The sequence below is a fragment of the Phyllobates terribilis genome, unplaced genomic scaffold (assembly GCF_046119375.1).
Source record: "Phyllobates terribilis strain yellow unplaced genomic scaffold, ASM4611937v1 Scaffold_7__3_contigs__length_470593459, whole genome shotgun sequence".
Taxonomy (NCBI): domain Eukaryota; kingdom Metazoa; phylum Chordata; class Amphibia; order Anura; family Dendrobatidae; genus Phyllobates; species Phyllobates terribilis.
This window is the reverse complement of record NW_027362767.1, coordinates 379,750,059-379,822,147: the sequence shown is the minus strand read 5'-3', so window position 1 is coordinate 379,822,147 and position 72,089 is coordinate 379,750,059. Positions and strand designations below refer to the sequence as shown.

At 44.4% G+C, this 72,089-nt stretch overlaps 3 protein-coding genes across 3 annotated transcripts; 1 reads left to right on the top strand and 2 right to left on the bottom strand.

The window, feature by feature from the left end:
* Positions 1–23,285: 23,285 nt before the first annotated feature.
* Positions 23,286–33,821, bottom strand: LOC141154892 (THAP domain-containing protein 5-like). The gene is made up of 4 exons (XM_073641425.1): positions 33,694–33,821; positions 28,710–28,902; positions 26,787–27,764; positions 23,286–26,041 (listed from the first exon to the last, which is right to left on the bottom strand). The coding sequence occupies exons 1-4, from the start codon at positions 33,756–33,758 to the stop codon at positions 25,901–25,903; spliced, it is 1,377 nt and encodes a 458-aa protein (XP_073497526.1). The 5' UTR covers positions 33,759–33,821; the 3' UTR covers positions 23,286–25,900.
* A 123-nt stretch (positions 33,822–33,944) lies between these two features.
* FANCF (FA complementation group F) lies at positions 33,945–40,987 on the top strand. Its single transcript, XM_073641427.1, has 2 exons — positions 33,945–34,218; positions 36,991–40,987. The coding sequence occupies exons 1-2, from the start codon at positions 34,149–34,151 to the stop codon at positions 38,043–38,045; spliced, it is 1,125 nt and encodes a 374-aa protein (XP_073497528.1). The 5' UTR covers positions 33,945–34,148; the 3' UTR covers positions 38,046–40,987.
* A 3,518-nt stretch (positions 40,988–44,505) lies between these two features.
* On the bottom strand, positions 44,506–57,612 carry LOC141155524 (vomeronasal type-2 receptor 26-like). The gene is made up of 7 exons (XM_073642393.1): positions 57,545–57,612; positions 52,678–52,743; positions 52,176–52,467; positions 50,370–51,173; positions 48,743–48,964; positions 45,517–45,643; positions 44,506–45,431 (listed from the first exon to the last, which is right to left on the bottom strand). Exons 1-7 carry the CDS (start codon positions 57,610–57,612, stop codon positions 44,506–44,508), a joined length of 2,505 nt encoding a protein of 834 aa, XP_073498494.1.
* Positions 57,613–72,089: the final 14,477 nt, after the last annotated feature.

Sequence of the window (72,089 nt, the reverse complement as noted above, 5' to 3'; positions counted from 1 at the left end):
TGTGAATGCGCTGTGCTAATAACAGCTGGCGGCTGGAGCCAATAGCTGATTGGTTGGGGTACTGGCCCACCGCTGATCAATATATCGATGACCTTTGCTAAGCAGAGGCCATCAATATCAAAAGTAGTTGACAAGTCCTTAAGAAAGCAGGAAGAGAAAAGTCGAAGATATAGCATAAATAGGGAAGAATCTGGAAGCGAAAGGATGGAGAATAAAAGGTGGCCATATGTGATAAGAACGTTTGCAGAATCCAAGAATTTAAGTTGGATTAGGCATATTGAATTTCAACATGCTCAGTCCTTTGTTCTCACAGGAGGCAGCCTGCAAACAGAGTGCCTTTTCCATTGAAAAGATATCATGGATGGTTGATTTGGAAAATTTTCTATTCAACAGGATTACAAAATGGGATGTCACCCAGCTTTTCTAGAAGCAGAAAAAAAACACACACTTATCAAATTTCATATTTTTTAAACATTTCCTATTCTTTGGCAACTTGTCAAATCCCAAAAAAACTACTTTAAGCCCTTCCCGCTCCATGTTGTATTACTATGTCATAAAGCGGGCTCAGCTTACATGAGGCAGATGCCGGCTGTGTTACACAGCCAGCACCTGCCTCTAACAGCATCATGTGTGCACCTATTGTCCCCCGTGATATGATCCTGGGATGCTGATGGGTTGCAAAATGGCAGCCAGGGCCTTGTCGAAGCCTTCTTGGTACTCCTGTGAGGCTCAGAGGAAACTGGTTTTACCTATATACACTGCAATATGGACGCATTGTAATATATACTACAATCAAACAATCACATGTTCACATCCCCTATAGGGACTAAAAAGATGCTGTGAAAAGTTAGAGTTTTTACAAATAAAAAAAAAAACACAAGCCCTCATACGGCTCAAATGGCTCTTGGAAGAAGGGGAGGAAAAAACTAAATTACAAAAGAAGAAAATTGACTGCGTTCTGAAGAGGTTAAAGTATCCGTGTCATAATGCAGTGGCACTATAAATACAAGCATCTATACAATATGTCAGCTGTAGGGGAGGAATATGCTGGTGCCCAAGGCTGAGTTTTCATGAATGGTGCTCCAGGCAGCTGCCTACTCTTTGTCCCTCCAGCCAATATAGCATTTGCTGCACAGCGCCCCCCCACCTAAAAGGTCAGAAGGGGCATTTTACAGGAGGGGGTGCCCTGTTAATGAACAGCTGCGTCCAATCAGCAGTGATATTAGAACCCCAACTAAAGGAGTACCACTGACTGATGGGGCACTGCCCGCATGTCCAGGTGAAAGGGATGGGTGTCCTTACTACACTGTATACTCATCTGCATTCATAGTCTCACTGTCTGCGATTAACATTGCTGCATTATTACATTTTATAAAAACCCTCTGTGTAATTTTGCCAGGTGCACTAGGTTTTGGATTTTTTCAAATAATAGGGGAAATTCCAGGTTAGGAATAGCAAGATAGAAAAAAAAAGTAAAAAATAAAAGCTGTTGAGTAACAGCACAGAGGGAATCCACCGCACAGGCAATGATTTCCATATTTAATGAGAGCACAGGCATTAGTCTAATATTAACCTTGTGCAGCAGAAGACAGAAAAGGGATTGCTGCAAGTTCTACAGGCTTCTTGTGCCATCTAGTGGTCACAGGTGGTATGATGACTGCAGATTCATATTAATTTCTCTTTTTTTCTGTTGTAGATAGTGATTAGCAAGTATGCTCGTCACTAGTGATGAGCGAGCATACTCGCAAGTACTCGCCCGAGCATCTCAGTACTCGAGATACTCGGCGCTCGCCAAGTACTTGCAAGATGCTCGGGCGGATGCTCGGGTCCCCTCCCTGCATGTTTGGGGCTCTTTAGAGCGAAAATCAACATGCAGGGATTGCCTGCCACTATTGTAATGCCGCAGCCATATTGGTTGTTGACATTACAGTGATTGGCTGGCCGCACAGCGTCATCGGGTCTATATCAGACCTGGAGCCGCCATGCTCGTCACAGTCACTCCGGATCAGACAGTGTAGGGAGAGCTGCTGCTGCGTCAGGGACAGATTTGCTTGTGTATTAGGTAGTGTAGGGAGAAAAACCGTACATTACACATATCCATCTTAACAAACAGTCCTTCTGAGGACTAATCCATCTGCAGAGATATCAGGCAGGCAGGGTGTATAGGCAGGCAGGCAGTGTATATAGCAGACTGCAGTGCATATAGCACAAGAGGCCCCATTCCAATTCTGCCTTCTGCTGCTGCTAGATATTTCTGTACAAAGGCCCAGGTCTCAGGGGCCAGGAATACTTTTTTTTGGATCTTAATCCTCATTATTTGCTTAAAAAGCAATCCAGAGAACACCATTTTTCTGAGCAATTTGCTTGTTGGCACTGCAGAATACAGCCAGGTCCTTTCCAGATTACAGCGCTAAAAATACAGCTATTTAAAACTGTGGTTTGTCCGTCACACAGATCACATATAATTGCGCTGAAAATACTGCCATTTTTTGCCTCCATTCAAATTTTTTTTTCCAGTGTGTCAGCAAAGTTTTTGACACTGGTTTGCTGTTCAAAATAGTTACCTACCGGCCAGGTATTTAAAACTGATTTCTCCATCACACGGATTACATATAACTTTGCTCCAAATTCAGCCATTTGTACTGAGCGTGGAAGATATTATCCTCCATTTAAAATGGGCAAGGCGAGTGGCAAGGGACGGGAAACTGGACGTGATGGTGCATGCAGAGGCCGAGGCCGTGGGCAAGCTGAAATTGTGCCACAACAAACACCCACATCTTCTCGCCTGACCTTCCTGTCCCAATTCCTAGGGGACCGCAGCACACCACTATTGAACCCAGAGCAGTGTCAAAAGGTTGTTGACTGGATAGCGAATAATGCTTCCAGTCACTTAGCCACCACCACCACCACCCTGTCTTCCACACGGTCAAGTCTCAGTAGCCGTGAGTCTGGACCGCATATTCCTCACCCTGATCCTCTTTCCTCCCATCATGCCGAGTGCCCGGAGGCAACTGATCCCACACTTGGACACTCTGAAGAGCTGCTCACTTTTCAATTTATAGATTCGGGCCTCTCGCCCGGTCCCGGTTGAAGCGGGGCAAGAGGAGATGGCATGTAGCGACGTCCAAATATTTGAGCAGCCACGGTCACACGAAGGAATGGTGGGAAAGCGTCACAAAAGGTGGACAATGATGAGACACAATTGCCAGAAAGTCAGGAGGAGGACCAGAGTGCGGAAGTGGAAGACGAGGTGGTGGATGATATAGTAACTTACCCAACCTGGCAGGAGGACATGCAGAGCGAGGACAGCAGCACACCGGGGGAGGGAGGCAGAGCTCCACCCAACAGGCAGGAAGAAGCAGTGTGGTGGTCGCAGACAGAAGGCAGGCAACCGTTCCCCGTAACACCATCACAAAGGAAGTTGCCAGTACAATTGTTAGGCCTTCCTGAGTCTGGTTGTTTTTTAAAGACTCTGCCAATAACCCCAAAAATGCCATTTGCACCCCTGCAAGGCCAGCATCAGCAGGGGAGGCAAAACTAGCAGCCTGACCACCACCAGCATGATCAGGCACATGGCAGCAAAGCACCCGACTTTGTGGGCCGAACCCCAGGGTCCAGGAACAGTGTCTGCGGGTGGCACCATTGCTTCTTCCGCTGTTGTGCATGCAACCTAATCCCCTATCCATGGTGCATGCGAAGATGCCTCCTGCCCTGCACCTGTCATTGCACACTCAAGTAGCAGCATCAGGAAGCACATCGACGTCCTTGTCCCAGCGCAGATTTCAGCTGTCCATACCCCAGTCCTTGGAACGCAAGTGCAAATACGCAGCCAATGCCCCACAGGCCACACTACTAAATTCCCACATTTCACAACTGCTTGCGCTCTAAATGTTGCCTTTTAGGCTTGTGGAGACTGAAGCATTCCGCAACCTGATGGTGGCGGCCGTCCCTCGGTACTCTGTCCCCAGCCGCCACTATTTCTCCCGGTGTGCCGTCCCCGCATTACACAAGCACGTGTCCTAAAACATTAACCGTGCCCTCAACAACACAGTTACCGGGAAAGTCAACCTAACCATGGACACGTGGACAAGTGCTTGTGGGCAGGGACGGTACATCTCACTGACGGCACACTGGGTTAACATAGTGGAAGCCGGTACTCAGTCGGACCTTGGGACGGAACACATCCTCCCTACGCCAAGGATTGCAGGCCGTAGGTCAATCAGGGTTGCCCCCAACAGTCTACAGCTCCTGCACCTCATCCTCCTCCTCTTCTTCCCCATGCGTTGGAACTCTACACTGCAGATGTTGGGAAGGATTTGTGAGCAGAAGGGGGCAGTTGAGTACCAGCATCAACAAGACCGTCTGTGTTCAGTTCAGATTACACACATAAGACCTCAGGAGTGGACATGGATGTCAGACATATGTACCATCCTCCAAAACTTTGAGGACTCCACCAAGATGGTGAGCAGCGATGACGCCATAATTAGCGTCAGCATCCCGCTTCTCTGTCTTCTGAAACGCTCTCTGCTCACAATCAAAGAGGATGCATTGCAGGAGGAGCACGATGAGATGGAGCAAGAAACCATAAAGGGTGATTACACACAGCCCAGCCTAATCTCATCCCAACGTGGATTGGGCGACAATGAGGAAGAGGAGGAGGAGGAAGGACAGGAGCTAGTTTCATGCACTATAGACGGTACTACCTGCACAACTGTCATACCGTTTGTTCAGCGTGGATGGCCAGAGGACAGAGTGGAGGAGGAGAGCATGGTCAGTCATTCTCTTGGTGAGGACATGGAAGTCTTGCCTGTTAGTAGTCTGGAACGCAAGGCTGAGTTTATGTTACGCTGCCTTTCCCATGACCCTTGTGTTCTCAAAATTTTGGGTGACAGTCATTACTGGTTGGTGACACTTCTAGACCCACACTACAAGGAGAACTTTATATCTCTTATTCCTGAGGTGGACAGGTCTATAAAAATGGGGCTGTACCAGAAGGCCTTTGCTGCGGAACTATTAAAAACATTCCCATCTGAAAACGCTGGTGGCAGAGGTCACAGTTCGTTGGACAACCAAGGAGTACATGCGAGAGAGACACAACTTCAATCCAGCAGAGGCAGGGGAACACTGTCAAAGTTCTGGGAGAATTTTCTCAGCCCCTCCCATCGCACAGGCCCTGAGGCACGGGGTACTCTCACAAGGAGTGCAAAGTTTGGGAAGATGTTGAGGGAGTACCTTGCCGACCATACCAATGTCCTCCGTGATTCCTCTGTGCCTTATAATTATTGGGTATCCAAGCTGGACACGTGGAATGAACTGACTCTCTATGCCTTGGAGGTCCTGGCCTGCCCTGCTGCCAGCGTTTTATCAGAGTGGGTTTTTAGTGCCGCTGGTGGAATTATAACTGATAAGTGCATCCGTCTGTCAACTGAAAATGCTGACAGGCTGACTCTTATAAAAATGAACAAGGGCTGGTTTGGGCCAGACTTCTCAACACCACCGAATGATAGCAGAGTAACAAACTCCAATCCAGTGTCTTTTTTTTGGGAGGTGTATTCCCATGTACCTTTTCACACCCACACATGGGTATACGCTTCCTGATTTCGGCCATTTACTTTTGTCCTCCTCATCCTCCACCACCATATCACCAGGGTGACCGTGGTCCGTGATGCAACACCCACAATTTTTTTTAGAGGGTGTTTATGATGCCCGTAAAAAAAAAAAAAAATTATACAGTATGTTCATGTATACCCCCCAGGGGTTAATGTTTGTCAGCCCATACTGCTGGCCCTTTAAGAATAGTAAGGGCCGCCTGATGACCCTATAAAAATAGGCTTTGTGACTTTCAGAGTCCCTCCTTCATAAATGAAACCTGATGTGTCTGATGATATCTCACACACCACATGGCCAGATAAGGTTGTAAAATGTTAAAATAACATTTCCCAGTGAATGCATTTGTCACAGTTGAAAGCAACACAAAAGTGCAAAAACGCATAAAAAATGCTACTTGTGAACATAGCCCAAGGTGTGGAGGAGTATTTTTGTTTTGATTATTTACAAAGTCATTACCCTGGAAAGGATGTTCCTTAACATATTTCCCAGGAAAATCCATTTTGGTTTCGTTTTGAATGTTTTATTGCGAGTCCGTAAAAGTGGCGTAATACTCTGACCATGTTGCTGACAGCAGTGACCTGGGAGTCAGAGATGCTTCCAGGGGTCTTCCCCATGCTGTCCCCATGTCATTTGAGCACTGTTCGCATCGATTTGGGCAATTTTTAGGCCCTCTGCAGACCGCCGGGGGGAGCCGCCTGAAAAATGCTCGAGTTTCCCATAGACTTACACTGGGCTCGTTGCTCTGGTCGAGCCCCCGAGTATTCCAATGTGCTCGACCCGAGCATCGACACTACTCGTTACTCACCCGAGCATCACTGTGCTCGGGATGCTCGTCACTTGGCGAGTATTATTTGAATGTTCGGGCGGGAGCTCGAGTCCCCGCCCCACATGTTAGGCGCTTTTTAGGCAGCCAATAAACACGCAGGGATTGCCGGTGTAAGGCAGCGCTAGTCATCATACTGGGGGATACTCGCTGCACCGGGTAAATTAAGCACACGTGCAATGTCCTTCCGGTATTTCACAATGCAGCCGTTTATTATTAGCATAAACCGCTGTTCACACACAATGTCCACGAGCCCCAAGTAGCAGACAGGCACACTTGGCTCCAGGTACAGCCTTCAGCAAGGTAATAAATTAGCAATGTCCATATTAAGCAGTGTTTTTACCTTTGCTGGTTTGGGCTGCTTCAGTCCGTTTGGATTGCCACCACTGTGGCTTTGCGGCTTCCCAGATGGGGGTCTCTAGCCGTCATCCCGTCCAAGGCTACTGGTATGTTTTCTCACCTACAACATCCAGCCTTTCGCCTTCCGGGACTCTTGCCTTCCAAGCCGGCTTTCCCTCCAAGGCCACTGGCATCTACACAAGATCCAGCCTCGACCTTTCAGGCTGCCAGGCTTCACTGTATCACGGTGTCCCACATGGGAACAGGCCTCACGCCTAACACACACTAGGCCTCTCACTAGCTCCCCCTGTTTCAAACTACCAGGGTTTATATATCCGGTAGCACACACACACACACACAGGACCTTAGCTGATGTCACAGTCATGTGTTCAAACCTTCTGTGTGCAAAAGGACCTGTGTGATGTCACAGTCATGTGACCAGTCAGCTGAGGGGGAAGGTACATTGTCAGCCCAAAACACATCCTGGACCATACAGTAATGCCAAGCAAGGCGCTGCATTACACCGGGCAGTCACTGTAATGCCGTAGCCATGTTGGTTGTGGCATTACAGTGATTGGATGGCTGCACAGCGTCATAAGGTCTATATAAGACTGGGCGCCGCCATGCTCGTCATAGTCTACCCTGGAAACAGGCAGAGTAGGGAGAGAATTTTTCCAGCATTTAGGCAGGGATTCCACACCACTTTTGTTTCTTTTATCTGCAACAACAGCCCTTGTAAGGGCTCATTCTAATCAATATTAATCCTGCTGTTATGGAGTTTGTGGTGGAATAGTGTAGGACAGGATAGGGTTCATTGCATGTTCTTTCTGCTGCTGCAACTCATATCTATAGCCCTTCTGAGGGCTACTAATAATCTTTTTGCTCTTGATCCTGCTAATTGTTGTGAAAATAAATATAATACACCATTTATATTGGTCCATTTCTGCGTTAAAAGCATACAGCCAAACCTAGTTGATTTGAATAACATTATATAGTGCAAGCAGTGAAAAATTCCATCTGAGGCGTGCTAAATTTGCTGCAATCCAAATACTGCAAAGTTTTCTCAGCATCAAAATATTCTACGTTATTTAAACTGTGACCGTTGTGCATTGAAAACATACTTCCAAACTTGGCCGGTAACCAAGAGCATCGCTATATTTCTACTGCGGTGTAACAAGTCCATCTGAGGTGGGCTAATTTTACTGCAATAATACTGAAATTTTTTGGAAGCAGCAAAATATTATACGTAATTTAAACTGCGACATTTGTGTGTTTAAAACGTAAATCCAGACTTGTCCGGTAAACAGTAGCATATTGCTATTGCACTGTAACAAGTTGCTGAGGTGGGCAAATTTCGCTGCAATAAACATACTGCAGTTTTCTCAGCAGGGAAATATTATACGTACTTTGAAATGGGCAAGGTGCATGGTAAGGGACGGGGAAGTGGACGTGATGCTGATGGTGAGCGCAGAGACAGAGGCTGTGGGCAAGTTGAAACTGTGCCTGCTGAAGGAGCACAAGAAACACACACATCATGTAAACCTAGCTTCCTGCCCCACTTTTTAGGGGGGCGAGGAACACCACTCTTGAAGCCAGACCAGTGTGAAAAGGTTGTAGCAGATAATGCTTCCAGTCAGTTTGCCACCACCACCCTGTCTTCCACATGCTCCAGTCTCAGTAGCCGTGAGTCTGGACCACATATTCCTCACCCTCATTCTCCTCCCTCCCACCATCCAGAGTGCCCGGAGACAACTGATCCCACACTTGGACACTCCGAAGAGCTGTTCACATTTCCATTTATAGATTCTGGCCTCTCGCACTGCCCGCTTCAAGCGGGGCAAGAGGAGATCGCGTGTAGCTATGCCCAAATATTGGAGCAGCCACGGTCACAAGAAGGCGACGGTGTTGAAGTGCAATTACTGTCGCCAGAGGTGGATGATGATGATGAAACACAATTGCCAGCAAGTCAGGAGGAGGACCAGGGTGCGGAAGTGGAAGATAAGGTGGTGGACGATGAAGTCACTGACCCAACCTGGGAAGGTCACATGCAGGGCGAGGACAGCAGTGCAGAGGGGGAGGTATCCGCAGTACTGCAACAGGCAGGAAGAGGCAGTGGGGTGGCCAGAGACACAAGGTGGGCAACTGTTCCCCAGAACACCAACACGAGAGAAGTTGCCAGTCCAAGGGTTAGGTTTATCCAAGTCTGGCACTTTTTTAAAAAGATTGTCCAGTTAACCCAAAAAAGGCCATTTGCAACATCTGCCATGCCAGCATCAGCAGGAGCAGCGCAACTACCAGCCTGACCACCACAAGCATGCTCAGGCACATGACAGCAAAGCACCTTAACACCAGGGTCCAGAAACAGTGTCTGCGGGTGACGGCACTGCCTCTTCTCCCATGGTACGCGCACACCAATCCACTTGTCCATTACGCTGCCGAAGATGCCTCCCACCCTGCACCAGTCATTGCACACTTGCAACCAATGTCAGCAACCATGTCCAAGTCCCAGCACAGCGTTCAGTTGTTCCAATCCCAGTCCTTGGAACGCAAGCGCAAATACGCAGTCACCAACCTACAGGACACAATACTAAATGGCCACATTTCCAGACTTCTTGCCCTGGAAATGTTGCCTTTTAGGCTTGTGGAGATGGAAGCTTTCCGCAACCTCATGGCAGTCGTCCCTCTGTACTCGGTCCCCAGCCGACACTATTTCTCCCGGTGTGCTGTCCCCGTTTTATACAAGCACGTGTCCCATAACATTACACGTGCCCTCACCAATGCAGTTACTGGGAAGGTCCACTTAACCACCAACAAGTGAACAAGTGCTTGTGGCCAGGGACGCTACATTTCCCTGACGGCGCACTGGGCGAATATTTTGGAAGCCGGGACCCAGTCGGACCCTGGGGCGGCACACGTGCTCCCGAGGCCAAGGATTGCGGACCCTGGTTCAATCAGGGTTGCTCCCACCTTCTACAGCATTTCTGCTGGAAATGAGTGTTCAATCTGGTCACATACATCTCTTCCACATAACTTAATTGATTTGCTCCATACATTCATTGACAGATTCATAATTTTTACGGTGATTTGTACTCAGAAATTTATCAAAGTTGAGAGAAATTCATCAAAGTTAACAAAATGTATTGATTTAATGTATCATTTGCAGTTTCTCTTCAGCATCTGTATGTAAGAGGTAGTGGTGGGAGACTTTATGCTACTAAAGCTGGAATTACCACTTCAGAACTCTCCAGTGCTTTCTTTCCATCTATTTCTGGAAGCTTCTTGAAGTACAGGGTCGGACTGGGGTGCCTAGGGCCCACCAGGGGAACTGACTCTAGGGGCCCACACTACAGCCCACCAGCTGTGAAGCACTGAGCGGCAGGACTTTGTTCGAACAGTCATTCCGTACTGCCAGAGTCCCTTTAATGGTAACTTGTCACCTTGAAAAACGTTATTTATCTGCAGATATAGGGGTAATCTGCAGGTAAATAGGGTTTAAAGCCTGGTTAGACGGCTTAATGGAAAAGCGTAGGCTACACGGAGAAAATTACGTTTTATTCTCCCTGCCGACACTCGCTTCCTGTTATTGGGTCGGTGCAAGGAGGGAGACATTACAGTCACCGCGAACTACAAAGTGAGGGTGCTGCAATAACGTCTGGCACCTGGATTGTGACACTTCCATGGAGCCCAACTTCACGCTGAGCTTCATTGAACGACTAACATGGCAGCAGCACCTGGCAACTAGTGCTGAGCGAGCGTGGTCGGATAAGGTGTGATCCCAGCATGCTCAGGTGTTATCCAGGTATCTTGTAGTGCTCTGCTAATATGCTCGAGTCCCCAGGGTAGCATGTTTTGCGGCGGTAGGCAGACGCAACACATTTAGGAATTGCCTGTTTGTTAGGTAATCACTGCATGTGTTGCTTCTGTCTACCGCCGCAAAACATGTTACCGCAGGGACTTGAGCATATTAGCAGAGCACTACAAGATACCTGGATAACACCCGAGCCTGCTGGGATAACACCTTGTCCGACCACGCTCACTCAGCACTACTGGCAACCCACCAGCAACCTGCAACTGCGTCACAGGGGGCTGAAGGGAGCAGGTGACTGCATGCACCGGCCATTGTGCTAGCTAAATGCTGCTGTCAGTGATTGACAAGGGCACTTAAATACTCAAAACAGCAGCAATCAAGGCGAGCTCTGATCACTGCTGTTACAGGCAGACGCCGGCTATGTAACACAGCCGACATCTGCCCAGTATGGAGCAGGCTTAGCTCCTGAACCCGCTCCATACAAGTACAACCCTATGGTTATGACAAGGTTAGCAAATTTCACTTGTCTGTTCCTAAATGTGGAAAGACAAATGGAATTCCCTAACACATGTGAGCAAGTCCTAATAGATTTAGTAAAGGTGCCTCAAGCATATGAATGTTATTACACACCACAATGGACACTTACATACACGCATCTTACAAAATACATATTATTCCAGATACGTAGACACATACGCAGACACGCACAAACACATCAGTACATGAATACATCATCTGAACCACCATCATTTGTAATGTCAGGTCAGCCCCATATATCTTTGTATCGCATAAACCTACAACTCCCAGTATGTAATTAACAATAGAGATACTGGGAGTTATCAGTCATCATCAGACTGCGGACCATACAGGAACCACAGTACTGATGAGACGCAGGCAGGATCACAAATGAACATTTACATCCAGGTATCTTACCTGAGACGTCTTCTCTGATTATGGTCGTTCTCTCTCTTTTCGTCTCCCTCTTGTCCAGTCTCCATGATGACTTTTCTCATCCACAGATCGGCTCTGCAGACTTCCATCTTCTCCGGTCTTCTGCAGCACATCCCGACACGATGCCCTTAAAAGATAGCAGTGTCATTATAATGCTCCCGAATAAAAATATCTACACTGAGCCCCTGAATAAACCTAACTCTTACAATGCTCCCTGCACAAAACATGACATACACTCTACCCCTCTTATGCTACCTGCTCTCCACACTGTCCTCTCCTTACCATACTGGGCCCCCTCTTCACACTGTCCTCTCCTTACCATACTGGGCCCCCTCTTCACATTGTCCTCTCACACGGTGTCCCCCCTATAGTGCCCAGTCTCTATACTGTGCCCCTTTATCACACTCCCCCTCCTCAGCATACTGTTCCCTCCTTGCTGTGCCCTCACACTGTTCCCCCGATACTGCCTCATCTCTATACCTTCCCCCACACTACCTAGTCTCTGTGCTGTGTCACCTCACACTTTTCTCCCTCCATACTGTCTCCTCACACTATTTCCCCACTCTCCATACTGTTTCCTCATACATCCCCCTTCCCCATTCTGTTTCTGCACTCATTCCTACCCCTCCTCTAGTTCACCATACTGTTTCTTCACACATCTCCCCATTCTGTCTCCTAAAATTTCTCTCCCATCTCTCTCCAAATATAATAAATCTTCGGAAGAGCACACAGACATGCAGAAGCACGCTTACACACACAAAAGCGCACACAGACACATACTAAGGGCTCTTTCACACGTCAGTACATGCAGTGACCGTTTCCACACGTACCAGAGACACTGACACACGTAGACCCATTCACATGAATGCGTATGTGCACATGTCAGTGTGTTTCCACTTTCCACAGATCATGTGGTGTCCGTGGGCAAAACACGCTGACATGTCTGTTTTTTACCTGCTGTCCAGACCGCGAAATGTCCCGCACACTGATGACCGTTAGCACGCGGTGCTTGGGAAGAGCGCTGAGAACTGCCCTCATCATAGATCCCTGAAGGTGCTGCAATCAGCACCAGCAGGGTCAATGATGAGAGTAATAGTCTATACCCGCTGTGTCCAACTGTAAAAAGAATAAAATAAAAAAAACCTTATACTAACCTCTACTAAGTGTCACCCACTGTAATCCGTGCGAGCGCTCACGCCGAGGAGAATGTCTCCTGCAGCGAGTGGGCTCCGGAGCTGCGCTCAACAAGCGGTGCCCTGTCATTCAATAAGCGCAGCTCTGGAGCAAGCTCGCTGCAGGAGTCATTCTTCTCGGCATGAGCGCTCACACGGATTACAGCAGGTGACACTTAGGAGAGGTGAGTATAAGGATTTTTTGATTTTATTCTTATTTTTACAGTTGGACACGGTGGGAGTAGACTACTACTCTCATCATTGACCCCGCTGCTGCTGATCACAGCGCCTGCAGGGATCTATGATGAGGGCAGCGCTCAGCACCCGGCTCTTGGGAACAGCGCTAACTGTATACTGATTCCCAAGCGCCAGTATGAGTCACTTGGATGACACACAGGTGGACACGGATATCTCCAGTCCCGTAAATATCAGGACATGTGAAAGAGCCCTAATATACACACGCAGATACACATACTCACAGAAATGGGGACACGTACACACACAGGCAAGCACACACAGAAATGCACAGACACACTCAGACAATCACACACAAAAATGCAGACACGCAGGGAAGCACACACACACGTATGTGTGAAGACACAAACACACAGGCATATACACACACTGTACACGCACAGGCATATACACACACTGTACACGCACAGGCATATACACACACTGTACACGCACAGGCATATACACACACTGTACACGCACAGGCATATACACACACTGTACACGCACAGGCATATACACACACTGTACACGCACAGGCATATACACACACTGTACACGCACAGGCATATACACACACTGTACACGCACAGGCATATACACACACTGTACACGCACAGGCATATACACACACTGTACACGCACAGGCATATACACACACTGTACACGCACAGGCATATACACACACTGTACACGCACAGGCATATACACACACTGTACACGCACAGGCATATACACACACTGTACACGCACAGGCATATACACACACTGTACACGCACAGGCATATACACACACTGTACACGCACAGGCATATACACACACTGTACACGCACAGGCATATACACACACTGTACACGCACAGGCATATACACACACTGTACACGCACAGGCATATACACACACTGTACACGCACAGGCATATACACACACTGTACACGCACAGGCATATACACACACTGTACACGCACAGGCATATACACACACTGTACACGCACAGGCATATACACACACTGTACACGCACAGGCATATACACACACTGTACACGCACAGGCATATACACACACTGTACACGCACAGGCATATACACACACTGTACACGCACAGGCATATACACACACTGTACACGCACAGGCATATACACACACTGTACACGCACAGGCATATACACACACTGTACACGCACAGGCATATACACACACTGTACACGCACAGGCATATACACACACTGTACACGCACAGGCATATACACACACTGTACACGCACAGGCATATACACACACTGTACACGCACAGGCATATACACACACTGTACACGCACAGGCATATACACACACTGTACACGCACAGGCATATACACACACTGTACACGCACAGGCATATACACACACTGTACACGCACAGGCATATACACACACTGTACACGCACAGGCATATACACACACTGTACACGCACAGGCATATACACACACTGTACACGCACAGGCATATACACACACTGTACACGCACAGGCATATACACACACTGTACACGCACAGGCATATACACACACTGTACACGCACAGGCATATACACACACTGTACACGCACAGGCATATACACACACTGTACACGCACAGGCATATACACACACTGTACACGCACAGGCATATACACACACTGTACACGCACAGGCATATACACACACTGTACACGCACAGGCATATACACACACTGTACACGCACAGGCATATACACACACTGTACACGCACAGGCATATACACACACTGTACACGCACAGGCATATACACACACTGTACACGCACAGGCATATACACACACTGTACACGCACAGGCATATACACACACTGTACACGCACAGGCATATACACACACTGTACACGCACAGGCATATACACACACTGTACACGCACAGGCATATACACACACTGTACACGCACAGGCATATACACACACTGTACACGCACAGGCATATACACACACTGTACACGCACAGGCATATACACACACTGTACACGCACAGGCATATACACACACTGTACACGCACAGGCATATACACACACTGTACACGCACAGGCATATACACACACTGTACACGCACAGGCATATACACACACTGTACACACACAGGCATATACACACACTGTACACACACAGGCATATACACACACTGTACACACACAGGCATATACACACACTGTACACACACAGGCATATACACACACTGTACACACACAGGCATATACACACACTGTACACACACAGGCATATACACACACTGTACACAGGCATATACACACACTGTACACACAGGCATATACACACACTGTACACACAGGCATATACACACACTGTACACACAGGCATATACACACACTGTACACACAGGCATATACACACACTGTACACACAGGCATATACACACACTGTACACACAGGCATATACACACACTGTACACACAGGCATATACACACACTGTACACACAGGCATATACACACACTGTACACACAGGCATATACACACACTGTACACACACAGGCATATACACACACTGTACACACACAGGCATATACACACACTGTACACACACAGGCATATACACACACTGTACACACACAGGCATATACACACACTGTACACACACAGGCATATACACACACTGTACACACACAGGCATATACACACACTGTACACACACAGGCATATACACACACTGTACACACACAGGCATATACACACACTGTACACAGGCATATACACACACTGTACACAGGCATATACACACACTGTACACAGGCATATACACACACTGTACACACAGGCATATACACACACTGTACACACAGGCATATACACACACTGTACACACAGGCATATACACACACTGTACACACAGGCATATACACACACTGTACACACAGGCATATACACACACTGTACACACACACAGGAATATACACACTGTACACACAGGCATATACACACTGTACACACACACACAGGCATATACACACACTGTACACACACAGGCATATACACACACTGTACACACACAGGCATATACACACACTGTACACACACAGGCATATACACACACTGTACACACACAGGCATATACACACACTGTACACACACAGGCATATACACACACTGTACACACACAGGCATATACACACACTGTACACACACAGGCATATACACACACTGTACACACAGGCATACACACACACTGTACACACACACAGGAATATACACACACTGTACACACAGGCATATACACACACTGTACACACAGGCATACACACACAGGCATATACACACACAGGCATATACACACACAGGCATATACACACACTGTACACACAGGCATATACACACACAGGCATATACACACACAGGCATATACACACACAGGCATATACACACACAGGCATATACACACACAGGCATATACACACACTGTACACGCACAGGCATATACACACACTGTACATGCACAGGCATATACACACACTGTACACACAGGCATATACACACACTGTACACACAGGCATATACACACACTGTACACACAGGCATATACACACACTGTACACAGGCATATATACACACTGTACACAGGCATATACACACACTGTACACAGGCATATACACACACTGTACACACACAGGCATATACACACACTGTACACACACACAGGCATATACACACACTGTACACGCACAGGCATATACACACACTGTACACGCACAGGCATATACACACACTGTACACGCACAGGCATATACACACACTGTACACACACAGGCATATACACACACTGTACACACACAGGCATATACACACACTGTACACACACAGGCATATATACACTGTACACACAGGCATATATACACTGTACACAGGCATATACACACACTACACACAGGCATATACACACACTGTACACAGGCATATACACACACTGTACACACACACAGGAATATACATACACTGTACACACACACAGGAATATACATACACTGTACACACAGGCATATACACACTGTACACACACACTGTACACACACAGGCATATACACACAGGCATATACACACTGTACACACAGGCATACACACACTGTACACACAGGCATACACACACACTGTACACACACAGGAATATACACACACTGTACACACAGGCATATACACACACTGTACACAGGCATACACACACAGGCATATACACACACTGTACACACAGGCATATACACACACTGTACACACAGGCATATACACACACTATACACACAGGCATACACACACACTGTACACACAGGCATATACACACACTGTACACACAGGCATATACACACACTGTACACACAGGCATACACACACAGGCATATACACACACTGTACACACAGGCATATACACACACTGTACACACAGGCATACACACAGGCATATACACACACAGGCATATACACACACTGTACACGCACAGGCATATACACACACTGTACATGCACAGGCATATACACACACTGTACATGCACAGGCATATACACAGACAGGCATATACACACACTGTACACGCACAGGCATATACACACACAGGCATATACACACACACAGGCATATACACACACTGTACACACACACACAGGCATATACACACACTGTACACACACACATGCAGGCAGCATATACATAAAAATCCATACAAACACACAAATATTACAGTACCTTGGCTTGTCTCCAGCCCATACAGTGTACAGACACGCTCCTAATGTGGGAGACTGCGGTGCAGGGCGCGCTGTGACGTCACTTTTAGCAGACGTGCTTCCCTGTCTGCTGAGTGTGACGCTGCAGTGCAGCCCCTGCTCTCCTGCTCCCAGGCCCCTCCCGCTACTGTCCTGGGCATCGCGTCGGTGAAAGAGCGTGCGCGAGCCCTTAAAGGGCCCACGACCACTTTTTTTTTTCAATTCTCCTGTTCTCTCTGCAAGGGGCCCGGGGCCCACCGGGAAATTTCCCGGCGCCCCGCCAGGCCAGACCGAGCCTGTTGAAGTATGTTTGGGGTCATTGTCCTGCTGCAAGACCCATGACCTAGGATGCAAAACCAGCTTTCTAACAATGGGCACGACATTGAGACCCAAAATCCTTTGGGAATATTCACATTTCATGATGCCTTGCACACAGTCAAGGCACGCAGTGCCAGAGGCAGTAAAACAATCACAAAATCTTTGAACCTCCACCATATTTGACTGTAAGTACTGTGTTTTTATTTGTAGGCCTCATTCCATTTACAGTAAATAGTTAAATGAGGTGCTTTAACAAAAAGCTATCTTGGTATCATCTGTCCACAAGACACCTGCTGGCCCTCTAAAAATAGTGGAGGCCGCCTGCTGGCCCTCCAAGTTTCAAACTGTAAATAATATATACAAAGAAGAAAATTTGACCACCTCAGATGGATACATTATATTGCAGTAGCAATATAAGGCTATGCAAAGCATAACAAAATTGCGGAATAAAAATGCAATTAAAATATTTAACAAGTTTTCCTGTTTGAAAAAGGGGTATAGTTTCCCTCATACAGAGCATACCTACTTCTACAGACTATACCCATACAATGAAAGTAATGGTAGCCAAAGTTAAAAGATACATTTTCTTACAGTTCCATGTAACACCACAAATAACACACAGTGGTACCTCCTTGTAGTATTGATAATGTAGTTGGTGTGAAATAGGTGCTTCATGAGATTAGAGAAACTACACAGATGACACATCCCACCAAAGTTGGACCCCCATATTTCTGCCCTCCACCAAATACAAAAAGGTTTAATGCTCCTAACAAATACAAATGTAATCCCCCATATAAATAGTTTGGGAGGGGTGAAATCATGCTGACAAATTCCCTTTAAACTAGTCAGACGCCACAATACTTTATGAATGTAGCCACGTAGAAAGTCAATTGACAAATTATGGATTGCTACACAAGTACATCGCCAGAACTGCCATCAGTACACAAGTACATCACCAAGACGACCATCAGTATATTGCCAGAATCACCATCAGTACATCACCAGACCCACCATCAATAAATGAGTACATCGCCAGAACCATTATCAATATATGACTACATCTCCAGAACCACTATCAATACATGAGTTCATCAGAAGAATCACCAACAAATAGTCATACATCACCATGCTTAGTTCGATTAGTTGCAATGTCAAGTCAGCCTCACTTTATACATTTGTATCACATGAATCTACAACTCCCAGTATGTCTTTAACAATGGTAAGGAGATGCTAGGAGTTATTGTTACCAGCTGCCATCAGATTGCGGACCATACAGGAACAACCGTGCTGATTAGATGCAGCAGTTTCACAAGTAAATATTTTCACTGAGGTACCTTATAGGTGACATCTTCTCGGATTATAGTCACGCTCTCATCCTTTTTGCGGTCATCTTGTCCATGGTAAGATTTCACATCCAAAGCTTCAAATCCTGACACAGTGATCTTAAAAATAATAAGGGTCATTATAGTGGCTCTTGAATAACTATCTTCCCTACTCTATGGCCCTGAATAATTAAAAATCCATGTAACAGCAGCTATATAATGCTCTGAGTATTGTACGGACTCAAAGTGCTCATTTCAATTTGAGGATTATACAGCCATTCTGACTTGGGTTTTGTAAGTACACCAGTCTCATCAGGTCTAAAGGTCTATATACCAATGTGTGCAGATCTGCTTTATGGCTAAGGCTACTTAGCAACTTGTAATTTCACGTCGCAGCATCAGTGTCTCACATTGCGGCCCCACATTTGGCAGATATCCCACCTTACAGGATTTCTGAGCGCCCATACATATTCACTATCCTTTACAATCTCCGGGCCCCATTTATTGTTGCATTTGCGTCTAGATTTTCCTACTTTTTTTGTGTTTTGCACCAAATTCTCTCTTTAATCCCTTCCCGACAGGCAATTTTCCTTTTTTTTTGCACTTTGGTTTTGCCCTCCCCTTCTTCCAAGAGCTAGAACTTTTTTATTGTTCGGTCCACACAGCCATATGAGAGCTTGACTTTTGGCAGGACTAATTCCACCATTCATTTTATTATGAGATGTACTGGAAAGCGGTGAAATAACGAAAAAAGAGAAAAAAAAAAGCAAAATTCAGTAATTGTTTTTTGGGTAATTTATTCTCAATGCACTAGCTTTATATATTTAAGTGGTGGAAAAAAATTTCTGAAATTTGTAAAAAAATTTGTCGATGGGGCTGTATAAGGACTTAGTTTTTGCGCCCAAAGCTGACATTTTTACTGATACCATTTTGGGGTACATATATTTTTATCCTCCGCTATTGCATTTTACTGCAGTGTTGTTTCATCCAGAAAAATGCAATTCTGCAGTTTCGATTTTTTTCTCATTTCGCCATTTACAAGTCAGATTAATTTATATTTTAATACATTGGACTGTTACGAATGCAGCATTTTTTTTTATTTGTAATAATTTTAAAAACATTTTCTTTTCACATTCTACTGTACTTGTTAGTCCCCTTAGGGGACTTGAACCTGCAATTGTCTGATCACCTCTAATATACACAGCAATAGCACAATATTGCTATGTAAAGGGGAAAAAAAAAATCAGTCTCCTATGACCGCAAGTTACAGGCTGAATCTCGCTGGAGTACCGTCATGACAAGTATAAAGGGTCTTCAGCAAACCCCCAGTCATCATGGCAACCACCTGATGCCTCGCGATTGGGTCATGGGTGGGTTAATGGGTGCATAGAACGGCGCACGCAGTCAGATTGACAGCGGCATTTAATAGGTTAACACAGGTGGAGCTCCGGCTGTTATACAGGCAGATAATGGCTGAATAATTCAGCTGTCATGTGCCAGGAAAGATGTGGGCTCACAAGCCGAGCCTGCATATGACATACCGGTACGTCATATGTCAGTAAGGTGTTGGGCCGCGCATATTTCATATTTTGAAGTCCATTTTCTACTTGCTTATCTTGTTTTTTCTGTACACGGCATTATGGGCATTGTTTTCATAAGTCCAGAAGTTTGCAACGGAAAAAATTCAAAACTTTTGCGCAAATGCATTTCAATCTTCCCTAGAATTTCGTGCAACATTTTAACAGATCGTGCAACTCTTAAAAGAGGTAAAAAGACAAAAGAGAATTTTTGAATTTTGAAATTCGCAAATTTCAAGAATCAACCGCCCAAAAAAAAATTAAATAAATAAAAAAATCGCCACCTAATGTTGAGATGTCACAAGTCACGGCACAGCAGCCCTAGCCTAGGGTCGGGGCAAACAACACCAGATCGTGGACGCTGAGTGGCCGTGGAGTACGTCCAGTACGGATCTTGTCATGAACCAGTATATTGAGGTCTTGGTGTTCGTGCAGAATAAGATCGGTGTCGGAGAAACCTTGTATTGAATCCTGGCATCGGGCTTTGTCTGTCATATCCCGCGAGAAGCTTCATACGCCGTTTGACACAATAAAAATTAATTGCTACATATTGAAATAAAGCTGCAGCGTTGAGTGCAGGACACGGAGATGATAGGACGCATTCTCCAGATGTCAAGCATAGGTAACCGAGGACGTGAGGCGGTTTAGAAAACCTATTATACGGCAGAAGCCTAGAGAGGAGGATTAGGGGAGCGGAGCGCCCTTTATTCCAATTAGCAATTACGATGGCTTTTAGGAAAATTTTAATTAATAACATAACGGAATAGATTTTATTCTGCTCATTTAAGGAAAATGGAATTCACTTCTGAAAGTTCTAATGACCGTTTCCCATTTTAAATTCTTGAAAAGAAAAAGTGAAATTTTAATTTAAAGGGAATTTTTTATATTGGTCATACAGCAGAATTACAAGAGGTGCCCAGGATGCAGCATCCGAGTGCCGGCCATTTTCTTGGGCCGGCTGCCTTGGAGTACCAAAGAAGACGCCAGACTACGCGACAAAAAGAGACACATAGGTATGCATAGGAGCTGTGTACACAAAACGATAGATTGTTAAAAATCAAGACTACCGGCAATAGTAAACTTGATTTTTTTATTTATTTTTTTAATTTTAGATACAATTAGAATAAAAGGAAGACATGATGCAACTGAATATAATCAAAAGGCTCGATGTCACGGGACAGTACATTCTCTCCCGTAACACTATCCCAGTTCTGCTGCAATCGTGACGTCATGTAATAAAAAGACAAAATATCATCATCATCATCATCATTTAATAAAAGATTCAAGTTTCCAGAATTAAGCTCCAGTAGTATTGCACATAAATCAAATCCAAACCTCTAAAATGAAAAAAATAAAAAAAGGTGCTCAGTTCCTAAATTAGATGGTTTTTTTGTTTGTTTTTTTTAAAGTCAATTGACAACAAATTTAAAGAGACATCCAAAGTTGATTATTTTGTCAAAAATTCTAAAAAATTTCCTGCCCGGACAACGGAGGCACAGAGATTTATATTGAACGTTTCTCTAGAAGATGAAGAATAAAAGGCAAGCGTAATCTAAAAGAAGTTTCAAACTCCCGAATCAGATGTTCTCGCTAATTCAAACCCCCATCCCCCTTCCAAAAACCCAACTATATTCACTTTCTCTGATTTTGGAGAACTACTGGTATCTAATTTTCCTATATTATATGCTTTCTAACCAGAGTTGTAGGGGGACTGCAGACAAATACAAGTATTTGCAATTTCCCTTTTTTTTGTTTTCTGGCCAGCCCGATGGGATGGTGCAGCACATGAGAAAACCTTTGAACAACATCAATAATAAGTATTTCCACATGGTGTTTTGCAGCCTTTCAACTTGATAGTGTCAAGTTCGGAGTGGATTCTGTTAGGAATCCACCTTAAAAAATAAAAAAGTTGAAACTGATGATCGTAACTGACCAAACTAAGCACTGATGAGCCCATCTCAAAAATCTGCACACTTTTGCTGTGGGGGTCCTGCTTACTTTTTCTTAAAGAGGTTCTATAGGATTTTGCCAATTCCAAATCATCTACATCTTATACTTCCCAATATGCGTCTATATTAAAAGTTCTCAAGCCTATTTGCTGCCTTCAGCTGAACTGATATCAGAACATAGTCATTTGGAGTAAAGGTGATGGCAGTGATCTGTCAGCACCTGTGTCCTCCTCTGAGTGTTGTGATTATCAGAACAATCTCCGGCAGCAGCCTATCCCCAGAATTAGTGTTAGAGGACCTGAACTGACCCATCACTGCCATCATCTGTACTCCAAATTAGCACGTCCTTATATCAGTGCAGCTGAAGGCAGCCAAATAGACTAGGAAAAAGCCAGGGTTGGAAGCCACTTACATGCAATTTTTATTTATTTATTTTCAAAGGAATGAAGAGAAATCTCCTAATAAAGTGTAAAGTGATCAGCAAAGTTTCATAACTTTCCACACTGAACAAAATTGTAAAAAAATAATATATTCATTGGTAAAATTTATTGGTGTCAATTGCAAATGTTTTCATTTTAAGGGAAAAAACAAAATAAATATATATATATATATATATATATATATATATATATATATATATATATATATATATATATATATATATATATATATATATATATATATATATATATATATATATATATATACACACACACAAAAATAAAAGAAGCATTTGCGATTTACACATATAAATATACCTTTTTTTGGCGGTAAAAAAAAAGAAAATGTACAATTGGTGGAGAAAGGCTGAACTTTATGAACCTGGATCTTTTTTTCAACCTACTATGCAACTACAGAATCACTAATTGTTCCAATATTTCTGGATAAGCTACCAACATACTTATCCCCAATGCTGCTTCTGTGATGTGAAGTAGATGAGACTTGATAAAGTCTCACCTATGTGCAGCAGAAAAAAAACTGCAACAAAAATGAACTTTCAATCCAGATCTTGTCAATTTATGTTGCAGATTTCATGCTTTCCAATGCAAAGGGTGAAATCTTTTGCAGTTTTGCAACATTAAGGAACAGTTTTGCATATGCGACATTTATGGTCCGAGTTCGGACTGCAATGTCCAGACGGGTAACGGGACTGTTGAGTTCGGGTCGGGCATTGAATCAAAATGTGCAAAACTGTTTCTTCAGCAATGGAACTTAAAAAAAAAATAAATTATGATCTAACAAATTGGTGTAGAAAATCTGCAGCGTATCAGTGTCATGTGGACGTTCCCCTAATCAAAATTTAGAGAATACAATATGCACAAAAACATGATATCCAGAAAAAAGAAAAGTAATCACTTATCCACAGGACAAGTGATAATTTTTGTATCTGTGGGGGGGGGGGGGTCCATCGATCCAGAGAATGTGGTTCTGAAATCCCCTATTGTTTAATACATTCTATGGGACAGCAGAGGACAAGCCGACCGCTGTACTGTGCAATCTCCCGCAGTCCTGTGCGCGGCCACCTCTCCAATCCATCAGGGCATTTTAGAGCCCCCATTCTTGGGATTGTACTGGGTAATCCAACGGTCAGACCCCATCGATTTGCAAATGATTACCTATTCCTTCGATAAGGGATATCTTTTAATGTTGAGAAAAACTTTTTAAAGAAGTCCCTTTGTTGCATAACTTTTCATTCCAATAGACTTTTGCTTGAATGTTTTCATCACTTATAAGATCTACATTTGCTGTCAGCGAATAGGAATCTTACTTCCAGCCAGAGGCCATCTACCTACAAGGGGCACAAGTCACACATCGCGAAAAAAGTTGGAAAGACTTTTTTTATGTTCTCAAAGTAAATCAGGAATATGCAGAACGCCTCATTACAGAGCGATTAGGGGTAAATTATAGAAAACACAAAACCCTATTAAAAAAAACCACACAATTGTATAGCTAGGATTAATGGGCCATAGCCGCTTTCTACTGAAGCAGATCACTGATAGCACCTGTAGCAGGATCACTTTTACCAAGATTGCACATATCCACCTTGGGACCATTATCAGAATGAGTGCAAGGAACGACAGTCACATCCACACTGCTGCATTAAGACTATCTACAGGTTCACACATTCCCCCCCCCCCCCCCACTTACTTCCCATGTCTAAAGACTTTCTAAATAGTCTTTATTAAAAATGTTATTTTTCTGCTGCAGAGTGTCAGTAGGTCCTTTATCTAACTGAATGGCTCACAAAAATGCTACAAATCCATCCAAGCTTCTTCACTGCCCTATGTGATCTCCCCTCCCCTCCTGTCAGTGTTAGAGATAGCAGGAGGGAGGGAGAGAGGTAGTACACATATTTCCAGTGTGGACAGGGCAGAGAGCATCCACAGTCTCAAGGAGGGCAGAGAAAATATGTTATTGAACAGAAAAGCACATAAAGAGAAAATATGTATAGGATAGGAGATATTCTGAGATACGAGCAGTGAATACAGCAGTGCCTTGGACACAGTTTACATCCAGCACCCCCCGCCTTACCCATCTGGGCAGCACTGGGTGAAAATGGCAAAAGTTACAAAATTCTGGCGCCTAAATTTTGCGACTTTTCAAAGCTTTTCTACCAGAATTTTGGTCGTGAAAGCTTTGAGAAATCAGGCCCAATGTCTAGGGTACTGAGGAGGACTCTTGGCCATCTTGGGCAATCGCATAGTCTTTAAATGGAGTTGTAGTGCGTATGTGACTCGGGACTCTCGTTCTTACTGGTATCGGGGGGGTCCCAGTCATTATATGGATAGCTGATAATTTGCAATCACTACACCAATGACCACCTTATTTACGTGTCCAGGCTCGTTGTCAAGCGTTACCAGAATTCCCAGTGTCACCAGTGTACGGAGCCTTGGCTGCCACAGTGAACTAAAGGACAAGTGAGTGCAAAAACAAAAAAATGGCTATATAAATAGAAAACCAGGTACAAAGTCATCTCCTTTCCATATGATGGCAGCAAAGAGCCTCCCACCGATGCAGATTAGAGACACGGCAGGGGAACATTCTATGACTTCTCTATGCGGAGGATTGTCCGGTTTTCACCCTGGAGGGGCACAGCGTACAGCAGGCCTTGGTCCTCGTCTTCACAGACAATGGCAATGGTCTCCGTATCGTCTGTCTGTATAGTGGTGGTGTTCAGACAGGACTAAAAGAAATAAAAATAAAAACACAAACTTCAAGGAAGGGTCAGCACTACATTATATAGACATTATGAGGGCGGATAGCCCAACCCAGTACACCACCAGCCAGGACATATGGCAATCGCAAGGAACTACTCATTCTGGAAAACTTACCGGGGACGCGACCACAGGCCATCCCCGACAAGACCACCGGGGACGCGACCACAGGCCATCCCCGACAAGACCACCGGGGACGCGACCACAGGCCATCCCCAACAAGACCACCGGGGACGCGACCACAGGCCATCCCCGACAAGACCACCGGGGACGCGACCACAGGCCATCCCCCACAAGACCACCGGGGACGCGACCACAGGCCATCCCCCACAAGACCACCGGGGACGCGACCACAGGCCATCCCCCACAAGACCACCGGGGACGCGACCACAGGCCTTCCCCCACAAGACCACCGGGGACGCGACCACAGGCCATCCCCCACAAGACCACCGGGGACGCGACCACAGGCCTTCCCCCACAAGACCACCGGGGACGCGACCACAGGCCTTCCCCCACAAGACCACCGGGGACGCGACCACAGGCCTTCCCCCACAAGACCACCGGGGACGCGACCACAGGCCTTCCCCCACAAGACCACCGGGGACGCTACCACAGACCCCTAAGGCTACCGGGGATGCGAGCACAGGCCCCTAAGGCTTCCAGGGATGTAAATATATGAGTTAGACTTAACCTCCATACAGTCTATCCACTTACCAGATCCAGAAAGTTAAGCTTATCCTCTGAAATCAAGTTTTCCTTCTTTAACTGGTCCACAACGCCTTCCATAACCTCCAGCTTGGAGCAATGCTTCTGATGTCGCTGTTGTAGGGTCATTACTTTCTGCTGCAAGTTCATCACTACAGAGACCATCTCAGCGGTCGATAAAGTTTCCGGAAGTTCGTCTGGTTCCTCTGATAGTTCTGTGCTGAAGTCTGCTGACTCGTCACTGGATGACACCTCATAGATACGTTTTGACACGATGGGAACGGTAGAAGTTATGGGACTTTCAGTAGAGCTTGACAATATGGTCTCTTGAGAAGGTATCAATGGTGGCAGAGGACCAGAAGATGGTACGGGGACAAGGGTGGCTGTTTGCATGGTTTCTAAATAGGACATCACATCCTCTGTGGTCATTGTGGCTGGAGGTGGTGTGGGTAACCCCACTTCAAAAAAGGGTTCGATTGAGATGTTTTCCACCACCAAAGCATCATGATTAGACCCTGAAGTGATCTCAAAGACGGCAGGGACTTCATCTTCAACAGACTGTAAAACGTAGTCATGCTGTAATGTGGTGGTAGCAATGTGTTCTTCAGACAGGAAACCAAGTGGTTCAACCAAAGGAATCTGTTGTATCTGGTGTTCTCCTGACACCTCAATGGGTAACGCTACAGACTGGAAGCCATGAGATGGTGCCAGGGCCAGTGACAACCCGTCAAAGGATTCAACAAAATGAATTAGTGGTACCAGATTCACTGCTCCCACGACTGCACTGGGGTCTGCGTTCAGCAGAAGCTCAGCTCCGTCTATGGAAATCTGACCCATGGAGGAAGTTGGATCCAGAGCAATTGTCAAAGTGTCTGGAAGAACCTGGGTTTCGCTGATGATCAGAGGTGAAACTGCCGACATGCAGACTTCATTAGATAAATTCTGCGTGGGGTTCAGTGTTCTGGGCTTAGTCACTTGTATTCGGCTCTGAAATACAGAAGAAGGGATTAGAAGATGATCACATGAAGAGTTTCTGGCCCAGTAGCAGTTTCCTATTGTATGTTACATGCAATTTTTTTTAAAAAAGGGCAAATAATTAGGGGAATAGTCTTAGGATTACCAGGGGTCCCAAAGATCATAATGTTATGTTTTGAACATCCTGTGTGTAGTAGGAATTCTCCTTTTTCTGCTCAGATTTCCATAGGTTCCACTGAAGCCCTCAGAAATCGATGGACACCACCAAACACATGCACTTTCTGCACAAGCTTGTATTCCTATAGACGTCTATGGGCTCTATTACCTTTACCAGGACCCAGAGAAGTCCAAGACGACAAGCACAGAGAAGATTTAGAGGACTCTGGTCCATTGGCCAGTTCTGTAAACTGTGACCGCTCAAAGGGAGAACTTGGTGAATCTCCTCAACTCCTTGCTCTTCTTCTGATTAGCCAGACTGGTGTGTCGTCATCATTGAAGCCTGAAACACACTCCATGGTGTCGGCCTGGCTAATCAAAGGAAGAGTTGGACATACCGGGAGGAGGAGAGGCACAGGTCTCCATCTAGCGGTCCTGCGGATGGACCAGAGTCCCGCGAATCGATTCTCCCATCTCTAGCATTTATGCATCTTACAAATGGAGACAGATCGTAGAGATGAGTGGATTGCTTCAGCGTCAATGTCAGTATTCCGCGGCCACCGGACGGGAGCCCTGTCGATGTCTCTTCTCATTAGTAGACCACCGTGACGTCAGGCCACAATGATGGCCCTGCACCAGGCCTACAAATCAGAAGAGGAGCCGGAAATGCCAGCAAGTAGGAAAGAGAAAGAGGTTCGCAGGGCTTGGAGAGTACCAAGATGACCACTGGACCAGGGTCCTGCTAATCTATTCGCTCATCTCTATAAGCGAGAAAGAAGAGATCAAGTACAGAATACCTACCGACACAATCGGGCCGGAGGAGAAGATGGTGGGGACAGCGTCATGTCTGAGGTAGCGGACCCCCCACCGAATATGGAAACAAGACGGTCTGAAGTGCTTGCTGCAAAGATACTGGTTTTTCGTGGGGAAGAAGTTTTCTACATTCAGGTTTGTCAGCCATTGCTTGAGACGCACTTTGTCATGTAATGGAAACCTGGGGGAAACAAGGAGAATCAGTCATGTGAAAAACGATGGAGGCGCTGGATGTCACCTCCGTACAGTCGTCTGCAGAGCATTGCCGACTCCAGCACCATCGCCAGAACCAGAGCGCACGTCTGTTACCTAATCACCTTCTTAAAGACAATTTTGGACTCTATATGATATACAGAATATTTTTTACACCACCGACATACAAGAGTCATAGACAAGGAAGGCTTCATTTAAAATAGCATTTGTTTTTCTGTCTTCATATTCTTTTTTGTTTTTCAGTTGACAAAAGTCATTATGAGAGGAGGAGGCGAGCTGTGACATCCTCTATTGTGAATGGTGGATCCTGTGTTATTTACTGTATATAGAGGTGCGATCAGTTATTGTACAGGAGGAGGAGGAGGTGAGCTGTGACATCACCTATTGTGAATGGTGGATCCTGTGTTATCTACTGTATATAGAGGTGTTATCAGTCACTGTACAGGAGGAGGAAGAGGTGAGCTGTGACATCACCTATTGTGAATGTGGATCCTGTGAGTCTAGTATTAGGCCTAGTGGCCAGTGTGAAAAAAAAACACACAAAACCTCTATTTAAACAATAGGTCCTTTTCTGATAACACATTTCCTTCAAGGGAATGTGATCACCTATATAATGTACCATGTACTGTCCCTGTCACATTTTTCCTATTAATCCCTGTAAGCTTAAGGTGCAGTCAGACGGCCGGATAAATGGGAACGAGATCGGAACGCAGTGCACAGACTGACCGACGGCTCTCCTGACCCGAGCGTGACAGCTGTATAGAAATATACAGGGAGAGCCGCAAGCCAATCTGTGAACTGCACTCCAATTTATACAGTCGTCTGACTGTACCGTTGGCAGACCTGGAGTGGGGCATCATTACCCATCCACCCACCATGACAGAATATGCATGTCCCTCTACCTAGCTACCTTGATGCAGCAATCACTATGGACTGTGCCCTCAAGGGAATTAAACACCCGGGATCAGAGTTCTCTGTATCGGTAACATAGCAAGTATACATCTGCACATTCACGGCGGTTTGCATCAATTACATAGCTGTAAAATTAATTGACTGAAGGGGTTTTATGGATGATCCCGGTCTATTGTCTCTACTGTCATCATTAGCTGCTTCCAAACCGCCCATGGACGTAAAATGTCCAGTACAGTGTCCATTTTAGGACATGATCAGATATCAAAATCAAACATCAGAATGATGTCAGTTTGAGGCTAAATACCCTGTCTGAGAAGCGATTCCGACGGGCGATTCTTACACCAGTAATAATAATAAAAAAAAAAAGTAACTGTTCGCTGATGGGACATGAACCCAAATTTCTGTGTCCCAAAGCCAGTGCACTAACCTATTAACTTAGTTGTAAAAGCCTTGGAATTCTGTTTGGTTATATGATTTTCAGTGCAAAGTTGTCTAAAACTCATTGGGACGTATGCACAGACTGCAAGCAAGCCAAATTCAAATGATGTTTGATTCTGATGTGTGAGTCTGATGTGTGACTTTCTTCAAACATCAGAATCATAATGACTTTTAGTCATCCTGAGTATTTTCATCGTTGATCTCATAAGACAAGAAAAGCTGTCAGCTACTATCATTTGACTGGATAGCGCAATGGTAAGGCGTCAGTCTCTGAAACTACAGTGTCAGAGTTCAAATCCTGATAGGAATAAGATTGTTATTTTTTATTTTTTTTTAAATTATGACTATTTAGCACACAAACTACAGGGGTGTTTTACTTTTAATATCTGACACTGATTTAATACATCAAGATGACAGAGTTTCAGACATGCTGTCTATTTGCATGGTAAATTACATAGTCAAAGTAAATTGGGAGGCACTAATTTACTACATATCTATTTCCAAGTGACTTTATATTTGCATAATTTCTTAAAGGGGTCTAATGATAAAATGTCTTTATTGTAAATATTTACAATTTACTTTGGCTATGTAATTTACCATGCAAATATACAGCGTGTCTGAAACTCTTAACACATCAGTATGACAATCAGAGTGTCAGATATTAAAAGTAAAACACCCCTGTAGTTTGTGTGCTAAACAGTCATAATTAAGAAAAAAAAAAAAAAAGAAACATCCTTCTTCCTATCAGGATTTGAACTCTGAGGCTGCGTGCACACGACGAGTTTTTCATGCATTTCCGCAGCGGAAACGCATCAAAAACGCATGGTAATCCGCACCCATGGTCCCCAATGGCATTCCGCAATGTCAATGCACATGCTGCGGATTTTTCCGCAGCGTTTCTGCAGCGCTCATAAATCCGCAGCATGTTCATTAATTTTGCGGAAGCGCCACCATTGACTTGCATTGAGACGCATAGAATCCGTGTCTGTACATTTGTACAAGCAGATAATATGTGTTTCAATGTGCGGATGGTACCCAGTTCTGGAGGAGAGAAGACTCTCATCCAGACCTGGGTACCAATGTACCTGTAAAAAAAAGAATAAAATAACAAATAAAGTTTATATTCACCTGTCCGGCGGCCCCTGCAGCGCTTCTCCTTCCAGGACCTGAGATGACGTCGCGGTCATGTCTCGCGAGATGCCGGCAAGCCAGGAAGGAACCAGGAAGGAGTGCGACAGCATCGGAGGTAAGTATAGCTTTATTTTTTTAATTTTTACGGTCACTGCTCACACTGTATAAATCCATGCTGTTTGCATGGATTTATATAGTGTGACCTAGTTGTCAAGCACTTTCCAAGTGATGCTATCGCCTGGAAAGTGCTTGTCAATCTGCATGCGGAAACGCATGTATTCTGCAGGAAAAACGCATGCACAATCTGCATAAGTTTTTTTTGCCAGGGAGATGCAGAAATGCTGCAGAAATTTTCTGCTTCATTTCTGCATCGTGGGCACATAGCCTGATACTGTAGTTTGAGAGACTGATGCCTTACCATTGCACTATCCAGTCAAGTGATAGCAACTAGTAGCTTTTCTTGTCTTATGAGATCAACCATGAAAATACTCAGGGTGACAAAGTCAAAAAGTCATTGTGATTCTGATTCTGATGTTTGAAGAAAGTCACACATCAGACTCACACATCAAAATCAAACATCATTTGAATTTGGCTTGCTTGCAGTCTGTGCATATGTCCCAATGAGTTTTAGACAACTAAGTTAATAGCTTAGTGGTTAGTGCACTGGCTTTGGGACACAGAATTTTGGGTTCAAGTCCCATCAGTGAATAGTTACTTTTTATTATTATTATTATTACTACAGTTGTAAAAGTCACTCGTCAAAATCAGTTCTCAGACAGGGTATTTAGCCTCAAACTGACATCATTCTGATGTTTGATTTTGATATCTGATCATGTCCTAAAATGGACACTAAAATGGACACGGTAGTCCAGGAATGTTCTAAAGTGTCACTGAAGAGAAAGCAGCTGACGAAATTGTGCACTGCGAGATGAGGGTCAGACACAGCCAGACTCCCCATAAGGAAGGCAGCGAGGGTTTACTACCAGCTCTGCCTTCTGGATCTCTGTGTATACAGTATAGGAAGCACAGAGCTCCTGTCCTACCGATGACCGGGGACCAGGAGCTGCTCGGTCCCAATAGACCCAAATCTGGGGGTTATATACCCAATACTATTACAGGGAAAAACGGATTTAAAAAAGTATTTAAAATCAGGGCTGTGGAGTCGGTGAGCCAAATCCCAAACTCCTCAATTTCCCCAACTTCACAGCCCGGCCTCACCACTGAGCGCGTACACGACGTGCAGCCGCCCGGCCTCACCACTGAGCGCGTACACGACGTGCAGCCGCCCGGCCTCACCACTGAGCGCGTACACGACGTGCAGCCGCCCGGCCTCACCACTGAGCGCATACACGACGTGCAGCCGCCCGGCCTCACCACTGAGCGCGTACACGACGTGCAGCCCGGATTCATCTCAACTAAACGCCGAGATCCTTAGATCAGGAACAGACATTTATAGGACATTTCATAACTTTCCCAAATTCTTATGGAAACATTTCCAGCACATCCTGCATTGTACTACTGAACCCAATGTAAATGTATTATATATTTTAGGAGTCAGAGTCTGTCCATTTTAAACCGACTGTACAGCCCTGATTTAAATGCCTCCCTAAGTTAATTTAGGACCTAATGTGTGAAATAAAAAGTAGGGAAAAAAAATAATAAATAATCATCTAAAGAAAAAAGCTACAAGTCAGCATCACTATTACTGGCCTGACTCCATCATACAAGATTAAAAAACTGTGTCCCATAGATAAGAAACATTGTTACTGAAAAGTAAACAAAATGTTTTCAGGGCTCCTTACTGGAGAGGAAAAATATATATTTTTTTTTTCTCTCCAACACAGATCAATAGGTTGTTTTGTTGGAGTTTTTTTGTTTGTTTTTACTATTATTTTTCCTGATAGCTGATAGATAAAAGAGAAGTAAAAAAAAATTTAAAAAATGTCGGCATAATAAACAAAAAAAAAAAGATTAAAAAAAAAAGTTACGGTATTTCAACATCTGAACGAGAAAAATTATTTACAGTCCTTAAAAAATAAAGGACAAAAAAAAACAGCTTATAAAAAAAAAAAAAAAGTGTCTGGCGGGGAAATGGTTAACACTAATAAACAGATGAAATACAACAAGGAAGTGACTAGAAGTTCGGTCCGGAGTTCGCGCCCCACGCACTGCACGGCCCGGGCGGTGACTCCGCCACTAGTGAACTTCCAGCCGCACGTCCCTGTGCACAGGTCACACCGCCCCCTCCCCCACACAGGCGCAGCAGCCCCGCACTCACTTGTAGTAACTTTCCCTGCCTGTCTCCGCTCTCCTGCACTCCGGGACCACGCAGCTCTTCGGCATTCTGCTCGCTCTCTCTTGCCTATAAAAAAAAAAAAAAAAAAACACACAATAATGACGTTTTCCGTTGTCCCCGTGACGTCATCCGGAAACGCTGAAATATGTGTAACCCTCAGCGGCCATTTTAGATCAGGGAACTCCGATTGGCTTCTTGTAATCTGTTGCCCAAAAATGAGCGGCCGTGACGTCATCCTTGCGCGACTTACGTACGCTCACCACGCCGTCGGACATATTTACTAAGGGCAGAGTCGCTGCTGCTGCCAGTGAAGCTGTTTGGACGCCGTTATAGAACGTATGTGATCGATTGAGGAAGAGCCGCTATCAGGGACTGCTCACCTCAGAGAGCGGCGGCTGACTAGATAAAGACGGTTCCGCGGAGGGGTGCCCCCTCTAATGAAGGGGCGTGGTTTGGAGTTCAGCGTTGCGATCCCACATGGAACTTCCGGAAAAATAGAGTTGGCAAGTATGTGTGTAATTATAGGTGATGGGGGTCAGCTCTGCACCAGAACACCGAGTCCTGATGCCACCAATTCACGTGTTCACCTTATTCAGTGTGGAGCCTCGCCTTAAACCACACCTGTCTTAGAATGTGAGTCCAGAGGGCGGTCCTACTAGTGATTGTCAGTTGTAGGAGTCCAGTGGGCGGACCTACTAGTGATTGTCAGTTGTAGGAGTCCAGTGGACGGACCTACTAGTGATTGACGGCTGTAGAAGTCCAGTGGGCGGACCTACTAGTGATTGTCAGTTGTAGGAGTCCAGTGGACAGACCTACTAGTGATTGACGGCTGTAGGAGTCCAGTGGGCGGTCCTACTAGTGATTGACGGCTGTAGAAGTCCAAAGGGCGGACCTACTAGTGATTGACGGCTGTAGAAGTCCAAAGGGCGGTCCTACTAGTGATTGACAGCTGTAGAAGTCCAGAGGGCGGTCTTACTAGTGATTGACGGCTGTAGGAGTCCTGTGGGCAGTCCTACTAGTGATTGACGGCTGTAGGAGTCCAGTAGGCGGTCCTACTAGTGATTGACAGCTGTAGAAGTTCAAAGGGCGGACCTACTAGTGATTGACTGCTGTAGGAGTCCAGTGGGCGGTCCTACTAGTGATTGACGGCTGTGGGCGGTCCTACTAGTGATTGACGGCTGTAGGAGTCCAAAGGGCGGTCCTACTAGTGATTGACGGCAGTAGAAGTCCAAAGGGCGGTCCTACTAGTGATTGACGGCTGTAGAAGTCCAGAGGGTGGTCCTACTAGTGATTGACGGCTGTAGAAGTCCAGAGGGCGGTCCTACTAGTGATTGACGGCTGTAGAAGCCCAGAGGGAGGTCCTACTAGTGATTGACGGCTGTAGGAGTCCAGTGGGCGGTCCTACTAGTGATTGACGGCTGTGGGCGGTCCTACTAGTGATTGACGGCTGTAGGAGTCCTGTGGGCAGTCCTACTAGTGATTGACGGCTGTAGGAGTCCAGTGGGCGGTCCTACTAGTGATTGACAGCTGTAGAAGTCCAAAGGGCGGACCTACTAGTGATTGACGGCTGTAGAAGTCCAAAGGGCGGACCTACTACTGATTGACGGCTGTAGGAGTCCAGAGGGCGATTACATGTATGGACGGTGATTTCCAGACCGATCACTGATCTGGCATGAACTATAAGCACATGAGACTGTTCATTCAGGTCTGGCGGTTCATAATCTGCCCGGGCGGTTGCAGTCCGTACCAGGATCACGGAACACAGATTTGTGAAGCCAGCCTCAGTATGACGAGCGCCCTGACAGCCGCCCATGTCATAGACACCGCATAATATACTGGCATCCAGTCAAATAAAGAACTATTTTGTGTAAAATGTATTATAATGGGCATCACAATTATGCACATCAGGTATGGACACAAAGATGGTAAACCAGTTAGGGGTTGTCAAACCTTTTGAGGACTATTTTTTTTTTTTTTTTTTTTAATTTTTAATCCATGTATTTTACAATAAAAAAAAAACATTTTTTTGCAATTGGGATTATTGCACCATTTTGCTGCCATAGGCTCTTTGTTTCCTGCACATTCACCTTTGATGTGGTCCATGGTCATAAATCAGCGATAGGAGCTCAGAAAAAGACCGATAAAGGAACCTCAAACTCTCCCATCAGAAGAAGCTCAGTGACAATGTCAAGCAATTTGTGCTGCACAAATCAGATTGAATGTGCGGTTGCAGCACGCTGTGTATTTTTTGGGCATGGCGTTTTAAGAGTAAATCTTGTTTGATGACCTGGCCGGGACCTTTGATAATATGCTCCATTTGCAATATCTCTCACTTGACATACAATAGTTAGATATTGCTAATGGACGATCAGCCATTGTTATGTAGACATCTCCTGTGGTGCTCTGGTTGATAACATTGACAAGACAAGCTGGTGGGTCATTGTTCTATTCACAATCCGTCTGGTGTTTGGTGGTCTGAGTTCACTTTCTTCAAAGGGTTCACCTTCGTTTGGAATGGACATCTGACCTCAAGTTTGTGTAACGAAGACCCGACAAAGGTCATCTGGCCTCAGGCCTTCGAAATAAAAACGTTTCCCAAGTGCAAAGACGCCATCTACTTCTCAGTTAGGATGCAAGAACTTTCTACAACAAGAGTCGGAGACGAGTCAAGTCTTGCACCACCAACCCCGCTGGCTACTTACAGCATCCCTGCAGATGATTGACAAGTCTCTCCCATAGCGAAAGACCTGTCAATCACTGGGAGTAGAGTATATTTTCTCTGAAATGCTGAAACTTTTCATGAAAAAAAATATACCTGGCTGCGATCGTGGTTTGAGCGGCATGAAACACATGACAAAGTTCCCTTTATCTCATTCTGCAGCCCAGAAATACTCCGTGCAACACAGAGGCCATAGAAGGCAAAGGCTGCAATATTTTGAGTGAAACCCAATTGCAAAAATGATGTTTAGCCCCAAATAGATGTATTTAAGTAATAATAAAAAGAATTATCCCCAAAGGTGGCAACCCACTTAATAAAACAGGTTACTCCGCATGAAATGTGGGGGGAAATAGACTAAATTACTTTTTACTCTCTATATTCACAGCCCAAAAATATTTATTAGTACAATTTCTCCCACATAGAACAAGTTCTCATGGTCACATGCTCGCTAACTTTGCCGTGCCTATTCCCATGCTCAGGATCGGTGGGGGGTCGGATGCATTTATCCTGTGGATCTGGGGGCATCACTTGTTTTCCCCATCTCTCTTTCTACAATTTAGGTGGATGTGATGGCATCATGGCTGGGAAGATGAGGACCCTGCTGGACAATTTGGACCAATTTCTAGAAGTTCTGGCGCTATCTCAGAGTGTCCATGCCGAAGATTGGGATATCCTCCACATCCAGCGAGCTCTTGAATGGGGAACCTATTTTCAGCATGTCCACCATCAGTGCAATGCAAATAAACCCCTTAGGAACTCAATAGAAGCTCATCTTACCGAGAAGAACCAAGAACTTTCTGGATATCTGAAAACTTACCATCACGTTACGTTTGATGACCTGAGTAAAGGCCGGGATCTCCTGTGTATGTCTCTCCTCCAGAACAAGGCTCTTCCCGATCCCGTATTTAAGTATCTGACTGAACTGCTCCGAAACTCCGAATCCAAAGGTGCTGAGTCGATGAGTTTAACCCATGTGATATCCAAAAAAGTGGCCTCACAACTACTTCTAGCTCTTCCTCTATTGGCGTCTGAAGGATTTTACGAGTTATCAGACAACCCTATACTAATGACACAAGCCAACCTCCTGAGAAAACGTATAGAAGGACGATTGGAGGTGTCAGAAGACAACCAGAAGTCCTTCATCGTCTCAGATATTCTTGGCCGGATTTCTAGACCACATGTCTACCACCTGTTAGTAGCTGTTCTTTTATCTAATGAAGCATCCGAACACCAGGATCCCATATCTGATCTTCTCCTGGATTGGCTTCTGTCAGATGAGGACCTCTCTGGTGGCCTTTTCATGAATGTAAGATGCCAGGTCCTGGCAAAATTAAGCTTCATGTCCTCCAAATTCAGGAACATCTACATGGATCATTTGGTTAAGATGGGGAGTAGTATGCAACCAGACCTGACTTGTGGGAAATGGGGTAGTGACTCCTTTAACCTTACTTTTGATGGACTGATGGATCATTATAAGCACCTGATGGAAGGACCTGAAGACGTGAAAGACTCCATATTGACTAGACTTCGGACCCTAAAAAGTAAAGATGGGAACTATGATGTGCCTGGTGTTAGTATATGGACTGATGTACTGGCTGAAATACAGAAGCCTTAAAATGTTTTTTTGTGTTTCCATAGTTTGTTTTTGTTATGTGATGTAAAAATGTATCACCTGGGCTTATAAAAAGGACCCATCTGCTCTCCTGACATGTCTGTTTTAGGCTATGTTCACATGTCCAGTAGTGATCCATTAGAACAGATCCAGCAGCAATCAGTTGGCAAAAAACTTGTTCAGACACAACTTGTTAGTCCTTTTTTAAATAATTGATCTCCCAATGGGTCCGTTTTTTTTAACCTTGAAGTGTATGGAAAATGGATCCGTTAATTAGCTATCCATTTTTGCTTCATTTATTACGGATCCATTTTTTCTTACTGGATCCAGTTACCGGCACCGGAAAATCCTGACAGCACGCAATGTGAGGATTCACAAGTCTGCAGTCATATATTGACTGCTAACTTTCAGTGCCAAACTGGACAAACGCTCTCTGCTGCTTTAAAACTGGTCTTCATTAAAAATGTTCAACTATTTTGCTTCTACAGAGTCTGTAAGTTCTTTAGCTGAGCACTTTGCAAAAATGTTACAATCCATTAGAGCACCCAGGTATGACCCTTGGGCAAACATACTGTTGGTGCAACCTGTGCGGCCCTAGAAGTAAGGGGGCTACTAGCACCTTCAAAGCAGCAAACATCTGTGTCCGATAAATAAAGGGGTTCATTATGATAAATCATTGTTTTGCAAAATCCTCGATTCATAGTGACTTTCGTTTTTGCGTCTTGATGAACAGAGCGGTGGAGAAAAACGCGCCAAATCCATTAAGCAGCGTTAATGAATTTGGCTCATATTTCAGCTGCCATCCGTCACTGGGAAAAAAATGTCCTCCAGTCTGGAACTGGAGTACATTTCTGTAGTAATCTACGCCACATTTTCGGCATAAAATTTGCTGAATTTAATTGGCCATGCCCTCTCTTCAAATAGTTGGCAAAGCTATCCGGGATTGAACAAAAACCCTCATAAAAATTGCTAAATTTTTGCACAACTACAAGTTGTGCAAAAAAATTGCGGCATTTCAAGCAATTTTATGCCCCGAAAATTTGCTAAACCCTCTTTATAAATTGGGCTTAATCTCAGTCTCTGCATTTCTGCTTTTTCATGAAGCAGATAAATAATATATTTCTATGTATATATGACCAAATTCAGAGAAGGAGTATTGGAGTCAGGAGTTCTCCTCTGTAATACCGCTGACGGAAGCCTCTCCTTTTTTATAATTCACAGAAAAAATGCAACTTATAAAAGCATTAATTTTTATTAAATATACATTAAAAAGGTCTACAGTGACATGTAAAAGTTTGGGCAACTGTGGCTAAAATTACTGTTGTTGTGAACAGTTAAGCAAGTTGAAGATGAAATGATCTCTAAAAGGCCTAAAGTTACAGATGACACATTTACTTTGTATTTTAGGGGAAAAAAATACATATTTTTTCATCTCTTACATTTTAAAAATTACAAAAAGGAATATGTGCCAATGCAGAAGATTGGGCACCCTGCATGGTTAGTACCTAGTAGCGCCCTCTTTTGAAAGTATAACAGCATGTGAACACTTTTTGTAGCCAGACAAGAGTCTTTCAATTCCTGTTTGAGGGATTTTCATCCATTCTTCCAGTTCTGTGAGATTCTGGGTCGTCTTGCATGCACTGCTCTTTTGAGGTCTAGTCTGAGATTTTCAATGACGTTCAGATCAGTGGACTGTGAGGCAGGGCTGTGGAGTCGGTAAGCCAAACCTCCCACTCCCGACTCCTCAATTTCCATGACTCCGACTCCCTTATACATGGCTCATGTTTAAGTGATAAATTTACTGAAGCACAGATTCATCTCAGCTAAAAGTCTAGACCCTTAGATCAGGAACAGGACAGATATTTATAGGACATTTCATAACTTTCTCAAATTCTTATGAAAAGATATTCCCCACAAACTGCATTGAACTACTGTACCCAATTTATTATATATTTTAGGAGTTGGAGTCAGTCCATTTTATTCCAACTCCGATTCCGACTCCACCAAAATGGACTCCACAGCCCTGCTGTGAGGGCTATTGTAAGACCTTCAGCTTGCGCCTTTTGAGTTTAGTATATTGTGGATTTTGACGTGTGTTTGGGATGATTATATATTTGTAGAAGCCATCCTCTTTTCAACTTCAGCTTTTTATAGAGGGTTTTATGTTTGCATCAAGAATTTGTTGAAATTTAATTGAATCCATTTTTCCTTCTACCCGTGAAATGTTACTTGTGCCATTAACTGCAACACAACCCCAAAGCATACTTCTAACGCTGAATTTTATGGTGAGGACGCAGGAGAGGTTTTCTTCTGATGACTGTTCCATAAAGGCCATATTTGTACAGATGTCTCTGAATAGTAGAACAATGTACCACAACTCCAGAGTCTGCTAAATCTTTCTGAAGGTCTTCTGCAGTCAAGGGGTTATGATTTGCCTCTCTAGCAATCCTATGAGCAGCTCTGACATTTTGCTTGGTCTTCCAGACCCTACCTTGACCTCCACTGTTCCTCTTTACTGCCATTTCTTAATTACATTTCGAACTAAGGAAAGGGCAACTTGAAAACGCTTTATCTTCTTATAGCCTTCGTTTTCAGAGTGCTAGGCAGCTACTTAGAAGAACCCATGGATGCTGTTTTTGGGCACAAGATTAGAGGAGGCTGGGTTTTTATAAGGCTGGGAAATTTGCATCACGTGACCTTTCCTAACGATGAACAAGCCCTAGCCCTAACAGGCTAATTAAGGTCTGAAACCTTGGTCAAAGTTATTTGAGCACACACATCTCCAGGGGTGCCCAAATTTTTGCATCGTCCCATTTTCCTTTTTTTAATTTTTAAAATGTAAAGATGAAAATATATACAGTACAGACCAAAAGTTTGGACACACCTTCTCATTTGAAGATTTTTCTGTATTTTCATTACTTTGAAAATTGTACATTCACACTGAAGGCATCAAAACTATGAATTAACACTTGTGGAATTATATACTTAACAAAAAAGTGTGAAACAACTGAAAATATGTCTTCTATTCTAGGTTCTTCAAAGTAGCCACCTTTTGCTTTGATGACTGCTTTGCACACTCTTGGCATTCTCTTGATCAGCTTCAAGAAGTAGTCACCTGAAATGGTTTTCACTTCACAGGTGTGCCCTGTCAGGTTTAATAAGTGGGATTTCTTGCCTTATAAATGGGGTTGGGACCATCAGTTGTGTTGTGCAGAAGTCAGGTGGATACACAGCTGATAGTCCTATTGAATAGACTATTAGAATTTGTATTATGATAAGAAAAAAGCAGCTAAGTAAAGAAAAACGAGTGGCCATCATTACTTTAAGAAATCAAGGTCAGTCAGTCCGAAAAATTGGGCAAACTTTGAAAGTGTCCCCAAGTGCAGTTGCAAAAACCATCAAGCGCTACAAAGAAACTGGCTCAGATGAGGACCGCCCCAGGAAAGGAAGACCAAGAGTCACCTCTGCTTCTGAGGATAAGTTTATTCGAGTCACCAGCCTCAGAAATCGCAGGTTAACAGCAGCTCAGATTAGAGACCAGGGCAATGCCACACAGAGTTCTAGCAGCAGACACATCTCTACAACAACTGTTAAAAGGAGACTTTGTGCAGCAGGCCTTATTGGTAAAATAGCTGCTAGGAAACCACTGCTAAGGACAGGCAACAAGCAGAAGAGACTTGTTTTGGCTAAAGAACACAAGGAATGGACATTAGACCACTGGAAATCTGTGCTTTGGTCTGATGAGTCCAAATTTCAGATCTTTGGTTCCAACCAACGTGTCTTTGTGCGACGCAGAAAAGGTGAACGGATGGACTCTACATGCCTGGTTCCCATCGTGAAGCATGGAGGAGGAGGTGTGATGGTGTGGGGGTGCTTTGCTGGTGACACTGTTGGGGATTTATTCAAAATTGAAGGCATACTGAACCAACATGGCTACCACAGCATCTTGCAGCGGCATGCTATTCCGTCCGGTTTGCGTTTAGTTGGACCATCATTTATTTTTCAACAGGACAATGACCCCAAACACACCTCCAGGCTGTGTAAGGGCTATTTGACCAAGAAGGAAAGTGATGGGGTGCTACGCCAGATGACTTGGCCTCCACAGTCACCAGACCTGAACCCAATCAAGATGGTTTGGGGTAAGCTGGACCGCAGAGTGAAGGCAAAAGGGCCAACAAGTGCTAAGCATCTCTGGGAACTCCTTCAAGATTGTTGGAAGACCATTTCCGGTGACTACCTCTTGAAGCTCATCAAGAGAATGCCAAGAGTGTGCAAAGCAGTCATCAAAGCAAAAGGTGGCTACTTTGAAGAACCTAGAATATAAGACATATTTTCAGTTGTTTCGCACTTTTTTGTTAAGTATATAATTCCACATGTGTTAATTCATAGTTTTGATGCCTTCAGTGTGAATGTACAATTTTCTTCTTTTTTTTTTTTGCCTAAAATACAAAGGAAATGTGTCATCTTTAACTTTTTTAGAGATCATTTCATCTTCAACTTGCTTAAGTGTTCATAATAACAGTAATTTTGACCAGGGGTGCCCAAACTTCTACATGCCACTGTATCTGTATAAACTTTGAACATTGAAGAAATCTGGGAACAAGGTATGGGTCAATCTTATGCCTCTCTATGGCTGTAATTGAGGGTGTTGTAACAACAGAGAGAACCGTTAGCCAAAAGATGTTGATAACCTCACTCTGAAGTCCCCTGTACAGTCCCTCATAAGTAAAATACCCTGCCTAGCCGTAGAGGTTGGCACCCTAGTTACGCAAATGGCGCCCCCGCATAATGTAGGCTCACCTTCTTATAGCCCTAGTAGGCCCTATAGCTAATAGTATTAGATAGGTGAAAAAAATTGACATATGAGAAGGTAGAATAGATAAGCCAAGGAACTGACAACAAAAGCATACACCAATATTATGCTACAGTATATAGCAACCAAGTCAGAAAATATATACAAATGTCCCTTACACACCTTTTAATTAAAATCCTAGGATATTCAAGAAGGTGTTATATTTCATGTGCATATCAACACAATGGAAGCCAGGTAACCTGAAATGGTCACCACATTTGCATAAGTATAAAGGCAAACATATTCAAAAGAACTCCAAGCCTTTCCCCTCTGTTCATCAGTAGTAAAGTATTGACATAGTACTTAGCTGACACTGCTGTAAGAGATGGTGCCTCACTGATAGGAGGTGTCACATTGGTGATTCAGAGCTGCCCAGTCCCATTAGTGTCTGAAGGCGAGTCCCTTCCACCATTAAAGAAGGGAATATTGAAAAAAATAAAAAGTTTATTTAAAAAAAAAAGATGTTGTAAAGCGTAATGGCACTTTCAAAATATTTTCCCATAATTACTTGGTTGAAATTTTGATCAATAAGGAGCAGAAGACTCCGACTGTCTTTGGGAACCTCTTTAGTCTTCGAAAGGAGCTGAGTGGCCAACTGGTGCACCTTTGTTCATTGACTGGTTCAGATCTCAGCGTCTGCGCCCCAACCGATCAAAACTTCTGTCGTGTCTTTACGTCATATGAAGGGTTTTTGAGAAGTGCCGTAACACTTTAAAAGTAAAATTGAACGTGGTCTGAAGAGTGAAAAAAAAAATAGGTAATGTTTTTATGATGCATTCCTTATAAGACTTAATGGGAATATGTCAACATTAAGAAGGGGCAGACACCTTGATTCCAGCAATCTGTCACTTACTAGGGTGTGTTTTGGGGTTTCAATTAAATAAGTGTTTTATCAGCAGGAGATTATCTCTACATCACAAGGTATGTCCTGGTCCAACTACTCCCCCACCACTGATAAGCAGTTTCTGCCTATACACAGTGTGCACAGAAAGCTGCCAATCAGTGGTGTGGGCGGGGTTATACAGAGCTCAGCATACAGAGCTCAGCATTCAGAGCTCTGCTAGATCTGCAGCAGAGAAAACTGTGATTCTAAGTGACACATCACTGGAATCAGGGAATCTGCCTTTACATTATGCTGCTCTCAGATGAGGTAGCAAAAACCTGGTGATGGATTCTTTTTAAAATCTGAAGGATAATATTTTAAAGGGGTGTACCCCCTCCAACACCCTTGACTATCAGCTGTCATCACCAGGAAGGGCTGCAGGCTGCCATGCATTTCTACTGGATCAACCACTCCCAAGACCAATGTGGTGCTACCTGGTGACTCTTTAAATGAATGTGTCGCTCAGAAACTTCTCCATGCTCCCACTAATAAAGGGTATTCTGGGCTACGGGCCACCACTAGGGCACCTTAAAAGGAGTTACACGGAGATAAGACTCTTTATTGGAAATAACATTTAGTTACATAGGTTGAAAAAAGACCTGGGTCCATTAAGTTCAACTTTTCTCCACCAATTATAATTTTTTTTTCACTAAATTATCTATAACCCCGAACTTTTACTAATATAGGAGAATTTTATTTTTTTTCTTTATTTGCACTTTGATCCACAGCTAGAATGATCTTTGACTTGCAAATTTTGTCAACAGCTTTGGAAATTTTCTTGCTTTACTCTTTGTTTTTTCTGGTCCATACAAGATTATGAAGCATTTGGGAAAGAAAATACAGACCAAAACCCCAGCTGCAGATACAAGGATGGCGAAAACTTCTACAGCCACTGTATATTTCCCTTTGGTGCTCAGGTATGCCGGTATGAAGGTAATCCAGACACTGAAGAAGACCAACATGCTGAAAGTAATGAACTTTGCTTCATTGTATCTGTCGGGTAGATTCCTAGCTGGAAAAGCTATGATGGAACATCCCATGGCAAGAAAGCCGATATATGACAGCATGAGATAGAAGCCAAGGTGCTCTTCACATTCAACGACTATCTGACCAGACTGTGAGTTGAGATCCAAAAATCGGGTAGGAGGATCTGTTCCCAACCACAAGGCACAGATAACAGCCTGAATAGAAGAGCACAAACCAACAATGGAACATGGAAGCTTTTTCCCCATGAATCTTCTCAGTTGGCTTCCAGGTTTGATAGCTCGAAAGGCCATAATGACAAGTATGGTTTTTGCCAACAAGGAGGACACTGAGACCGTAAAAGACATTCCAAAAACTGTTTGCCGTAATAAACAAGTTATGTGTCCTGGATGTCCAACAAAGACCAGACAACTGCAGAATGTAAAAGTAAGCGACAAGAGGAGAAGGAAACTTAAGTTTCTGTTGGTGGCTTTAATGACCGAAGAGTTCTGATAATGGGTGAACATGGCAAGAGTGAAGAGAGAAGCAAGCGAAAGTACAATGGCGCTGCAAGCTAGAGTTCTACCCAAGAAGTCTTCATACGACAGATAGGTCATTTGTTTTTTAATGCATTCATCTTTTTTTTCAGTCGGCCATTGGTCATCAGGGCATTTCCAACAGCTGATCATGTCTGCAGGAAAGAATTAAACACACGGTATGATACGATATGAGTTCATGTCCTTTATACTGAGAGTTATGGTGGTGCCAGCATTTACCAGTGTGATTGGTAACCTCTCCTCTGGGGCAAGGAATGCAATCATAGCAGCAGGCTGGCTTTCCTTGTAGTATCATTTTCCTGGACCCAGCTTGGCAGCTGTCCCTGCAGACAGAACGTGGTGGTCCCTAGGAGAGGAATAGAAATGCGTGAAGATGACCATCTAGCTTTGTGAGAGAAAATTAAATTTTATATAAATTCTTTTTCATTCTAGGCTTAGGAGTCCAGTTGGATGGTCATCCCATGATTGACCGATATCTCTTTATGAATAGTCACACAGGATGGACTGCCATTCACAAAATGACACCAGCCTCTGGACTCTAAAGCCCTGGAGAAGCAAATTAATAAAATGTAATAAATTACTGCATCAGTAATTGTTAAATAAATACACTATATGACATGCTTTACTCAACACACGACTGTGACAGCAAATTATACACCACAACTAGGGTCATAATGCCCATAGCAGCAGAACACATGGCCTCTATGGTGCCCATTGTCACAAGTTCACCGATATCTGCATCCCAGGATTCATACGGTATATTCTTGATTAGAAGGGTGTAACAAGGCTCTCGGCTCCCTGCTGCACCATACAACCTGAGCCTGAGCCTGAGTCTCAGCACAGCAGGCACAATGATGTTTCTTGGTCATGCCTACTGTGCGAAGTCTCAGTCCACATGCACCTTTGGGGAAACAGTGCTAAGGGGAAGTTTTATTTTTTTATGTACTTGTTGGCGGTTGTAGGGACACTGATACTGGGTGAGGACCAACATATTGAGTGGGGTCCACGATACTGTCTGTTGGGACATCATACCGAGTGGGAACTATGATACTGTGTGAGGGGCTGTAAGGACCATGATACTGTCTGTGGTGGGTTGCATGTTCCATCATACTGTGTGGGGGACTGTTGGTTCCATGATACCATATGGGGGGTGACATCATACTGTGTGTTTGGGAACTATGGGGACATCAAACTGTGTGAGGGGAACTATGGGGACATCATACTGTGTGTTTGGGGAACTATGGGGACATCATACTGTGTGAGGAAAACTTTAGGAGCATTATGCTTTGCTGAAGGTGACATTGGGAGCTCTGTGGCAGCATCATATTGTGTTTGGGGCACCTATGAGGGCATCATACTTTGTGTGTGGAGGTACTGTGATGGCAAATTGTGTGAGGGAATTCACTATGGGCTACAATACTGTGTGGGTGGGGTGATTTGGGGGGCATCATACTCTATGGGCGTCATGAAAGTGATGTTATAGTGGGTGACAACACTAAGGGGCTTCAGTAGGGATATTAATACAGTATACATGCCGCAATACATATTCCTCTCCCTATTTTTAAAAGTTGGATTTATGAGCCCGCCTACTCCACCACATACTTTTTTGAGGGCATGGGGTTGTGAAGAATATTCAAGACAATTCCATGTCCATCACTGAGCCCTGTTTGGCAGTTTTTATAGAGATCTCCATGTACAGTGTAATTCGATACTGCAGCTTGCAAAGGAGGGGGCCGACAGGCCGTGAGTGACAAAACCCCCACCAGCAGCTGTGAAGCTGCTACAGCCCGGCCATGCAGTCCTTTGTGTAAGAAACTATAATTCCACACCGAGTTATGGGAATACGATATGTCCCATTGATAAACAAACTAGATTTTTGAAAACACACGAAGCGGGAGAATGTCACCCAAGCTTTTAACACAGTCTAGCACGTACGGAAAGGGAGATATCCAGCACAGCCTTGCGGGGGCCGCTTGGACCCTGGTGCTTGGTATCCACGCGTAGCATGGGGCCCGGCTGGGTCCGATGACGCCAGAACCGGCTCCCTAGGAGCGTTCAGTAAGGAGGTATAGCCTCTTTTAGTTTTGGAATCTGTAGCTGGGAGAGAACAGGGGTGGAGACTTGGGCTCAATCGGGGGCGGGTAGTGAACCAGAGTGTTTAAAAGTCCCTGCTACCAGAGCCCAGCGTCTTTTTCCTGGGAAGGTCTTGACGTCAAGTCGTGTGGGAAAAGTCCTGCAACAACAAAGAGAAGGCCCACAAACCTCCCATCTAACTGGTAACTGACTTGTAATAACTACTTTATATATTTTGTACCCATACTTTTGTGTTTGTAACTCTGACCACTTTGTATGTATAACCCTTATGTATATAGCGTATTGTTTAGTGTGTCCCTAAGGCGATTAAATATATAATTTAACCTTGGGCTTTTCTTTTATCTCGATCCATGAACCTTACGCCCATTGTTCGGTCCAACGAACACGCTACCGGGCTGGTTTCTAGCCTGATATAAGTCCGTTATATCAAATAGAAACTGGTGGCAGCTTTCCCAGGCCGACCAGGCTCTGCTTCACTTGGGCTAGTGAAAGCCTCTCAGCCTGTCAGGGATTTGAGTGAGTGTGGTGCCACATCAGTGACTGACTGGGCCTCCTCTTCTCACTCCCTGGTGTCTTCCTGTACCCGTGTGGACAGGGGATGTCTGTGCAGAACGGTAGCAATCTGACCTTACACATCCTCGAGGGGGGTGTGGAACGTCACATAGGTGCAGAGGGCAGACCCGTACCACGTGCTCCGTCTGACGTAATTGTGACTTCAGGTGGGTGATGGGGTGTGGATCCATCACAAGTGGCGGCAACAGCGAGATTCTGCGGGGTCTCCCTGTTGCCATTTCATCAAGTGGTGACAGCGGCGAAGTTCTGCAGGGTCTCCCTGCTGCCATTTCATCACAGGGGTGAAGGAGCCTCGTGATTTCTATGTAAGTCCCTGACCACAATAGTGATGTTACTATGCTTTTCGTGGCTACAGCAGTACAGCTTTTTTTTATAGCAGCCAAGTTGAACAAAAGTGGTATCCTAACGCCATCCTTTTGCTTGGGTATTACAAAATGGCCCTTATTTATCAAAACAGCCGTAGAGAAAAAGCCCATAAAATCCGTGCCCTCCATGCTGATTTTAAGTCCAACATTCGGTGCTGATTTTTCTGATTCTTCTAATCCCCGAGATAGTCAGTCATACTGTAGTATGAGTATATTCCATCTCTTTATTGCATAATATATATGCATTAAACCCTATAAAACTAGATTACGTAGTAACTTCACCTGATCTTGCTTGTGACTGTAGAGAAGCTATACCAGTGGCCAGCCTTTTCTCATTCACACTTCTAAGAGAAAGCTTATCCTGCACTATGCTCTTCCTACTGTCTTCAAGCACAAATAAACAAGATGTCTACCTGAGCGAGATGATCAGCCCATACAATGGCTGATACATTAACAGACAAGTCTTCCCCATGGCAAGATGTGATGTTTCCAACTCTGACACTGCTAAGTTTTTCCTTACGGCCAGTCACCCAATTAATCAGATCATACATAGGAGCAGTATCTCCATGTTCATCAAAGTATATGTCCTCTCCAGCGCTATTAGTAAAGTGTACTCTTCTGAGAAATTGATGAAGCTGTAAGAAGAAACATATACAGGATAATAGAGAGCATAAACATCACAATTTCTACTAAGTACCAGTAAACATTCCTGAGATCTAAGTTCAGTAAAATGTACATTGGTAATCACCCACAGATTAAATATGCCTTATACCAGGAACTGCACCATATCTGATGACCGTTCTGCAAAGTATCCTTCATCTGAAAGTGGATGAACTTCTAAATTTGCATGACATACTAATTACTTTTGAAGAGTCATGGGGTGGTGCTGCTATCCTGAGCAGTCATGGAGTAGTGCTACTATTCTAAAAGTGTCATTGGGTAGTGCTACTATCCTGAACAGTCATGGGGGTCATGCTGCTATCCTGAAGAGTCATGGGGTGGTGCTGCTATCCTAAACAGTCATGGGATAGTACTGCTATCCTAATCAATCATGGGGTAGTGCTGCTATCCTAATCAGTCATGGGGCATAACTGCTATCCTGAAGAGTCATGGAGTAGTGCTACTACTCTGAAGTGTCATTGAGTAGTGCTACTATCCTGAAGCATCATGGGGGTCATGCTGCTATCCTGAAGAGTCTTGGGGGGTGCTACTATCCTGAACAATCATGAAGTGGTGCAACTATCCTGAACAGTCATGGGACGGTGCTGTTATCCTGATGAGCCATGGAGTGGTGCTACTATTCTGAAGTGTCATTGGGTAGTGCTACTATCCTGAAGAGTCATGAGGGCGGTACTGCTATCCTGAAGAGTCATGGGGCGGTGCTGCTATCCTGAAGAGTCATGGGGCTGTGCTGCTATCCTGAAGAGTCATAGGGTGGTGCTGCTATCCTGAAGAGTCATGGGGTGGTGCTGCTATCCTGAAGAGTCATGGGGTGGTGCTGCTATCCTGAAGAGTCATGGGGTGGTGCTGCTATCCTGAAGAGTCATGGGACACTAATAATATCCTGAGGAGTAATGCGGTCTATTCTTTAAACCCTACCTTCCAAGTTTCACTGCCACCCTCCTCCTCTCACCTTGCAACTCAACTTTATTACCTGCTTCCTCCAAGTCTATGGTTGTGTTGCACTTCCCGAGCCTGCACAACGCGGTGAGATGTAGATGCAACAATATAAGTTCTCTTTATAGATAATGCTAAAAAGACCATTTCTACAGGGGTATCTTTATAAAGCTGTTCCCCTAGTATTATTATGTATTACGCTATGGTAGTTATTTAGGGACATCAAATCAAGTGGCAGGTCCCTGCCAGCTGGAGCGGTGTATTACAAAAACAGAGCTCTAAACCCTTTAACAAATATATTAGGATATTGATTAGTGCAAATTTTGAGTCTAAAAACAATATTTTTAAAATATGGATTGTAACTTAAAAATGTAATTGCTACTTGCTATGATATACAAAGAGAAATCTTGTCACTCAAGTCACCTTCCATGGATGTCCATAAGACAGAGACGCACCCTCTGTCTGCGATTCCTTCCAATACTTGGATGCCATAAACATATGAAGGGCATGAGCCAAGGCATATATGGCATTATATACTCGATAAGTCTCCACCAGGGTCTCTACACCCATCAGAAGTTTCTTCTTTGCCTTGTCGTGTTTGCACGTCTGATAGAGAACTTTGCCATCGACTAGTTTACATTCATATAAGATGATCTTGTAGACTAAAATAAAATTGCAGAGGGTGTATTGGTCCAATGTGATGTTCCAAAGGAAAGGCATGAGTCCGGGAATCTCCAGTGTTTTCATCTGAATTGCCAAGGTTCCATGGAAAGGACTGAGGTCCAAGTTGTCTATGGTTGGGATCAGGAGATGGTACATATCTGTAAGAAAAATCCAGACTTTCTCTGTCGTTGTTAAATTATGTAGTAATAAATATAAATTATATGTAAATTCCAGGTCAGCCCAAAAGACAATTATGGTTGCTGAGGACTTAGAAATTACTTTGTCCATTCGTATGTGCTCAGTGACCCAGTAGTTAGTGGAGGCGTGGAACTTTTCTGTGAACTCAATACAACCCCCTTCTGTTATAATGGAAGATTTTAACTTTTGGATTGCATTTTCATTGCTTTCAACCTTGGAATAAACGATTCCAACCCAGGTCCAACCAAAATGCTTCAGCACTGAATTCAATGCATTGTGTAGATGGACAGAGCTGGGAACAGTGCGGTAGAAGTACGGAAATATCAACTTATTACTTAGAAGAGGGTCTGTGGCCCCATAGCTGATCTGTAATGCAAAAGGACTCTCTTATTTGTCATCAAGCATGGCATCCATGATTAAATCTGATAGGAACTTACTATAAAGTTTAAAATTCAGGTGCTTCCATTTTGTAACAACATGATCATTGAGTTGACCATACACTAGATAGCTGTTGGCCAAATCCTCATTCTGGCAACAGGTACCTTTTCCGACTCCATCGTTTTCAATAGAGGGGATAAAGCCTATGCCAGTGTAACACCAGTGTGACCAAATCACATGAATCCCCATAGAGTAGCAGTGCTGGATCTCAGTTCAGCATGAGTGCATGTACTGAGTAAACTAAAGAGAACCAGCACATGACATAAGGGTGGAGATCACATGAGGATGGGCACACAAGTAGTGAAATAAATTTCAGTAGCTGGGAATTCAATAGTGAGCATTCTAATAATGGGAAAGGCACTTACCCATCACACCTGCACATCGCTCCCTGATGCCCCAACGCACGTTTCGAATCTTCTACTGCTACTCTGTGGGGATTCATGTGATTTGGTCACACTGGTGTTACACTCATGTGAATGCCGGACTCCTGGGACCCCATTAACCCTTGCTGTCTAACCCTGTTCTGTTTGGGCTCTCTTGATCTACCTTGTGTGTATATATAAGGGAATTTTCTCTTTTTTGCATTTTGGGTGTTACACCCATCTTATATGTTTTTATCACGTGTGTCTCCTTTTTCATTAATAAAATTGATATTGTTGTTTGATATAAAACTGAAGTAGTAATGACTCTATTTTTTCTTGTTTGAATTCATGTGGCTATGTAGTGGCACACATTGACACCTCCCATTGGAAGTTTACATCCGGGAATACTCCAAACTAATTCATACTATGCTATTGCTTCTTGAGAAGGATATGGTGCCTTACTAGGATGATGTATGCTTTGTCCTATGCATGCACCCTGGCAATCATAGAGGGACTTCTCCGCACAGGAACCTATTAAATCACAGAGGGACATCATAAAGACACCTACCTGTGGGTAACCATAAATGCCAAATGTATTTGCTACCAGAAGTGAAAGAACTGAGGATGCGAACCCCACCACAGCTATGAGATGTGCTTGGCTCATACACTTATAATTAGGAATTTGGAAGCCCCATCCACTTAGTATTTTCATATAAGCTTCCAGCGTTTTAGCTTCATTCATGAAGGATTCAAATAGGTGAAATCCCAAACTGATATTTGGTAGAAGATCATCATTCCTATTAATTTCTTCAATGGCGAATAGAACTGTGAGAGCTGCCTGGTATTTTTCCTGGTAGACACTAAATAAAGAGAGACGGTGAGAAAAATCAGCAGAGGGAATGTTTAAAAGATCATTCACATATGTTGTGCTTGTGTCAAGATAGGTGGGCAGGTGTCCACCAACAGCGGCCATGGCTCTGAAAGATTGTTGAGGGCCTCGAGTGATGAGACAATCTCTCTAAAATGTCCATATGCTGACACAGAGCACAAGGACAAACTCTATTCCTTACCAGGAAGGTTTAGGCTTGAACAATGGCTGTCTGGGGTTGGACGGTTGAGAGGACTTCTTGTCAACTCTGTTGGAAAAGGAATTGTAAATAGAGTAAAACCTCTGGGAGCACCTAGATGGCTAAAAGAGCTTTTATGATTCTGGGGAAAAGAGCAAACTTACCCTGGGTAGCTTCCTTGGTTATGTCATCTAGGTGCTGCCCAAAAAGCCTGTGATGGGCAGCCAAGTAAGGGTCGTTTTGGATGATGAATCATTGGACCAGGATCTGAGCCAAGAGAAGCAGTGAACAGTAGAATTGGCTGCAGTGTGAGTTTCAAATTGTGCTTACAAAAGGGAAGCCTTACAAATGAACATCCATATGGATGCTTCTTGACACTTGTGGAGAGAAAGAAGGCAGAGACCGATAGAAAAAGGCAGAAAAGGTACCTGCTCAAATGCAGATACAGCCTGGAGTCTAAGAAGAATATCTGGGAAAAAAGGCCCCTCCCCAAGAAAATAGCACAAAAAGTGTTTAAGGAGATAATAAAGCCCACGCTCTGACCTCCTGAGACAGACGGGAGTTCAAATAAGATACTAGGCCACCCTAAGGGTGAAACAAAGTTTGCGGTCTAGCCCCAAGTAAAGCTTGGGCTTCAATTAGTTAGGCTAACAGGGAGCAAGACACCCCCAACACAGTAGTCATAGGAGGCAGTCCAGAAGTTTAAAAAAAAGGCCCCGTTGTTCGGGGAGAGAAGAGGGGCCCTTGGCCCAAAAGATAGCTGCAGGAAAGCGGTATAAAAGTGCTACAAAAACAGTTAAAGGGACTGTAAAACAGAAATCCAGCGGGAAGAATGGCCTAGGGGAGGTGGGAAGATGGCCCAGGAGGAATAAAGAGGAGAAGAAGACCCTAACCTGAACCCATAGGAGACAGGGAAACTATACCGACCTATCCAATGTCTTCAGATACCCGCAGGGTTAACCCTTTGATGGTCTTGCATTTAGCCTGGGGACATTGGTACTCTGCAGAGACAGCAGTCTGGAGGCCTGGTGACCTGTGACGAAATGATGTCCGCAAAGAAGTAAACTACTATGGAGTGCATGGTGTGTGCTCCCTGAGATAGTAAATATAAAGTGGAGGACATAAAATACAGGAAAACTAAAAATGAAAAGGAAAAAAAAGGGGAAGAGACCTGGTCATGTCTGCTTCCTATGGACACTAGGCTAAAACTGAGCTGCCTCATGTCTGGGAAGAGGGCATATCCCAACAAGCAGAGATGACCCTTTTATTCACCTTGTGTCGCACCTTTTAGTGACAGGGTGTATACCCACAGTCCTAGGTCCCAATATGCTAATAAAAACTAAAAAGTTATAAAATGTTTAAAAATAAACAAAGGCTAAAAAGATTAAATAACCCCGCTGTTCCCCAGGTAAAAAAAAATAAAAAAGTATATTTGGTATTGCCCTTTACGTCAAAATCCAATCTATGAAAATCTAAAATTACTTAACCAATATAGTAAACATCATTAAACAAAAATCCATACCCTCAAATTGGCTTTTTTTAGTCACCGCTTCTCCACAAAAAAAATACAATGAAAAGCGATCAAGATATTGTGTGTACTCCAAAATAATACTATTAAAAACTACAGACGAAACAAGCCATCATACAGGTTCATCAATAGAAGATTAAAAAAGTTATGAGTCTCGGAAAATGGCGAAACAAACCAAATTTTTTTCCTACAAGGTTCAGAATTTTTTAAGCTACTAAAATATTTAAAAATAAAAGCCTATTTGGTATCGCCGTAATCGTACTGACCTGGAGAATAATGCTGTCAGGTCATTTTTGCTGCTCAATAAATGTTATAAAAACAAAACCTAAAAAAAAAAGTTGCAAAAATTTTTTATCACCATTTCACCTCACTTACAATTTTTTCACATTTTCCAGTACATTGTGCGGCGAATTGAATGGGGACATTAAAAACTACAACTCATCCGGCAAATAAAACAATCCCTCATACGACTATGTGGAGGAGGAAAAAAAATGACAACGCCAAAACGAAAATTGGCTGCATCTATAAGGGGTTAATACATAAGCCATTGCCAGTGACAAAAGTTTGATAATTGAAAGTCATTACAATCCACTGAAATTCTAACTCGATTATTACAGAAGACTTAGAGAATAAGACACAATGGATCTATTGTCGCTACTTACAATAGCGAATTTCCATTTCTTGGATTTATTCTGAATGTCAGCTTTTGATCATTATGCATCAACCCATTAACTGATATAATGACACCGATGATCATTTCTCCGGGATGGTATAACCCATGTGCTACCATATTATTTTCTGCAATACCCGATGCTTTCAGAATAAAGAATAGAAGATGTAATAATATAAGTAATGGCATATTTGCACCAGATACAAAGTACATTATACATCCAGCTCTTGATATCAAAAATCAGGATAAAAACAAAGATTCTTCTGCTGCTTTTCTTTTGGATTTTGGTTGAGGATTTATAGAGGAAAGACTCCATAAGTGACATACACATTAATGGGATGACTGGTCTCGTTCATGTCGGTGATAAGTGCCGGGCAGAAACCAGAGATTTATAAGCCCAAGATCTGTGGATTTGACTAGGAAGATTATTTTTCAGTAACTTGTTCCAATTATTAAAATGACAGGTTGATGTTATTTTTCTATATTCAGTTACTGTCATTTTTGTATGTTAGTCACTGTGTGAACACCCACATCCCTCCCAGTCCTGTACTTGAGAACTGTCTGGAATATTAAAAATAAGATGATTATAGTGTTTGTCACCGAGAACATCTGTACTCTATAGATGGACAAGCCTCATATATATAGCATATACAAAGAAGTCTCCAAGAGGTTTGTTCATTTTGGTCTCGTGTGTCACTATATCTGAATATGAAAACTGGATTAAAGAGGTCTTCCAAAAAATAATCAGGGGTCCCAGGAGTGAGGTACCTACCACAATGCCCCATCAGAATAGAGTATCCCATTGGTTCTTGTTGCGCCATCACATTACTGAGTTGTGTTTGTAACACAGGACAGGTGTTATTTACCTCTACAGTCATGGCCAAAAGTATTGAGAATGAGACAAATAGTAATTTTTCCAAAGTTTACTGCTTCATTTTTTGTAATGGCAATTTGCATATACTCCTGAATGTCAAAGAGTGATCAGCTTAACAGCAATTACTGTACTTGCAAAGTCAATATTTGCCCAGAAAATGAACTTTAACCCCCAAAACACATTTCAACATCATTGCAGTCCTGCCTTAAAAGGAGCAGCTAACATCATTTTAGTGATTGATCCATTAACACAGGTGTGGGTGTTGATGAGGACAGGGCTGGCGATCAATCAGTCATGATTAAGTAAGAATGACATCACTGGACACTTTAAAAGGAGTCTGGTTCTTGGTATCATTGTTTCTCTTCAGTTAACCATGGTTATCTCTAAAGAAATACGTGCAGCCATCATTGCACTGCACAAAAATGGCCTAACAGGGAAGAGTATCGCAGCTACAAAGATTGCACCTCAGTCAACAATCTATCGCATCATCAAGAACTTCAAGGAGAGAGCTTCCATTGTTGTCAAAAAGTCTCCAGGGCGCCCAAGAAAGACCAGCAAGTGCCAGGACCGTATCTTAAAACTGTTTCAGCTGCGGGATCGGACTACCAGCAGTGCCGAGCTTGCTCAGGAATGGCAGCAGGCTGGTGTGAGTGCTTCTGCACGCACTGTGAGGCGGAGACACTTTGAGCAAGGGTTGGTTTCAAGGAGGGCAGCAAAGAAGCCACTTCTCTCCAGAAAAAACATCAGGGACCGACTGATATTCTGCAAAAGGTACAGGGAGTGGACTACTGAGGACTGGGGCAAAGTCATTTTCTCTGATGAATCCCCTTTTCGATTGTTTGGGACATCTGGAAAACAGCTTATTCGGAGAAGAAGAGGTGAGCACTACCACCAGTCTTGTCTCATGCCAACTGTAAAGCATCCTGAAACCATTCATGTGTGGGGTTGCTTCTCAGCCAAGGGAATCGGCTCACTCACAGCCTTGCCTAAAAACACAGCCATGAATAAAGAATGGTACCAGAATGTCCTCCAAGAGCAACTTCTCCCAACCGTCCAAGAGCAGTTTGGCGCCCAACAATGCCTTTTCCAGCATGATGGAGCACCTTGCCATAAAGCAAAGGTGATAACTAAATGGCTCATGGAACAAAACATAGAGATTTTGGGTCCATGGCCTGGAAACTCCACAGATCTTAATCCCATTGAGAACTTGTGGTCAATCATCAAGAGATGGGTGGACAAACAAAAACCAACAAATTCTGGCAAAATGCAAGCATTGATTATGCAAGAATGGACTGCTATCAGTCAGGATTTGGTCCAAAAGTTGATTGAGAGCATGCCAGGGAGAATTACAGAGATCTTGAAGAAGAAGGGGCAACACTGCAAATATTGACTTGCTGCATTAACTCATTCTAACTGTCAATATAACCTATTGGTACTCATAATATGATTGCAATTATATTTCTGTATGTGATATAAACATCAGACAAACACTAATTAAAACCAGAGGCCAGCAGATCACGTGAAAATATAATTTTGGTGTCGTTCTCAAAACTTTTGGCCATGACTGTATCTACTAGAGCAAGGGGTCTCCACTAGCGGACAATGCTCTCCTGCCTTCAGCCACCGGTGTAATAGAAATGAGAGACTTGATTTGTATCAAATCAAATTCATTATGAATTTTCCAAAAAGTTCAGATTTTCCAGAATTCAAACTTTTATTGGATTCTGCATTGGGCCAGGTATTGGCTAAAAAAATAATAAAATATTATACTCGTCCTATTTTAGGCCTCACCCCTTACCTGTCCTCACGAGGTTCTTCACTCGCTTTGGATCGGTCTTTTCTTTGGTCCGAGTATGGATATTCCATCGTGCATCACCCCAAGCAGTTACATGAAGTGTGATGCAAGTCATGAAGTTTATTGCATCTCTTATGAGGCATAGTCAACGTTAGAAGATCCGGACTGAAGAAAAGACCGATCCGGAGAACGAGGAGCTACGGGGGCTGGACAGATGATGGGCGAGTTTAACCTTTTATATTTTTTTAATCCCTTCCCATTCCTCCTTTTATTATTCTTTGGGGTCTGGAGAGACTTTAGGGGATGAGAGATGTCATTTTTGGGCAGATTAGATGCTGGCCAAATTTTATTTAGACTGAATTGAATCTGCCGGCTGAATCAGTGATTCCGCACAAAGATACTTTTGGAAGGTTTCAAACCAATGACCCAAAAACCATGGCTGTCTGCTCTCTGCCACTTGCAGCATAGGGTTGACATTGCAAATGTCACCCGTCGATGGTGTCCAGCCTGGTAGTCTACTAAAAGTCTGTCTCTTGCCAACAAATGAAGGTACTTCTGTTTTTAACTGCATTGTTCGTGACCTTGACCTATATTATTGGATTCTTCTACTATCTGGCCTCTTTGGATTTGTTGCTTAGTAGCTGTAACTCTACACCTGGTTTCCCCTCGTTCACCCACTTTGTCTTCAACTCATCCTTTGGCCAGTTGCATCATGTTGGACCCTTGGCTTGTTCTTGACTGCACTAAAGTTTACAAAGTAGACCCACCAGCAAACAGTGACTATTCTGGGGATCTGACTTGAAAAGCTCATACCTCCTTGGAGAGGTTAAATCTGGCCATACACATTAGATGGCTGTTGGCCGAAAGCCATCTCTGTCAACTTGACACCGGAGCACTTGGTTGAGCACTCAGTTGAGCACTGCTGTGTTCTCTATTAGGAAGCCGCCGACTCACACGGACATGTACAATTGATATCTCTCTCAGACGGTGCCCCCACACACATTAGACCACTGAACCTATCGATATCGGTGAGTTCAGACAACTTTAGTCTAATGTGTATGGGGATCTTAAGAGTGAAAAATTTGGAGGTTCCATATATTTCGGACACTAGTCTAGCTTGCGTAAACTGATTACTGCATAGTGGTTCTACTAAGGTAAGTTCCTTCAGAGAAAGAGGTGATCTTTGCAACTGCTCTCCATAAGACTGTTTTATTTGGGTAAGAAGAAAAATGTTGGAACTTTATTTTTTTCTATCCTATTAAAAAGGTTGTGTAAACCGTAAAAAAAACAACAGGATTATATTAGTCATTAGTTCTCCCACAGTAATAGTAACTTCATCCAAAATACTTCAATCCTCTACTGTCTTGAGCGGTCTTCAGTGTTACCTGTAAAGCTGGTTTACATGTTCATTAATCCGCCATGCTCATACACTAATTATACCGTTTCATCTCTTATGTGACAGTCATATATAGTTAAAGCGCTCAGGCTGACACAGTCCCACCCTTTTAAGAACAGTTTATGCATAATTAAAGGATATTTAAAGGATGTCACGTTTGTAAACGACAAGACATTTTTTTTTACAATTGCTTAACTTAGGATCCACCAGAGAAAACAGAAAGGTAGAAGAAATCAGTCATATCTTGTTACTCATAAAATGGTCACATAATACATAAAAAATGAAGATGCATCCCATGAAATAGGAAATAGACATCCTAATTTTCAGACATAGGGAACGATTCATTAAGGCTTTTATGCTACGAAAGTAGAGTAAAAGCATTGAAATGGCGCAAACAAATGGCGTAACAAATTTTTGGACTTTGGCGCCACTTTGGATCATCTCTGCTGCAATGGGTGGAGCTGGGGAGGAACGTAATGGGGCATGACCACATCCCTAAAAGAATTCACCAAATGTGCCAGCGTTTTATAAACAAGAGATGCTACTCGAGTTCATACTGGAGTAGCGCATGGGGGCACACTCCACTCTGTGACGTGCGTCCCTTAATGAATTCGGTGCGGTGTACTCTGTCAAGACTGGCGTAGTGCGAGCTACCCACTTGATACAAATGCCAAATATATACATTAAATAAGTACTCCTCCCATCAAAGTTTTTACACTCTTAATATATTGCAATCGTCATATTATATAACATTGTGTGCTTACAATTGCTCATTTTGTCTTTCTACCCAGATAATTCTTCTCTTTTCCATTAGGTCTATGAAATCACGTGATTAAAAACTGACTAGCTGAATCCCTCTAAGGTATATGTAGAACCAGGAGGTCAATTTTTCCCTGCATGAGTCATCACTCCAAATTTTTTTGGGTGGGGGAGGGGGTCAGCTGGGTCAGGAGTTGAAGAGAAGAATGATAAATGCAGGGAAAAGAGACTTCCTGTTTCTACATAGAGCAGAGAAAAGAGAAGAATTTACTGGGTAGAAAGGCAAAATGAGCAATTGTAAGTACACAGTGCTATAAAATATGGTGATTTGAATATCCAAAGCATACAAACGTTGATGGGAGGAGTGCTTCTTTAAAATCTAGTTGTCCCACTGTTTGTATTCAGTCCCACATCTTACATGAGCATAGTGGATGTTTTTGCTCAATAGCCTATTTGATAGTGGATCTTTTTACCTCCTTGTTTATGGAAGATAGAGCTCCTTGACACCATGCAAAAAAAAAAAAGGCAGGCAGACCCAAAATTGGCTGGCAAAAAAATAGAATCTGGAAGCATCCATAAACTAGTCATTAACCTGACATGAATCCCATTGTACATGTCTGGGCATTAAAGGGGTTGTCCACCTTTGTGGTCAATTTATTTTTCTTACTTCTCCTCCTGCACTTGTTAGTGCAGCTTTCGTCACAGACTGCACAGCTCTTCACTCAATACAATGGCTGCTGGTAGAGGAGCATGTGCCAGAACTGTCATTGTATGAACTGGAAAGCTGTGCAGTCGGTGAGGAAAGCTTCACTAACAAGAGCAGGAGGAGAACCTGTCAAACCTATATAATATTAAATGCCATAAAATCATGTAAATGGGCTAAAGTGCAAAGTGCTTGTAAAAGCAAGCAATTTACCACGTGCTTTAGAAAAGAGGGATTTTTAATTCTATAGTTTACAGCTTCTTCCAAAGGTTATCGGCCACCTCTGCAGTCTATCAGTGGTGGCCAGTTTTTTAAGCAAGGAGCGCACTCTTGCAAGCTGTATGCTATAAAGATTGCAAGCACTGCTCTGAAGTTGGCTTGATCGCTGTTGACGGCCACATTCTATCCATCTGCACATTGTCCTCCAAAAAGTAGGAAGTTGAAAGGCAGGAATGCAGTGTGCTCCTGAAGATTTTTTTTATTTATTGGCCTTTGGCTTGGTCTTGAGTGACGTTGACTTGATGGATGAATGTTCTGTAGGAAGCTCAATCTTGTGCAAGCTTAGATAGGTCCACCAGGGTCTTATCTTCATAGTATCAAGCCATCGGGTTGCTGGTCTTCCTCTTCGCCTTGCTCCTTCTATTCTTCCGACCATGATGTCCTTCTCCAGTGATTGCTCTCTTCTTATGATGTGTCCAAAGTAGGCAAGTCATAGCTTGGTGGTCCTTGCTTCAAGTATCAGGCCAGACTTGATTTGTTCAAAAATTGATTTGTTTGCTCTTCTTGCCCCCCATGATATTGATAACATCCTTCTCCTGCACCACATTTTGAAGGCATCAATTCTTCTTCTGTCTTGTTTTTTTATCGTTCAAGTTTCGCATCTGTATGTTGTGGCGCCCCTGAGGGTTCGGTCGCCACAGAGGTACTGCATCTCACCCAGAGGTGTGGTATCTCACTCTCAGGTAAGGAAGGAGTACTGCTCGGGACCCTAACACCTGCATCCAACACATACCCGCAGTGGGGGTAGGGCGAGATTGCTCCTAAGGGAGAGCATAGTCCCTGGTTCCTAGCTGAGGGGAGGAGCTATGTAGTGGTTGTGGGTGGAGGAAGTAGCTTAGGGGAGCACATGAAGGAAAGTACAAATAGAGAAGCCATCTTGTTTAGCTAGAGCAGTGAGAGAGAAGAGTCTACAGTGAGAGGAGTTGGGAGCAGGAGCTCTGTAGGAGCTCTGCTCAGGAGGAGGGCCTGAGGAGAGGCCCAGGACTGAAGAGAGAAGGAGAGGAGCAAGAAGGGCTCCAGGAACGAGGAAGGGACCCCAGGGGTATGGGCAGTGCTGGAGCCCACCCGTACGCCCAAATCTACCAGGAGGTGGAGGGGTCCGGTCACACAAAGGGGACCGGTCCCTCAACTAGCAACTTTATGTCTCAACTAGAAACCGGAGGCTGCAGTATTTCAAGTCCTGCAGCCAACAGTCCATATCAGTCTCACCAAGAAGGTAGCTATAGAGGACCCAGGGGACGAAACAGACGTCGCCCGACAAGGCCCGCAGGTACCGGATTGGGACACTTAGTATGAGGTGCGGGGAGACGGCCAGAGAGAGGACACAGAAGGGGGTCCCGCTAAGTACTCCAGAGATATCTGAGGGTGGACTGAACCCCTCCCTGAGTAAGCGCAGCACGACGAGGGAAGTTACGCTGGTACCTGTAACTTGGACTGCAATAACCGTGAGTAAAGACCCTGAGGACTGCTCCCCACTGTCTCTGTGATTATTGCTGTGCCATCAAACCCTGCACTACAACGACCAGCATCACCTATAACATCTACACTGCCCTGGAGCTAAGCTCTACCTGTGGATAGCCACACCAGCTTTGCTGCACTAACATCATCTCCAGAGGACCTGCTCCGCAGCGGCGGCTCCCTTTAGCCGCATACCACAGGTGGCGTCACGAACTTTGTACATAAATCCCCTATAAAAATCCACCTTTGATTGACCGCCCTGGGTCATGGACCGGGTCACCGCCACTGTGACATCTCCCGTAGCGACGACCGGCCCGGCACCGAGTACCCCACGGCTCAGGGGGCGCGTCATCTTTGGTGTCACGAACAGGATGTGAACCCACCCGTTATCACCGGGTATTGTGCGCCTAGAGACTGTATTGAATGTGGCGCCCGCCCCAAAAGAATGGGTGCCATTATGTGCGAGCCAAAAGACAACAAGAAACCGTCTCCCATCGTGGGCGGGGTTCCAGAATGGCGCCAAAAGCGAGGCCCACCCCGAGCAACAGTGACCATGTATGTGGATGTGTCCATGAAGCTGGGAGGGCCGCCTCAAGGTGTGGCCGACAACAAGTTGCCATGGAACCGCCCCCGAAAGGGGAGAGGAGAGAAGAAACCTGGGAGACAGGGCAGAGTCTCCAGGAGTCCAGACAGACCGCACCCGGATGGCAAGATGGAGAGTCAGGAGCCAGCTCCCATCCGTGGACTGCAACAAGCGGCAAGGCCTCTTACCTAGGAGGAGGCCATGGCAGAGCTATCCCTGGAGGATACTGAATTCCTCCAGGCAGAAATCCAGGAGCTGGGCCGGAGGATGGAGAGGGCCCAGCAGGATGCCATCGCCGGCTGGAAAAAGGAGCTGCTGGAGAAGCTGATGATCCGGCAGCAGCCAGCGCTGCACTCCACCAGCAGCGCCCCAGCCCCAGAGGAACCTGAAAGGAGCCAGGAGGCAGAGGACGGCACAAGAGTGGCCGCGGGAGCAGGTAAGGAGAGACTCCCTGTCCCGGGCGCTGAGAGTGCTAGCCTGCTCCTGGGCTCCCCGGCGGAACCTCTGATCCCGGGCGCCTGCTCCACCGACCTACCCCTGGGCCCCCTACTGGGCCGATCTGCTCCCCGGTCTCCAGGCGGAATCTCCCATCCTGGACACCTGCTTCTCTGACTGGCTCCCAGACCCCTTGGCGGAAACCCCGTACCCGAGTGCTTGCTCCACCGACCTGCTCCTGGGCCCCCTACCGGAGCCACCTGCCCCCGAACCCGAGTGGGTCTATGGAAATACAACCTATGACTGGTCCGCCCGATATGAGGACCAGCAAGGACCCCCGCTAGAACCAGCGCCTGCACCCCTGGTTACCTGCCCAGGAGGAGAAGAGTTCCGGTGGGATTACCGGGAAGGGGACCTCATGGGGTTCCCGTGGGAGACGCAGGCCCAGGCCCTCCAGAGGGAAGAGCACTGCAGGAGGGAGCTCCTGCAGCTGGAGCGGGAACATCACGACCGACAGGTGCGGTGGGAAAGGATGGAGGCCCGGAACATGGCGGCCAAAACCCGGGCCCGCCAAGCAAGAGCTGCCACCCCTAGTCCCCGTCTGGAGGGGATCGTAGTCAAGTTCGATCTGGATGCGGGGTGGGGCTTTGTGAGGGAACCGCACACCGATAGAGACGTCTTTGTGAACCGGCGGGATGTAGAATCCCACCTCCATTAGGGGCATCCCGGCCCAGATCTTTATCCAGGTGACTACGTCACATTTACCCGTCACAAGGGCAAGCGCGGCTGGTATGCCCTTCAAGTATACCGAGTGGTAAAGAAAAGAGACATGCTCCCGCAGCCCCAGGCTGAAGACCCGGCTGGGTCAGCCTGCAAAAATCAGGAATTTCCTCCCTGGAGGGAACCTCACTGCTGAACTGTTTGCTCTAAAAGCTGCTTGTATATAGTTACCTGGAAAGGTATGGCAGAGACACTGCAAGTTTGACAGATTTGTGTGTGTTTATTTAGTTACCCGGTAAGGGTACCAGAACTTGTAGGCTGAGGACTGTGAGCAGCCAAAAACTCTCCATTGTAAATAGTTGCGCTTCTTCAAGTGCCCCTTATTGGTTTTATATATACAAAGCTGACCTCAGAACAAAAACCCGTTTGGCGTGGCCGAAGACGTGGTCCAACACCTGGATCACCTATGCCCTGCAGCCAAGCCCAGGGCCTACGTTGAAGGTTTCGGACGGGTCCCTCATGCTCATGTTTGCTGGTCTGCACCTTGATAAAGAAAATGGACACCTGGTTGCAGATCGTACTGTAACCTGTTAAAGAATGTTTTATATGAAAAATGTTTTATGTGAAGAAATGTTTTATAAGTGTAAAGAAAGATGTTCTTTAAAAAGTCTCGGAATGTTTTGATAAAGAAAGCAGTAACGTTCAAGAAAAAGTGCCTCCCATAAAGGGAAGAAATGTTATGTTATGTGCTCTTATATGTGATGCATCTAAAAATTGCATGTATGTAAAATACCCTATGTTTTACTCTGTTCCAGCCCGCGGACGTCCTGTGTTTTACCAGGGGGGTATGTGGCGCCCCTGAGGGTTCGGTCGCCACAGAGGTACTGCCACTCACCCAGAGGTGTGGTATCTCACGCTCAGGTAAGGAAGGAGTACAGCTCGGGACCCTAACACCTGCATCCAACACATACCAGCAGTGAGGGCAGGGCGAGTTTGCTCCTAAGGGAGAGCACAGTCCCTGGTCCCTAGCTGAGGGGAGGAGCTATGTAGTGGGTGTGGGTGGAGGAAGTAGCTTAGGGGAGCACATGAAGGAAAGTACAAATAGAGAAGCCATCTTGTTTAGTTAGAGCAGTGAGAGAGAAGAGTCTACAGTGAGAGGAGTTGAGAGCTGGAGCTCTGTAGGAGCTCTGCTCAGGAGGAGGGCCTGAGGAGAGGCCCAGGACTGAAGGGAGAAGGAGAGGAGCAAGAAGGGCTCCAGGAACGAGGAAGGGACCCCAGGGGTACGGGCAGTGCTGGAGGCCACCCGTACGCCCGAATCTACCAGGGAGTGGAGGGGTCAGGCCACACAAAGGGGACCGGTCCCTCAACTAGCAGAGCACTTTATGTCTCAACTAGAAACCGGAGGCTGCAGTATTTTAAGTCCTGCAGCCAACAGTCCATATCAGTCTCACCAAGAAGGTAGCTATAGAGGACCCAGGGGACGGAACAGACGTCACCCGACAAGGCCCGCAGCTACCGAATTGGGACACTTGGTATGAGGTGCGGGGAGACGGCCAGAGAGAGGACACAGAAGGGGTCCCGCTAAATACTCCGGAGATATCTCAGGGTGGACTGAACCCCTCCCTGAGTAAGCGCAGCACGACTAGGAAAGTTACGCTGGTACCTGTAACTTGGACTGCAATAACCGTGAGTAAAGACCCTGAGGACTGCACCTCATTGTCTCTGTGATTATTGCTGCGCCATCAAACCCTGCACTACAATGCCCATCATCACCTATAACATCTACACTGCCCTGGAGCTAAGCTCTACCTGTGGAGAGCCACACCAGCTTTGCTGCACTAACATCATCTCCAGAGGACCTGCTCCGCAGCGGCGGCTCCATTTAGCCGCATACCACAGGTGGCGTCACGAACTTTGTACATAAATCCGCTATAAAAATCCCCTTTTGATTGACCACCCTGAATCACGGACCGGGTCACCGCCACTGTGACATCTCCCGTAGCGACGACCGGCCTGGCACCAAGTACCCCACGGCTCAGGGGGCGCGTCAATGTTACCGCAGAAAAGACCAAACTATATACGAGTTGTGTCTTTGTCGCCAGTGAAATGTTCCTTGATTTGAAGATCTGGTCTAGAAACTTCATTGTTGATTTGTCTATAGTTACCGTATTTTTCAGATTATAAGACACACTTTTCCCCCCCCAAATTTGGGAGGAAAATGGGGGTGCATCTTATAATCTGAATGTAACTTACCGGCCGTGGTGGAGCGGGCTCACAGGAGTCAGGGTCGCTGCTGCAGGAGGCCGGCTGCAGCAGGAGTGAGGTGATGCTGTGGGCCCGTGCTGGGAGAAGTGGGTGTCCCGGCTCCCGAGATCTCAATCTGCGCATGCGCCGCCTCCAGCTGCCATTTTCCCAAAGTCTATAGTAGGGAAATCAATGGGAAGGGGACTCCGCTCACCACCAACATTTTATGATGCCCAGGGTCCTCAGCCTCGCATCACCGGGACACCCCCTCCTCCCAGCACGGGGCCTGCAGCATTGTCCCAGTCCTGCCACCGCCGGCCTCCTGCAGCAGCAACACTTCTTCCTGTGACTCCACTCCATCGTAGACATCCCACCGGTTAGCTACCGTAAATCGGACTATAAGACGCACCACCATTTTACTTGAAAAAATTTTTTTCCTATTCTCCTCCCTAAAATTTGGGGTGTGTCTTATAGTCTGCCAAACACGGTATTCTCCTATTGAAGATAGAATGCTGATAAAATACACTTAAGGAGAAATGGGAATTATGCAATAGTGCATAAAAATAATATAGGGTACTTGGTTAACATAATTTTGATAAAAAATTAGGTTTTTGCACTCTGAAAATAAGAGCGTGACCTCCCTTTTCTTTGAGCTGGACATTCCATTTATATAGCTCCCCGTGCCTGGGTGTCCATTAGTCTGGGCCTCGGTCCTTCTCGGCCCTTATTCACATTTACGCCATTAGACCTATGGTAAGGTTTTAGTACTACAGTTTAGGACCATCCCAAATAGGGTCACCGTGAAGTGGTGGGATGGTTTTTACTTTTCTTTTATCAAAATTACATTAACCAAGTACCCTATATTATTTTTTATGCACTTTTGCAGTTTATTTATTTACTGCAGGGTATTTGCTCATTTTGTTTTTATCTTAGGTTTTGTCACATTAGACACATCAGCCACACCTAACAATATAAGTGGGTTTATCCAACATTAGTCTAATGTGTATGGAAGCTTTGATACTCTCCTTAGGTTGCAAAAGATTGGATTGAGATCAGACTCAAGCTGTCCAAGATATGACATAGTTCATGCTAATCTCCTTCATATGCTATGGGAGTGAACAAAACTGTGCACCTTTTGAAATGAGATTTAAAAAATTATAAAAAAGAGGAAGGTCCCCGGTGGCTTTTCCTCTAGACACACAAACATAGGAAGAGACCTGTCAGTGTTGGGGAGTGGGGACAGGGGAGGGGTAAAGGTGGCTGGGACCCTAGGAGGCAGCGATCATGCTATTATAGAATTTTGGATAACTAGAGGAGGAAGACATGTGAAGACTCAAACTTCAAGGTTAGATTTTAGAAAGGCAGATTTTAAGAGACTCAGAAAGAGAATAGGAGGGATCCAATGGCTGGATGTCCTTAAGGACAAAAATGTCCAGGAAGGATGGGAAATTTTTAAAAATGAGATTCTCAAAGCACAATCGTTAACAATCCCGAAAAGTAGGAAGAATGGGAAGCATTTAAGGAAACCAGGATGGATGAACACAGAACTTAAACACATGCTAAAAAGAAAGAAAGAAATGTTTATTAAATGGAAAGAGGGAGGCATATCTAAAGAAGATTATAATGCAGTCTGCAGATCCTGCAGGGCATGTATCAGGTTAGCTAAAGCTGACAATGAATTAAGGCTTGCAAGAGATGTCAAAAGCAAAAAAAAAGGATTTTGGGGGTATGTCAAAAGTAAAAGAAAAGTCAAAGATGCTATAGGATTTTTACAGGATGAAAATGGAGAAATGGTAAGAGAGGATGTTGAGAAGGCCGAACTTTTTAATTCCTATTTTGCATCTGTTTTCTCTCAGAAAGAAAATGTAACATCAACTGATCTTCACTGTCCTTTTAAAGGAATAGAGGAATCCAAGTTATCTGTAAACAGAAAGATTGTGAGGGAATATTTAGCTAACATAAATGAGTTCAAGTCTCCAGGTCCAGATGAATTACACCCCAGAGTACTGAAGGAGATCGTAGAAGAAATTTTAGAACCACTCTCCATAATCTTTGAAAATTCTTGGAGAACAGGAGAAGTCCCAGAAGACTGGAGAAGAGCAAATGTTGTTCCTATCTTCAAAAAGGGGAAGAAGGTGGACCCAGGGAACTATAGGCCGGTGAGTCTGACTTCTATACCAGGAAAGATCTTTGAACAAATTATTAAACAACATGTATGTAAGTACATGGATAAGAATGAAGTGATTAACCAGAGTCAGCATGGGTTTGTAACTAACAAGTCATGTCAGACTAACTTAATTTCCTTCTATGACAGAATCACTGACTGGGTGGATCAGGGAAATGCTGTAGATATAGTATATCTTGACTTCAGCAAAGCATTTGACAAAGTATCTCACACCATCCTTATTGAAAAAATGACCAAGTATGCAATGGACCAGGCAACTGTTAGGTGAATTCATAACTGGCTTAGTGATCGGACTCAAAGGGTGGTTGTAAATGGCTTCACATCCAGCTGGATGAATGTCTCAAGTGGGGTACCACAGGGCTCCGTCCTGGGACCTGTATTGTTCAACATCTTTATCAATGATTTAGATGAAGGAATTGAGGGTAAACTGATTAAATTTGCTGATGACACAAAGCTAGGAGGGATAGCTAATACTAGAGAAGAGAGAGAGAGGATTCAAAAAGACCTAAATAAACTGGAGCAGTGGGCAGCAACCAACAGAATGGTTTTTAACAGGGAAAAATGCAAAGTACTACATCTGGGCAATAAAAATGATAAAAGCATATACAGAATGGGAGGAATAGAGCTAAGCAACAGTACATGTGAAAAAGACTTAGGTATACTAATAGATCATAGACTGAACATGAGTCAACAGTGTGATGCAGCAGCAAAAAAGGCAAATACAATTCTGGGATGTATTAACAGAAGCATACAGTCTAGATCACGTGAAGTCATTATCGGTCTTTACTCCTCTTTGGTCAGACCTCATCTGGAATACTGTGCACAGTTTTGGGCACCACATTTTAAAAAAGACATAGACAAACTGGAGCAAGTTCAGAGAAGAGCGACCAGAATGGTGACTGGTCTGCAAACCATGTCCTATGAGGAACGGTTGCAGGATTTGGGAATGTTTAGCTTGCAAAAAAGAAGACTGAGAGGAGACTTAATAGCTGTCTACAAATATGTCAAGGGCTGTCACATTGTAGAAGGATCATCTTTATTCTCATTTGCACAAGGAAAGACTAGAAGCAATGGGATGAAACTAAATGGGAGGAGACACAGATTAGATATTAGAAAAAACTTTTTGACAGTTAGGGTGATTAATGAGTGGAACAGGCTGCCACGAGAGGTGGTGAGTTCCCCTTCAATGGACGTCTTCAAACAGAGGCTGGACAGACATCTGTCTGAGATGATCTAGTGAATCCTGCTTTGAGCAGGGGGTTGGACCAGATGACCCAGGAGGTCCCTTCCAACTCTACCATTCTATGAGGGAAAATCCAACGACGGCTTCCCTCCTGGACTAGTTGTCCTAGTTGCATTGTGAACGTCTTTCACAAGTAAAAGTAAAGTGATTGACCCACATCCAATATTTATCCGCAACATGTATAATTGATGGAAGTTCCACCACTGGGACCAGCACTGTTTACGAGAATAGGGGAAGCTGGGATTTCCTGTCTGATTGGTGCAGTGGTCAAGCATGCACAATATCAGTCTACTCATTATGGGATTGCAGAGAGCTAATGACATTGCTTGTCTATATCCATCAATCCTATAGACAATGACCCCCATCAGGAGGGAACACTGGAGTAAAATCCCTGCGTAAGATATGTCCAATTCATTAAGAGGCACATCTTACAACTGCTATGCACCTCCACCAGCAATATTACTCCAATCAGGGCTGGAGTACATTTCTTGTGTAATTTATGCCATTTTTCTAGCATAAATTATAATTAATTTGCTTCCAGGGCTTGGCAGTGTAGTGTACCACCCCAACTGAACCAACTTTTAAAAAAGGACTGGCATAAAAATGCCAATAGCTTCAAGATTTTTTCTCAATTTTGAGTCATGCAAAAATTTTACAACATTTCATGAGTAAAATTTTGTTTGAATCGTGGGCAATGAATGAAGCTTTAGTACATGTGTGACAACTGCTCTGTTCCAACAAGAAACACAGACCCTATTCTAAGGATCGGTAGGACCTTATCAGTTCAACAAAGTCTAAGAGGTCCCAAAAGTACAGCCCAAATAAGGAACAGGCCTCCACCGAGGGGCAGTATGTCACGTTCAGAAAGGGCAGGGTCAAGAGATAAACTAACACATATTACTTCCTCACATAGCTGTATTTGGGATTTTGAAAAAATAGAAATAGAGGGAAACAAGATGTACGAGCATCAAAATATCCATACGTACTGTAGATAGTAGTTATTCTGGTCTTTATCAATGAGCAGGCACTCAGCCTACAGGGGGGCTCATATCTGACCATTTTCTATAGGAAGACAGCTGCTCCATAGGAATATGCCTTTAGGACTGCACATCAGACATATTAAGACCATTTGTGGATTGGTCAAATCTGCCTTTTTTTGTTAAAGTTTTTATGTTTTTTTATTGTTTTTACTTATTCACCATCTTTGCTTGAGATTCATCTATGTCTATTAAAGGTATAAGATAAACAAAGCCGACAGCAGAGCCATAGGCGTAGTGACCTATGACCCAGCTTTGTAGGGCTAGCATGGGTTACATTAATAAAGGTAAAAGAAGCGCAGGCTCTGTGGGATCAAAAGTTTAAGGGGGTTGGGAAAAGGGGGGGGTGTTGACAATAGAGCGGGCCTATATATTATCTGAGAGGTGTGTGAGGTCTATTAATCGGCAATAAGCACCAAGAGTTAAGATCCCGCCGTTTAATTTGGAGGTTCAAGTACGGTTGAATTATGGGAAATGCTGGAAGGGGGTGTTGTTGGGTAATTTCGTGTTGAGGGGGTTCTTGGAGTTGGTGGCAAAATTGTGGTGGGAAGGTTGTACATCGGGTGGATGGTAAGTTCCCCTTTATCTTTGGATTTTGGTTAATTGCCTGGTAGATTTTGGGACTCTTCAGGGTGGAGCCGGTGTTATGGAGAAGGTTTTCCGGCAACAAAGGTGCCTCCAAGCCTGTGGTCGCGGCTGGGGGTAATGCTGGAGGGTTCATTATTATTTATCGGTTTCCGACAGGTTTTGGAGCTCGAAGAACGTCATTACCAAAAAGTTATTTATTGTTGTAATGTTTGTATAATAAAAGGCCGATTTGGACAATTAATCTAAAGAAATGTGGTACGAGTGTTTATTGGGTCGAGAACCGTGGGAGTGTGGTGGTGATGTGAAATGGTTGGGTGGTAGTAAAGGGACAGGCAAATGGAAGCCTCTACAATACTGCAGTCATGTTTAGGATAAGAAGAAAGGGTCTGCTGTTTTGTTCCTAGTATAAGGGTTGCGTCTGGTATTGTATCTCATCTCTGTTGTAGTGTATAGGACTTAACCCCAACACATGCTGTTTCCTGGAACTTTTGGGAACTGGACAACTTCTTTAAAGGCAAACTAAAAAAATGCTTACTGTTTATTTTTGCAATCAGACAGCCAAGGATCCTTATGCAGGATTGTATTCGAGCCACCTCCTCATTGGTGTATATGCATATTCACATTAGGCACACATATATAAAATATGCACATGCATATACATTACACACATTTACACTTATAGCCTTTGATGCGCCCCCTGGGCCGTGGGGTACTCGGTAGCCGGGCCGGTCGATGCTGGGGGGATGTCACAGTGGCAGTGACCCGGTCCTTGACCCAGGGCGGTCAATAATAATAATAATAATTTTTATTTTTATAGCGCCAACATATTCCGCAGCACTGTACAAATTTTAGGGGGGACTTATACAAACAATACAGAATAAGCATATCTAATATCGAAAGGAGTGAGGGCCCTGCTCG

Excerpts from the sequence above, each read along its gene's own strand:
- LOC141154892 (XM_073641425.1), bottom strand. The coding sequence starts at position 33,758 with ATGCCGAAGAGCTGCGTGGTCCCGGAGTGCAGGAGAGCGGAGACAGGC. Across the intron at positions 28,903-33,693 it reads GGCAGGGAAAGTTACTACAA|GTTTCCATTACATGACAAAG; the intron begins GTGAGTGCGGGG and ends TGTTTCCCCCAG. Across the intron at positions 26,042-26,786 it reads AGCTTAACTTTCTGGATCTG|TCCTGTCTGAACACCACCAC; the intron begins GTAAGTGGATAG and ends TATTTCTTTTAG.
- FANCF (XM_073641427.1), top strand. The coding sequence starts at position 34,149 with ATGAAGGGGCGTGGTTTGGAGTTCAGCGTTGCGATCCCACATGGAACT. Across the intron at positions 34,219-36,990 it reads CGGAAAAATAGAGTTGGCAA|GTGGATGTGATGGCATCATG; the intron begins GTATGTGTGTAA and ends TCTACAATTTAG.
- LOC141155524 (XM_073642393.1), bottom strand. The coding sequence starts at position 57,612 with ATGGAATATCCATACTCGGACCAAAGAAAAGACCGATCCAAAGCGAGT. Across the intron at positions 52,744-57,544 it reads GAAGAACCTCGTGAGGACAG|AGTTGACAAGAAGTCCTCTC; the intron begins GTAAGGGGTGAG and ends CTTTTCCAACAG. Across the intron at positions 45,644-48,742 it reads GGGCTGATCATCTCGCTCAG|GGACCACCACGTTCTGTCTG; the intron begins GTAGACATCTTG and ends TTCCTCTCCTAG.